General features: G+C 37.3%; 1 protein-coding gene across 2 annotated transcripts; it reads left to right on the top strand.

Annotated features, from left to right (window-relative positions):
* The first annotated feature begins 16,928 nt into the window (after window positions 1-16,928).
* On the top strand, window positions 16,929-65,804 carry Atp6v1c1 (ATPase H+ transporting V1 subunit C1). Of its 2 annotated transcripts, XM_005316281.4 has the most exons (13): window positions 16,930-17,105; window positions 36,395-36,565; window positions 37,940-38,007; window positions 46,655-46,740; window positions 48,487-48,581; window positions 50,359-50,450; window positions 51,462-51,560; window positions 53,348-53,416; window positions 60,171-60,263; window positions 60,344-60,437; window positions 62,192-62,289; window positions 64,030-64,156; window positions 65,097-65,804. In XM_005316281.4, exons 2-13 carry the CDS (start codon window positions 36,434-36,436, stop codon window positions 65,190-65,192), a joined length of 1,149 nt encoding a protein of 382 aa, XP_005316338.1. In that variant the 5' UTR covers window positions 16,930-17,105; window positions 36,395-36,433; the 3' UTR covers window positions 65,193-65,804. The 2 variants fall into 2 exon arrangements, with proteins under 2 accessions (XP_077872962.1, XP_005316338.1); XM_078016836.1 differs by lacking the exon at window positions 53,348-53,416 and having other exon boundaries at window positions 16,929-17,105.
* Window positions 65,805-72,089: the final 6,285 nt, after the last annotated feature.

The raw sequence follows: 72,089 nt of genomic DNA, 5'->3' as shown, positions 1-72,089 counted from the left end.
ACGTAAGAGACACACATGATGGAAATGTAAGGAACAAGCCTGTCACCAGACAATAGATGTCATTTGGAACAAGGACATTTTTATTTGCCTAAGGCTCAGAAAGTCACGCCAAAGGATGCTGGGAAGAACTGGTTAGGTCTCTCCTTTTCCAAACTACTTCTTTGCCTCTTTGTTTTCAGATGACCAAGACAGGTATTTTTGACTGCTAGCAGAATGTCATTGTGACGTCTCAATGACATAGTTAGTGATAATTCAATCAGTTTTTATTGGGTGTCTACCACATACCTCAGGGACTGGGCTCAGCCCTTTTTGTACACAGGCTTACGGACACCTCACTGTAATCCCATTAGGTAGAGGGATTTTCCAGTGGCTGGCCTAGAGACAGCGCCTAAGGAATGGTGGCTACCATCTTAACTCACCATTACTTTCAAGAATAACTTCTATATGAGACAATAAGAAAATTTTTAAAGTTCAATATGAGCCTCAGAATACAGATTCAGTTTTAGTACCTGGAGAAAGATGGGAAGGAGGCAGAGAGCCAGCTAAAATACACGCAAGGCTGCAAGAAGGAAAGTGGAGAAGGAAAGTCGAAGGACTGTGAGGGTGATTAGGAGAAAACTGGTTTGTTTAAATTGAAGAGTTTGTTCCCAGGCTTATCTGGAGTCCTACCATCCTAGGTGATGACCTAATTACCTCTGAAAAGTTCCACCTCTCAACAATGTCCCCATGGCAACTAAATTACAAAAGGAGTTTTGGAGGAAGCATTCAAACCACAGCAGTAGGAGTAGACCCCCACTCCTGAAATCACTTAATGAATCATCAAATTAAAGAACTAGTAGTTTATCCTCTGATACTTATAAAGAGATTGCTCAGATCAGCAAAATAATGTTTATTGTTCTTAACCACATGTACAAAGAGTTGTGCAACTTTTCCTTGCTGGACCTAAAGTAATTACCTAATGAGGAAAAGGTGCATTGTATCTTAACAGTTAAATAATGTTTCCAAGTTTGAAAGTATTTGTTTTATTTTAGAATATAATCACATAAAATTATCAGGTTCCTTTTTTTTTTTTTTTTTTTTTTTTTTTTTTTTTTTTTTTTTTTTTTTTTTATATTTATTTTCTTTTTAGTTCTCGGTGGACACAACATCTTTGTTTGTATGTGGTGCTGGGGATCGAACCCGGGCCGCACGCATGCCAGGCGAGCGCGCTACCGCTTGAGCCACACCCCAGCCCATATCAGGTTCCTTTTTGATAATGAATGCTAAACATTTGCTCATGTTTTTTCATCCGCAACACCAAGTTATTCCATTGAATTTCTTTATAATTGATTGTACCCAGCAAACTGACAGGTATACAGGGAGACTATTTCCTCCTTGATTACAAGATGTACATTTATTGAAAGAAAACTTTTGGCAACTCGGGAGGCTGAGGCAGGAGGATTGCAAGTTCGAGGTCAGCCTCAGCAACTCTGTGAGACCCGTCTGAAAACAAACAAAAAACAAAATGTACTGCACTGAGGAAGTAGCTTAGTGGTAAAGCAACCATGAGTTCAATCCCCAGTACCAAAAAAAGAAAAGGGGGATAAAAAAGGGAAAGAAAGAAAGAAAGGAAGGAAGGAAGGAAGGAAGGAAGGAAGGAAGGAAGGAAGGAAGGAAGGAAGGAAGGAAGGAAAGAAAAGAAAGTAAGTTTACCATACCACTTATTTAGCTGTTCAAAATAAATAGGTCTAAATGCCAGCTATCAGATTTATGCATGCTTGCTTTCATATTACCAATTTTATTTTCTTTTATGTCCCATTACTACTTCTCTCTAATTCATTCTTTTCATTCTAGGTGGTAGTCACTCACTTTGCTTTGGGAATGTACATGTATTTTCTCAATGAACCCACCAGTATTACTACACCATTTAGGATTGGGTATGGTAAAGTTTAATTGGGAAATGTTTCTTATGATCATTATCATAAATAAAACTATGTAGTAAATATGATTTCAAAACACTCTCCCCTCATTATCTCTAACCTTAAAACTTGTGAGGTGCTAACATTAATTCCATTTAACAGGCTAGTACTTGATATTTTCTCAGGCTCATATGACTAGTAAATAATGGAGCCATGGAATTTATTTATTTATGTATTTATTTATACAATTGTGGATTTGGTAGTGCTATATAAATAATTTAATGTCATGGGATTTAAAAAATTATCAGTTATCTCATATTTTTTATAAGTATGGACTGTATCTAGGTATGCTGAGTTGATAACTTTAGGGTACTATTAATGTCAGGGATTGTTTTAGTGTGATCTAGTGTTTAGCTTCGGTATCAGCTTTTAAAAACAAAAGTTAAATAAAAAGGTTTTTCAAGTGTGTGTGTGTATTTAATTTTCCCAACATTTTTTATTGGTGCACTACAGTTGTACACACTTGAAAAGTTTTAAAAGTGTGTGTGTGTGTGTGTGTGTGTGTGTGTGTGTTAACAGAAAACAGGTTCTGATTGTTCTTTATACGCTACTTGTGTACAGTATCTTTGGCAATTTTTTTCCAGAGGCTCAGGGTTTGCTTCCATCTCTGAGGCTTACCCTGCTGAAGCAGAGAAGTGAGGCCCTCTAGCTCACCAAGCTGAGATTCATGATCATCACTCTTGGACCTGACTAGGGGCCTCTGTGCAGATAACTTGGCTACTATCTTTTTGAGACTTAATTCCCTTTCTTGTATTCCAATTCTATTCATAACAATGATAATGTGCTGGGCTGGGTGGGGCACACCTGTAATCCCAGCAGCTTGAGAGGCTGAGGCAAGAGGGTCATCAGTTCAAAGCCAGCCTCAGCAACTTAGCAAGGCCCTAAACAACTTAGAGAGACCCTGTCTCTAAGTAAAAAATAAAAAGGGCTGGGGATGTGTGTGGCTCAGGGGTTAAGCACCCCTGACTTCTATCTCCTCGCCTCCAGTGATAATGATCACTAAAACTAGCATTTTATGGGAAGTCATTTTATGCCAGGTACTTGCTTAAATGCATTGTATGTATTATCTTACTTAATCCTCTTGATAAGCCCACTGAGGGGTTCACAGGTGGGAAAATTGAGCTCATACACATTGTACCTAGCCTGACTGAGGCAATTGGTGGCCCATGCGGGGGGACGCCTGAAGCTTGGAGGTGAGTAAAATTGCTCGCCCCTGAGGGAAGGCGACAGAATGGGTGACCATTTCAAAAAACAATGTGTTCTTGTTTTGATTTATTTTGTTTTTGTTTCAAGCTGCCTATCCCTAGAATTTTCTCAGGCAAACTCAGAAAAATGGTTGGCTCAAGGTTTGAAGTTGTTCAGCCCTGAGAAAGAGAAAATTGATACAACTATTTTTTGTTCCATTTTTGTTTCATTCTGTTTTGGTTTTGTTTTATGCTATCTTATTGAGTTGCATTACCTTTATAGTAGATTAGAAACTAGTAAAAAACAAACCGAAAGACTGTTAAGTAAATTGTTAGAGGTCCAGACTATAGTAGAAAACATATTAGGTCAAGCAAAAGAGAAGGTCTCTCGAGCTAGTCAGACAGAGGAAAATTTGAAGAAAGAAAGCTTAGAGGAAAAACAACCATCAGGCGGGGAATTACAACAGGAGGCTGCTACTAACTCCGTTCTATCACCAGAGGGCGTAATTCAACCAACAGCTCCATCTACAGCTGAGTGGCCCTCAACTCCCGTAGTTGATGGACAGAATCCTGAGGCAGGACCCCAAAGATTAGCATGCCCTGTACTTGAGCAGGCAGGAAGGCAACGAATTCACCGTGCTTTAGATTTCAAAACAGTGAAGCAATTAAAGGAGGCTGTAACAACCTATGGGCCTCAAGCACCCTTCACTGTGAGCATGGTCGAATCCATTACCAACTTAGACATGACGCCAGCAGATTGGGCTAACATGTGTCGATCTGTGCTAAATGGAGGACAATATTTGTTATGGAAGGTTGCCAATGAGGAATTTTGCATGGAGACAGCTAGGCGAAATGCAGCAGCCGGTTACCCTCAAAGAAATCTAGATATGTTATTAGGAAAAGGACCTTATGAGGGTCAACGGCAACAAATTGAATATGATCCTGGCATATACGCACAAATTGCTGTAGATGCGGTTAGGACATGGAAAACTTTACAGGGGCATGGAGATTTACAAGGACAATTATCTAAGGTAATACAAGGAACTAATGAACCTTTCGCTGAATTTGTAGATAGGCTTATTCAAACAGCTTCTAGAATATTTGGAGATACAGAACAGGCAATGCCATTTATAAAACAACTGGCTTATGACCAAGCAAATCGTTGCTGCAGAGAGGTCATTAGACCATGGAGACATGAAGATTTAAACACATATATTAAATTATGTAGAGACATTAATGAACAAGGGCAAGTCTTAGCAGCAGTACAACAGGCTTTAGATGCCAGGCCAAAAACATGCTATAATTGTGATCAAACAGGACATTTTAAAAGGAGTTGCCGCATAGGAGGAGGGTTTAACAAAGCTAGGTATCAAAGGAATAGAATACTGGGTATTTGCCCATGATGCCATAGAGGGAGACATTGGGCTAATGAATGCCGTTCTCAAACCACCATAGAGGGTATTCTGTTATCAAAAAATGGACAAGAACCAAGTGTTTACCCACGATATCATGGAGAAAGGCATCAGGTTCCATTGCCAAAAAACGGACTGGAGGGCCCAATGCTCTGGGGCCCAAAACCACAAATATACAGGGCAATAGAGAAACCCAGCAGCACCATCAAGGTAGTGCCCAGGACGCATTATCCATTAAATCCCTCATCAGACAAACTAGAGGGAGCGCAGGGCTTGACATCTGCGCCTCTGCCAGAGCAGTACTAACTCCAGAGATGGGAGTTCAAATCATTCCCACAGGAGTAAAAGGACCTCTTCCCCAAGGAACAGTAGGCTTATTATTGGGACGCAGTTCTTCTACACTAAAAGGACTTATCATGATAAGTCCTGGGGTAATTGATCCCAATTATGAGGGCGAAATAAAAATTATATCTAGTTCTCCAAGAGGTATATCAGTAATTTCACCAGGAGATAGAAAAGCACAGTTATTAATAATACCCAGCCTCCATGATAAATTTTCTAGTCGTACTGTAGAAAGAGGTTCCAGGGGATTAGGCTCCACAGGTATAGATTGGGCTATGCTGTCTTTAAATTTAGATTCTCACCCCATGCTAAAACTAAATATTCAAGGACATGACTTTAATGGGCTACTGGACACAGGTGCTGACCTTAGCATCATATCTATGATAACTGGCCAAAACTGCCAGTTATCATAGGCTGTTTTAAGTTAGAAAACTGAATAGCAACACTGAATACTGTAGAAATGCACTTTGCTCAGTAATACTTGAGTTGTTGCAATATTTGATTATCCATTTGGTTGTTACAGAAAAATTCTTAACTGTAATTGATGGTTGTTGCCGTAATAGTATATTGCCTGTATTTCTACCTCTAGTAATGGGCTTTATGTGCTAGATTTTAATATCCTTGAGCCTGGGCAAGTGCACAAGTCTTTTTATTTTTATTTTTTTAAATTTTTATTTATTCATTTATTTATTTATTTTAAAGAGAGAGGAGAGAGAGAGAGAGAGAGAGAGAGAGAGAGAGAGAGAGAATTTTTAATATTTATTTTTTAGTTCTCGGCGGCGGACACAACATCTTTGTTGGTATGTGGTGCTGAGGATCGAACCCGGGCCGCACGCATGCCAGGCGAGCGCGCTACCACTTGAGCCACATCCCCAGCCCCTGCACAAGTCTTTTTAAAAGAAACATGGTTTACATGCACAAACTGATCAGTTTTGAGAGATCGTTAATGCCCTTGAAGTGGTTTTTGTGGGTGTGAAACAAATGGTGAGAATTTGAATTGGTCCCTCTTATTATAGTATTGAAATTAAGTCTACTTAATTTATCAAGTCATGTTCATGCCCTGATTTTATATACTTGTATCTATCAATAAACATTGTGATACTTGGAAAAAAAAAAAAAAAAGAATGGCCAAAACATTGGACATTACAACAAGCCACTCAAACGCTTCGAGGCCTAGGAGTGGCAACTAATCCCCATAGAAGTGCAATGGTATTAGATTGGAATGATCCTGAAGGATGTGAAGGATCTATACAGCCATATGTATTGGATCATCTTCCCATAAATTTATGGGGATGAGATGTCCTAGATCAATTAGGTTTGACATTAACAAATAACATCAATCCTAATGCGCCCACTACTAGGGCTAGACAAGGCTTTAGGAAAGAAAAAAGATTAAGAGAACAAGAACAAGGTATGACAGCACCAATTCAAATAGATCAAGAAATAAATAGACATGGATTGGGTTTACAGAAAGGGCCAATGAGACAATCAAAATTACTTGGAAATCAGAAAGACCAGTGTGGGTTCCTCAGTGGCCCCTGACTAAAGAAAAGATACAAGTAGCCCATGACCTGGTCAAACAACAATTAGCAGAGGGACATATACAACCTTCCGTATCTCCCCATAATACTCCCATTTTTGTCATTAAAAAGAAATCTGGTAAATGGAGATTATTGCAAGATTTAAGAGCCATTAATAATGAGATGGTTATTATGGGACCTGCTCAATCAGGGATTCCTCAATTGTCTGCTTTACCAAAAACCTGGTATGTTTTAGCTATAGATATTAAAGATTTTTTTTTTCAATTCCAATTCATCCCGAGGATAGTCCACATTTTGCATTTACTATCCCTGCACTAAATCATGAAGGTCCTGATCAGAGATATGAATGGAAAGTACTCCCTCAAGGGATGGCTAACAGCCCAACTATCTGTCAAATTTATATTAACAAAGTAATCCAGCCACTTAGAAATCAAAATCCTGAACTACAAATATTTCACTATATGGATGATGTGTTATTGGCACATAAAGATAAAAACACATTGCTAGGATGTTATGCCACACTTAGAAATTTATTAAAAAATTATAATCTAGAGATAGCAATAGATAAAGTACAATTAAATCTTCCAATTAATTATTTAGGAGTTCTATTATCCTCAACCATGGTCCGTCCACCAAAAATTCAAATACGAGTAAATCAACTCAAATCACTTAACGACTTTCAAAAGTTATTGGGAGACATAAATTGGATAAGGCCTTATCTAGGCATACCTACAGGAGAATTGGGACCTTTATTTGATATTCTAAAAGGTCCATCAGATCCAAATTCACCCCGCATGTTAACGCCTGAAGCAAGAAAGGCATTAAAAATCATTGAAACATATATGGAAAATATGCATTTGGATAGAATTGATATAAGTTTGCCTTTATTATTTATTGTACTACCAACAAAAAATATTCCTACAGGAGTATTTTGGCAAGAAGGTCCATTATTGTGGATACATTTATCTTATTCTCCTAACACTATTCTTACTAGATATCCTGAGGCTGTAGGACAATTAATACTCAAAGGAATAAAAGCAGCAAAGGGAGTGTTTGGGATTTCTCCCAATAAAATTATTACTCCATATACTATGGATCAAATTGATGAGTTAGCTAATGATTTAAATACTTGGGCAATAATCATGTGTAAATCTAATGTTTCATTTGATAATCACTTACCATCTAATCCTTTGTTGTCTTTTTGGTCTAAGCATCCTGTAATTTTTTCCAAAAATGACAAGAAAAACCCCTATCATGAATGCTTCAAATATATTCATTGATGGATCAAATAATGGTACAGCAGCAGTAGTTACCCCTGATCAAACTTTTACATTTTTAGAACCCAAACAATCAGCTCAAAAGGTAGAGCTTAATGCAGTATTACAAGCTTTTATGATGTTTAAAGATTCTGTATTTAATTTATTTTCTGATAGTATGTAGTTAATGCTATAGTATCCCTTGAAGATGCTGGTAGGATTTCCCCTTCTTCTACTGTTTTCTCTTTGTTTTCCACTATACAAAGTCTAGTCTGGGGCAGAAAAGATCCATTCTTTATAGGACATATCAGGGCACATACAGTATTGTCTGGAGCCCTTAGTTTGGGCAATGAATTAGCAGATAAATCTACACATGACATACATATTTTCTCCACAATAGAAGAAGCTATAAATTTTCATAGAAGGTTCCATGTCAATGCTAATACTTTACAAAAGCGTTTTAAAGTAACTAAAGAACAAGCCAGACATATGATAAAGCAATGTCAAAATTGTGTGACATTTTTACCACAAGTTAATCTTGGAGTCAATCCTAGAGGACTGATACCTAACCATATTTGGCAGATGGACGTCACACACTTGCCAGAATTTGGAAAATTAAAATATTTGCATGTTACAGTTGATTCTTCTTCCAATCGATAAACAAAGACTGTTTGATATGGCCAAGTTCTATGCAGAACTCTAGCCTTGATTTCATCCTACACAATTATTAGCCTGTTTAGTTCAGTTCAATAAGTATTTATCAAACAGGAATGTGTTCATGTCTTCAAGGAGCATGTAGTCATTTGGGGAATGATTGTTGTTGTTGTTGTTGGTACAGTGATTGTCAAAAATGTGAAGGGTTTTGGATTTTTACCCTACTTGTAAGCTAGCAAGTTAATTTGTCATATTTTAAAGGATACTGGTTTAAGACACAAATCTGTCAGAGAAAAGGACCTTATTACTTATGGCAGGGAATTCAGCATGAACATCAGCATTTTTATGTTAGTTGTCCTTGCCTTCTTGTCCCTTAGCTATGGTGTAGACAGATTTGGGCAGAAGCCTGCACACAGTGGGTTGTGTTACAGGATAGAAACTCTGAGCTCAGGGAACTTGAATTTTACCTACACAGATATACCACACTAACATAAGATGATAAAATACTGCAAACTGAACATGGGATATATGAGAACGCTCTGCTTCCTTAGTAACTTTTCTATACATCTAAAGCTATTCTAAAATAAATATTTGTTAAGTTTTTAGAAAGCTTATCTCCTCTTTGTTCTGAAGGGGGTTTCTATTTCTATCTTCTAACACTGTTTGTTATACAAACACTTGTGAAAAGAGTTCCCAGAACAAAAGCAGAAATGCAAGCAATTCATGGAGTACCTGTCACCCAATAATATCTACTTTTCTGTCTACATTGTCTTCCCACTCTGCTGGCCTTGATTTTGACCTGATTGGTAGTAAGCTTTCTGCCACTCTAACAAATACCTGAGAAACATCAAATTATGACAAGGAAAGGGTTGTTTTGGTTCACAGGCTTGGAGATCAGTTGGTCCCAAAGCTTTGGGGCTAGTAGCCAGGCAGACATCATGACAGGGAACATGGGAGTATAGAGTGGAACCATCTGCTCCTCATGGTGGGTGGGAAGGAGAGAGAGGGAGAAGGCAAGAGACTGGAGTCCCAAAGTGCTCCTCCCCCTTTGTTTTGTTTTTGTACCTGGGATTGAATCTTGGGGCACTTAACATCCCCAGCCCTTTTTGTATTTTTTAAAATTTTGAGACAGGGTCTCACCAAGTTGGTTAGGCCCTTGTTAAATTGCTGAGGCTGGTTTTGAACTCACAATCCTCCTGCCTCAGCCTCCTGAGCTTCTAGGATTAAGGGCATGAGCCATCCTACCTGGCCACAATCCCCTTTGAGGGAATGCCCCTAGTGAACAAAAAACTTTACATTACGCCCGTCTCTTAAAAATTTCTGCCTTCTTGCCATGTGATCAATATTCTGGGTCAAATCCCCACTATCCACCCAATAATAATAATAATAATAATTGTTATTATTATTCCACTACCTTCCAAAAGTGCCACGTTGGGGATCAAGACTTTTTTTTTTTTGCACTGGAGTTTGAACTCAGGGCCTTGCACATGCTGGGCAAGTGTTCTACCATTGAGCTGCATTCCCAAGCCCTTTTGGATTTTTTAAAAATTTTTAGACAGGTGTTGTTAAATTTCCCAGGATGGCCTCAAATTTGTGATCCTCCTGGCCCAGCCTCCTAAGTAGCTGGTGTGAGCCAACACACCCAATTGGGAATAAGTCTTTAATACATGGACCTTTGGAAGACATTCCAGATCCAAACTACAGCAGCACTTAAAATGAGTGGCCATGGTTTCAATTGATAATTTTTGTATTATTAACTATTATGTATTAATAACTGTCTTGGAAGATAAATACATTAAATGCATCACTATAAGCATAGTTGTTGGGCTGGGAATATAGCTCAGTTGGTAGAGTACTTGCCTTGGAATGCACAAGGCCCTGGGTTCAATCTCCATTATATCTTCCTTTATAATGTAAACATATAGGGGCTGGGGATGTGGCTCAAGTGGTAGCGCGCTTGCCTAGCATGCGTGCCGCAGTGGGTTCGATCCTCAGCACCACATACGAATAAAGATGTGTCCTCCGAAAACTAAAAAATAAATATTAAAAAATTCTTTAAAAAAATAATGTAAACATATATCATGGAAGATATATGTTTGTACCAGGTGTGGTGGTGCATGTTTATAATCCCAGCTACTGTGGAGGCTGGAGCAGGAGGATTGCAAGTTCCAGGCTGGCCTAGGCAATTTACCAAGACCATTTCTCAAAATAAAAAATAAAAAGGGCTGGGGATGTAGCTCAGTAGCTCAGTGACAAAGCACCCCTGGGTTCGATTCCTTGTACCAAAAAAATAAAAATAAAAATAAAAAATAATACAAGTGAAATTAGCAAGCAGAGGTTTTACACTGCAGAGGACTTGGGTCTATGTGAAGAGCATGGAACTCAGAGTCCACATCTGGGGCTCAGGTATAGCTCAGTGGTAGAGCACTTGTCTAGCATGAGTGAGGCCTTGTGTTTGATTGTTAGCAATGGGAAAAAAAAATCACATCTGCAGCTTGCTAACTTCTTGGGACTGTGGCACAGGTCACATATGCACAACCACATGAATAGGCATATTCTCGAAAAGTGTCCTTAAATGATTTTAAGGCCAGGCCCAGGGGGGCCTCAGATATGCTTTTGGCAATGGGTAGCTTTCATGAAGGAGTCATGGTGAGCTGCGGCTAAGAAATTCTTGGAAATCTAGTTGTCCATCACTGTTGAAGTCCAGCTTCTTCATCATGTAGTTAAGGACACCAGGATCCTTCTGTTTCTTTGTGAAGGCAGCCAGTTCTGTACTCATGAAGTTTAGGAATCGCATCTTGGAGACAGTGCAGCTGCTCCCATTCTTTCCAGCATACTTCCACAAAACAGCAATCAGGGACTCCATGAACGACTCAATCTCTGTAGGGTGGGACATTTTTGCTGAGTTGGAGTGGAGCCAGGAACAGGCCATTGCAGCTGGGAGTAGTGCCTGACTGATGTTGGATCAGGTAATTCTCTTTTGAGGCTGTTCTGTGTGTTGGCTTCCACCTAGCAGATAATGATTGTATCCCTCCCTCCAGGGTGTGCTAACCAAATGTCTTCAGATATTGCCAAATGATCTCTGGTTAAGAACCACTGGTCTAGTATATTCTATTCATTAATCCTGTGCATTATACTCTAAAATTTCAAGATAGAAACCTCATACCATTTTCAATACTTAACCTTCAGAGGGGCTTAGTTTTCCAACTAATCTTTAACAAATGATAATAAAACAACTATGTTTATTTGTGGTGCTGGAGATTGAATCCAGGGCCTTGTACATTGCAAGGCAAGCACTCTACCAACTGAGCTATATCCCCAGCCCAACAACTATGTTTATAGTGATGCATTTAATATATTTTGTGTAAGATTTCCCCCTATCTTTTGTATTATTTCCAATCTCACGCTATCAAATGGAATCAGCATTTTTCAGGCTTCTTGTCCATACTGTCAAATTGATGATGACAACAAAAGTTGTATCAATTTACATTTCCATTGGCAACTGTTTCCTTATTGTGATTGAGAACCCTGGGCTTTGCTCAGCATGTGCTCTACCACTGACTTGCCCTGGGAGTCTAGCTTAGCACATCCTCACCAAAAATATATGTGTATATTTGTATCTTTGCTAATATAAGTTCTTAATTTATATATAAACATATTGTTCATATGTGTGTGTGTGTGTGTGTGTGTGTGTGTGTGTGTGTGTGTTACTAGGGATTTTGGGTACTAGGGATTGAACCCAGGGGCACTTAACCACTGAGCCACATCCCCAGCCCTTTTAAATATTTTATTTAGAGACAGGGTCTCACTAAGTTGCTTAGGGCCTTGCTAAATTGCTGAGGCCGGTTTTGAACTCAAGATCCTCCTGCCTAGGCTCCTGAGCTGCTGGGATTACAGGTGTGTGCCACCACACCTGGCTCTTATTTATATTTGAGCACTAGTAAGTATGAACATTTCCTCACATATTTTGGCTAGTGGTATATCTTCTTTCCTCAGTTATTCAGGCTTACTGCTCCTTTGTAGGTTTTTTTTTTTTATAATTCTCATCAATTTTTCAGAAGTCTTTATGTAATTTAACTTGGATGTCATAAGATTATTCAAAAAATAGCTCACATAAAGCATTTGAGCTTAGGCTTGGTTAAAGGTTGGGCAGATGGCAAAGGATTTATAGCACTGAAAAAGAACCAATCTCAAATGAAGTTCTCATTTTTTTTTTTTTTTACAAGTCCTTGGTTATCTTGTTTTTTTTTTTTGTTTGTTTTGTTTTTTTTTGTCTTTCTCCTTTCTCTTCCCTATGCCTTCTTCCCACCTCTCCACTCCCAGCCCTTGATTCCTGTTCCTCTCCATTGGAAACTCATTTAGATATCTTTTTGATTTCTTCATGTTTACCTAAGTACTTTGTCTTCTGCCCTAGTAGTTTATCAAGGTACTTTCCTAAACAAGGACACTTCCTTTCCTAAGGTGGAATACCAGTACCAAATTTTAAGATATCTTTAACATTGTAAGACAGTTAAAAAAAAAAAAGTTATGAATTCAATTGTTCTATTTGCTTCAAGTGTTTTTCCAACTTCAGTATAAAAATTTTATTGTGGCTGTCATTCCATTCTGCAGGGCTATTTTCTGGAACATGGTTGTTTATCTCTATCCTCCTTCTGACTCATCTAAGTGCATGCCATCACTCCAAGGAAGAGTCAAGAAACATGAACATGAGCTTTCAGAGACACCAAAACTATTTTTTCCATTGTGAACTAAAGGCTGACAAAGATTATCACTTTATAGTGGATAATGATGAAAATGAGCACTAGTTATCTCTAAGAATAATCAATTTAGGAGTTGGTGCAAAGGACAAATTGCACATTATTGAAGCAGAGACAATGAGTTATGGAGGCAGTCTGATTAAAATCATGCTGGCAACTTTGAAGTAGTCTGTACAGCCAAGGGTTTCCCTTGGGGGCTTTAATTTAATACTGCCTGTGGCCTTATAGTTGAAGCGTGGTTCAGGGCCCAGGCCCATTAGTGGACAGGACTGGACAGCTGTGGAGAAAGATGCAGAGTCAGAAGATGAAGAGGAGAAGGATGTAAAACTCTTATTTATCTGGAAATTGACCTGCCACTGGAAATGGTAACATTTTCAAGTAAGAAAAGTAAATTTGCTGCTGATAAAGATGAAGAATATGATGATTTTGTTGAGTATGAAACTGAAGAAAAAAACTCCACTGAACAAATCTATATGAGATATCAGGTACTCTAGTCAAAAATGCATAAAACTCAAGTCAGGATAGGAAAGACTCAAAATCAGCAACAACAAGATCAAAAAATTAAGAACCTCCCTCCCCCCCCCCAAAAAAAAAACAGTAAAAGAATAATTAAAACACCAAAAAGACATAATTCTGAAGAAAAAAATGCAAATATGCAAGTGAATATAGAAAAAGCTAGTTCTTTTCACAAATTGGAAGCCAGGTAAATTGTTTCTGTATGACTAATCAAGAGACTTCTCAAAGTCTCTGTGGCTGGTTTTGAACAATTATAAGTCTCTTTAATAAAATAGTTTAAACAAGTTGTTAAAATTTCCTGTCTTACCTGGTATGGTGGTGCACAACTATAATCTCAGCTATTTAGGAGGCTGAGGCAGGAGGATGGCAAATTCAAGGCGACCCTTGGCAATATAGAGAGACCCCATCTCAAAATAAAAAATAAAAAAGGGGGCTGGGGTTGTAGCTCAGTGGTAAAGCAGGACTCCAATCCCTAGTACTGAAGTGGAGGAAATTTTCTGTCTTGTTTCATTTCCATAACAGTTGATATCTGGCTGTCCTTTTTAGAATGCAGAGAGAACTTTCTTTACCATGTTCGATAAATGTTGCCCAGGTTCCATTGCCAAGAAAGTGTCATCTAAAAATGCCAGTTTAGGTTTTAAAGATGGAGCTCCTCTCTTTGCTTAGTTTTAATGTATGGACTGTTATTATAGGACATAATAGCAGCCATGGTCAGACATGGAAATGGTGGGGAGACAGAAAATATACAAGTGAAGTATTTTAACAAAATGAAAATAAATAAACTTGTATTTTTTCCTTTAAAAATGTTAGGGGGCTGGGGTTGTGGCTCAGTGGTAGAGCCCTTGGCTAGCACATGTAAGGTTCTGGGTTCAATCCCCAGCAATCATATATAAGATAAATAAATAAATAAAGCCATTGTGTCCATCCACAACTTACACACACACACACACACACACACACACACACAAAGGTTGTCAGGAAAAAATAAATCTTTAGATGTCTTTTATGACTTTTTTTTTTTTTTTTTTTTTTTAAGACAGGCTCTTGCTAAATTGTTCAGGTTGGCCTCAAACTTGTAGTCCCATTGCCTCAGCCTCTAGAGTAGCTGGGGTTACATGGATGTGCCACTCACTTAGTTCTATGCACCTTATGCTTTAAGTTTAGAAGGCACTTCTAGATTGGTAGTATTTAGAGTTGGAAGAGAAGAAAATGTGTGGCATACTTGTTACATTCTTAGATAACTATGTATGCTTCTACTAAGGGCAGAGAGAAATGAGCCTCCCTTATCTTTGTAAAAACACATTCTTTACTATTATAAACCAATGAAAAGCAAATATGTCCAGGTTTTGTTAAACACATTTGCTAGATTTTTAAGTGAGATATGCTAGGCCAGTAATGATTAAGGCTAACATTTATTGAGCATTATTCTGCCTACCAACTATTACATGGAGGTTGGAAAATGGAGCAAGGTCAGAAGTAGATGCATTTGACTTAAAACTCACGAATTCAAGATGAGAAGTCTACTCAGGATGACATATAACAAGAAGAAACCAAGAAGTTTCAAATGCAGGCCCTAAAATTTCACTGCCTAAAGCTCATTTGGCCATTTAAATTTTAACTAACCTGGGGCTGGGGTTGTGGCTCAGTAGTAGAGCGCTCACCTAGCAAGTGCAAGGCCCTGGGTTTGATCCTCAGCACCACATAAAAAAATAAGTAAAGGTATTGTGTCCCTCTGTAACTAAAAAATAAATATTAAAAAAATTTTAACAAACATGAAATAACTTTTAATTTAAAAGTCAATTCCTAAGTCACATTAGTCACATTTAAGTACTCAATAGCCCATGGGACTAGTGGGTACCAGATGGATAGCAAGCACAGAATAAAGTTTCCATCATTACAGGACATTTTGACATGGAACTAATGAAAAATTGTCTTTATGTTCACATTGTGATGCCAGATAAAGTCTATGGAATTTCTGACAAGTTTCCAAAGCTGTGAAACGAACTGAAAGTCATCCAAAATTGTGCAGTTTAGTTGTTTTTTTTACTTTCTGTTCAACCTACTTCTGTAACTCTAAGAAATTTTGTGGTGAATTTCTGCAGGGACACATAACAGAAAATGTTTAAGATAGATCAGAAAACCTATGCCACTGGCATTTCCTATGTGCCAAGCACCATGCTATTGCAACTACATCTAACCTGCAGGATAGTTCTATCTGTATTTATTTTTGTACTGGGAATGAACCCAGGGGTGCTTAACCACTGAGCCACATTCTCAGTCCGTTTAAATACTTTATTAAGAGATGGGGTCTCTAAATAAAGTATTTAGAGTTGCTTAGGGCTTCGCTAAATTGCTGAGGTTGGTTTTGAACAAGTGATCCTCCTGCCTTAGTCTCCCAAACGGCTGGGATTACAAGAGTGCACCACAGTGCCTGGCTATCTGGTTTATTGTTAATCACCATTTTGCAGATGAAGAAGCTGAAATTTAAAGGTAGAAGGTCACAAGCTAGCAAGGAGGAAGGCCAGGATTTAACACCAGGAGTGTTTATGGTGCTATTTGGCTCTGTGCCTTCTAGTTCTTCTCTTTCCTTAACTATAAATCTAAAAGGATCAACTTAGTGAAAACCTCAAAATCCTCTACTGTTTCTAAAACTCAATGTTCTAAATTAGAAATAATACCACCTATCTACCCAAGCTAATGAACTATGCATGAGTAGGAAGGGCAGTTTGCTATCTATTTTTTCCCCAAAGAATAATGCTTCCCTCTGTCGTGCCTCTGTCCTGAAGCTTTGCTTGGTTTCTCTTTATCTAATGTGGTTTGGATCATTTATAATCACCACACACCACAGACCCTCCCCCTGCCTAACTTGATAAGAAGCTCAAGGTAAGGGGCCATTCGCTCCAGGAATCCTAAAAACAACCAACCAGCTGCGGGTATATAGCGGGTGCCCAGTCCATGGACGTTTATGGAACTAAGTGGAACCGGACTGCAAGGAAACTGTGAATCAGCCGAAGAGCACGATTGAGGATATTACTCAGAAAACTGGCCTGGCCAAGAAGAAACCTGTGCAGGGGGTTGGAGATAAATTCTAACCAGCAGAAATCTCAAGCGGGAAAACTTTAGGGATAGAGTCCATGACGCTCGCAGGTGGCTAGCCCGCGGCCACCCGCAACACCCGCAGCCGCAGCCAACCCCACCCACAACGAGCGGCCGCCGCGGCCCCAGCTCCCGGCTCCCAGGCTCCCTGGAGCGTCCCGGGCCCGCCCTCTCCGGCGGCCGCGGCTGCGCAGTGGCGCGCGCCGCGGTCAGCTGACTGCTCCGGCCGGCACGTGACTTGTTCTGTGGGCTCTGGGGTCGAGGAAGCTGTGAGGCCGGAGCTTAGGTCCAGGAGGGATGGAGCGCTGAGCCGTTAACGTCTGCCAGGCCGCCCGCCTCCTCACCTGTTTCCGCCGCCGCCGCCGCTTCCTCGTTTGACACCTTCCCGGGTCAGTGAGCGATTGGCTATCCCTGAGGGGGACCCCTGGCCAGGCCCAGGCTTGCGCTGCTGTTGCCGCTGGGGAGGGATGGGGGCGGGGGCGGGCCCGAGACCATAGCGTTGGCGTTGGAGCTGGAGCCGGCAGGCCTGGTGCCTGTGTCTGCTGGTCACTGCTTTGGGCCTAGGTTCAGTCTCTAAGGAAGAGGAAGGAGGGAAAAGAGAAACAGCCTCAGGGGGTACTCAGTAGCAGAGGCCGAAAGGAGAGACAGAGCGGACTTGGGACCTTGCTTAGGCAAGGGTTACTGAGAATCCACGCGGTCTGATGGAGGGGATGGAAGGTGACAGAGTGGTTCAGGTGAGGATCTGGGGTGGTGTGAGTGAGGTCACAGGCAGCTCTAGAGACCAGGACTGGGTGTATGGACTTGTGTATGAGTAGGGGGTTGGCAGTTTAAAGGGCCTAACAGCTCCTCTGCACGCAGGGATTGTCACAGGGAAAAACAGGATCGGTCTAGGTAGGAGAAAGCACAAGAAAACAGGGAACTCAAAACCTTTTTTTGCTGTTTGTTGGTAGAATGGGGGAAGGGTAGGCAGAAATCTCCGAAAGGGAACTTGTGCAGAGAGTCTGTTAAGGCATATTGAATCACCTGCGAAACAGGAGTAAGAGGAAAGCTGATATTATTTTCAGAGGAAAAAAATCTGAGCGTTCTATCCTGAGGGTGCAGCAAGTTTAAACTAACCAACCTTAGGAGTTCCACCTAATGATATTGGGAAGGAAAGTCACATATGCGACACATTAAAGTACTCTGAGGATATATATAATTGTCAAAAAGAATGCAAAGTGTTTTGAAAGCGTGAAGCAGGAGCTATGGGAAATGGAGCTATGGGAAAATACCCTGGAGGCAAGAAAAATTGAATTGGGTCTTGTCAATCCAGTGGGATTTGAACTGGTTGAGGAAAATGGGGACACCTTTCTAGGCATGGAAAAGCAACAGGATTTGAGAGCCTGAAGATGAGGGGAAAAGTTTTGGAGAGTGGGGGACAAAGGCCAGGTTTGTGGTGGGTTGTGTAGTGGAACAGTGGGAAATAAAGTTGGGCTCAAATAATGAGAACTTTGAATGACTTTTATTTACTTACTCAACTAATGTATTGAGTACATGCTATATGCTGGTATTGTGGTGATGCAAAGATTCAGAAAATAAAAGATTTCTATCCACACAGAACTTTTAATAGTCAAATTGGAGGTGATAGAGTTTAGTAATGATCATGCAAGTGTGAAATGTGCTTTGAAGGAATATCAGTGGTGTGAAAGAGTTTACCAGGAATAAATTCTTTATGGAAGAATGTTCAAAGAAGGTTTTTTGAGCCTATGACTTGACCTGAGGTCTGCAAAGAGGCTGAAAAGGGGATGTGATGGTACCAGTGGAAAGAACCTTAACTGAGGAACAGTGTGTATGAGGAGGAATAAAGTGTTTGAGAAGTTGTTGGAGGGCTAGGGTGGCTGAAAAGTGGGTAGGGGTTATGAGAGCTAGGGTCAGGCCCAGTAGGGCTTTTACCCTGAAAGCAAAGAAACCAGTAATGATACAAGCAGTGGAATGAGTCAGACTGTGGTTTTTGAAGAGATAATTTTGTGAAGAATGTGGAGGGTGGCAAAAATGAATGAGAAAGCCAGCTGAGGAAAACATTGTTGTAGTCCATTGAAGGATTTGAAGGCATTTTTCTCTCTTTACTGGGGATTTAAGGAGAACTTTTAACTTTACTCACCTTGAGAAGATTAAGGAGTTGGGAAAGAGGAAGAATGATAGTTCTGTTTGTCCCTTTCCCTGAAGGTAGTTATAACTACCTCCTAAGCAGTCCTGAAATACACAGGGAGGCCTGGATTGTTTTGAAGTTCATGGGAGACTTTGTAAAAATTTATTTTGACCTTTCAAATGTGTTCCTTAGTAATGTCATCTGTTTCAGAATAGCTTTTGTTGGAATATAGTCACAGGAAGGAATCAGTTATCTTTCATGTTTTTTTTTTTTTTTTTGTTCTTACAGGTCTTTGAGGGATGGTAGTTGAAAATGCTCTCATTGAATAGATAGGGACCTATCTCGATCTTTGGAACTAGAAACAGAAGTAAAGTGATTTTGCTAAACTTGGCCTGACTTCCACAGTCTTCTGACTGCTCATAGATTATTCCTGCTGATTACCTACCCAGTACTTACTACTATTCAACATGTAGAGAGCAGGGTGAGTTTTTCAAAGTACCTTGTAATCTTTGATTTAGCATTTTGGGTGAAATTTCTCTAGGATAGCTTCAAGGGATTTGGGAGTCTGTACTTTAGAAACTGCTTCTCTGGGAGTTTGGGGAAAGCACTTCCATTTACAATCCAGTTGGGGGAGATAATAAGCAGCAAGGTGAGCTGAAAGTACTCAGTTTGCCATTCTCAGTTCTTTGGCAACAAGGGAATTTCAAATTTTTCTGAAGATGGAGCCTCAGGGTTGTGTCTCAGAACTCTGGAATCTCTTTCTCCTTTTGTTATTCTTTGCAGAGACTATATAAAATTTTAAGAAACAGTACTCAGGATACTAACTAAATGCTGAGAGCTATGTGACTAGAATAATTTTACTTTTAAAACTGGATAGGAAATACTCATTTTTATTTTTTTATGTATAAGTCTTAGGTGCCTCATTTATTTAGCTTTTGCAACCCAGAAAGAAGCTTCTGGGCTTCACAAATTTGATTCTGTGATTATTTTCACAACCTGTGAAATAATTTTATTGGCCAAAGAGCAAAACTGGCCCCAAAACAAAACTTCTGCAAAGGTAAACCTTTGCAAAAGGGTCTTTTTGCAGCTTACCTGTCCTTAGCTGTAAGTCTTGATTTTGCTTAGGAATAACAATTTTGATTGACAACAGTTTTGACTCAATAGTTTTGACTGAGCACATCCTAGTTTAATTTTGTTCTTGAACATATTTTGATCTATCTGCAGAATACATCTTTTCTACCTTTTGGATGTAGACTTACATACCATTTTAGTTATAAATCAATTCATGTTCAATTTTCTTTCTCTTTTTTTTTTTTTTTTAGTATTGGGGGTTAATCCCAGAGCTTCATGCATGTTAGGCAAGTGCTTTACCACTGAGATACATCCCTAGCTCTAGATTTTCATGTTATCAATGTTTTGTTTTGTTGTTTTTTTAAAAATATTTATCTATTTTTTAGTTGTGGTTGCACACGATACCTTTATTTATATGTGGTGCTGAGGATCGAGCCCAGGGCCCTCGCACCTGCTAGGTGAGCACTCTACCACTAAGCCACAACCCCAGGCCTGACATCAGTGTTTTTAAGAGAGTGAAAACGGGGACTGCAGTTGTAGCTCAATGGTAAAGTGCTTGCCTAGAATGTGTGAGGCACTGGGTTTGATCCTCAGCAGCACATAAAAATAAATAGATAAAATAAAGGTATTGTGTTCATCTACAAATAATTAAAAAAAAAAGACAGTGAAAACATTAGCATGATGCTTTTGGAAAGAGTTCAGGAAATGTAAAAATTTCCTATTGACATGAGTCTTAGAATTAGAAATTTCATTTTATTTTTTTGATAATGAAACAAAATTATTTTCCAAAGGGAGAAGAAACTACTTCTAACATTATGTGAATATGCACATGTGCTATAAACTTATTGAGTTTAAAAATGATCCAAGTAGGGGCTGGGGATGTGGCTCAATTGGTAGCGCGCTTGCCTGGCATGCGTGCGGCCCGGGTTCGATCCTCAGCACCACATACAAGCAAAGATGTTGTATCCGCCAATAACTAAAAATAAATAAATAAATATTTAAAAAAAAAAAAGATCCAAGTAGGCAGGAGGTTAGGTGCTTTGGTTATATCATGAGATGAAAGGCAGAATATTAGCTAGGTATCTAAAAAGTGATTGGTATCTGTGTGTATTTTAAAATAGAGAGTGTTGTGTCTTCTGAGGTATATTAAGTAAATTTATCAATGAACAGTGAAGTTATTTGTATATTAAGCTAACTAGCGGTTGAATTAACCTTACCATGAAAGGTTATCTTCTTGACCCAGCCTATAGGTCATTGTTTTTGCATGGGTGCTGTTGGTATTTTGGACAGTACTATCTCATGTTTAGCTTTCATCCATCAAATGCTAATTAATGATCCTCACATTGGGACAACCCCAAATGCTTCCATTTACTTCCAGACTTCTAGAGGAGAGGGATACCATTTGTTGCAAAACATGCATGTGGTGCCATCATTTATATGTTAAACAAATATTGAATATTGAAAATACAGAAGCTAAGAGAAAGGTCTTTTTTTTTTTTTTTTTTTTTTTTTTTGCAACAGGGGTTGAACTCAGGGCATCCAACCACTGAGCCACATCACCAGACCTATTTTGTATTTTATTTAGAGATAGGGTCTCACTGAGTTGCTTAGTGCCTCACTTTGCTAAGGCTGGCTTTGAACTCATGATCCTCCTGCCTCAGCCTCTGGAGCTGCTGGGATTACAGGCATGTGCCACTCTACCCAGCTAGAGTAATATTTTAATAGATTCAGTTCTTAATGTTTTAATGTAACTCCTTTAGTATGAACATACAGAAACTAGTCTGATATTTCTTTGAGGAACTTATCTGTTCAAAAGCTGCTTGAATAACTCAAATAGGTTTCCTGTACCAATACACTTGTTCAAGGTCACACTAGCTGTGTGACCTTGAACAAGCGGTGTCATTAACTCTTTCCTCTTCTGCAATAGGAGAGCAGTGATGATGTCTACTTTGAAGGAATTAAGTACAAAATTGCCTAACATATTGAATGAAATGCTTGTCACTGGGCACTGCACATAGTATATATTCAATAAGTGGTTGTCCTTACCATTTAACATAATCTCAAGCTTACTGGAGTTAAAAATAGGGAAAATTTATTTTGACTCTTTAACTTGATAAATTTCAGGCCAGAATACATTGCAACAGAGACATCAGCACCTTCTAGCAGAGTGTGGTACGGTGGTTCAGTGGAGATAAGTGATCAACCCAAAAGAAAGGGAAGTAACATTTGGGGAGCCATGAATGTAGATTCAGGGAATCCCCTGGCATGGAAGGAATTGTCTGCTCCCTTTGTCATTACTGAGTTGAGTTGCCTGTACAGAGAGGAGTCTCTGGGAGCCTAGAAGATTTTGATGACGACTTTCAGTAGTAGCCATTCAACTGTTCCCTATTGGCTATATCTGCTGTTTCAACCAGCTTTACTAGAAATTACTAGAAACTTTCCAACATTGTATTTTGTGTAACTACTTCCTACAACATATTTCAAGTCTTTTTTCCCCTGTATTTGGGTGGAGCCCAGGGCCTCATGTATGCTAGGCAGGTGCTCTACCCCTGAGCTACATCCCCAGCTCTTGTTTCCAGTTTTTATGACATCTTGTGTGAAAGGAAGGCTTTCCTTTTACACATTTATTTCTTGTCAACTGTGGCATGAAAAGAGTGTAGTGGTGTATAAAATGTATCTATTAAAGATTAAATTTTCTTTTATATTTAAGTATATTTATCCACTGAACTTGAGGTAGTCTTTAATGGGAGATAGAGTATTTATAAATATTGTTGAAAACAAAATATATAAGAGTTAAAATTTGTTTAATGAAGGTGTAAGTTGTGACAGTTTTTAAATCTCATTCCATATGAATCATGGAAATATTCCCTGAAAAGTAAAATTCCCCTTTTAGTTATTGGAAACATTTAAGCAAGTTACAATAGAGGTAAGGCTCTCCCACCATCCCATTTAAGATGCTTATGTTTTGAAGGATGAAATCTTTACATTCAAAGAGGAAATGGTCATTCTTTCTTTCATTTTATGCAGTGTAAATGATTTCTAGGCAATATGGCAACTAAATTTTAAAATGAATGGCTTAGCTGGGCATGGTGGCTTTAATCTATAATCCCAATGACCTGGGAAACTGAGGAAGGACAATTTTAAGTTTGGTCAGCATGGACAATTTAGCCAGATTCTGTGTCAAAATAAAAAATAAAAAGGGCTAAGTATGATGGTGGATGCTTATAGTCCTAGAGACTTGGGAGGCTGAGAGGCAGGAGGATCACAAGTTTGAGATTAGTTTCATAAACTGAGTGAGACCCTGTCTCAAAAAAAAAAAAGGGGGGGGTCTGGGGATATAGCTCAGTGATAAAGCACCCCTGAGTTAATCTCCAGTACTCAAATACATACATAAATAAATAAATAGGGATGGAGATATAGCTCTGTGGTAGAGTGTCCTTGGGATAATTCCTCAGTACCCAAATAAATATTTTGTGTTAAATGTTTCATACTGGTCAGTTTCACTAAAAGTTGAAGTGCATATTTGGAAGGCCATGTGATATTTCACTGATATCTGAGGCATCCATTTTCCTTGTGCTTGTTGAAATAAACTGCTTTAGTAAACTTGGTACAGTTGCCCTTTGGTGTCTGAGAGGACTTGGTTCCAGGACTTCTCACCGACTCCCTGGTGGATACCAAAATACAAGGATGCTCAAGTCTTTGTATAAAATGGCATAGTATCTACATACATTACACACGCTTTCCTATATACTTTAAATTATTTCTAGATTAATTGTACTGGGTAATATAATGATAAGGGTAAGAGTCTGCATATTCAGCACAGATGGGATTTTTTTCCTTGAATATTTTCATTCCATGGTTGGTTGATGCCTGAGATGAGGAATCTGTGGATATGGAGGCCTAACTAATTATAAGAACTGAAAAGAAAGTTGTTTGCATATTGGCCAGTTTCTAGGCTTAATATATTGTGAAAGATTACTGCATTTCAGAGACTGCAGTATTCTTGAAAGCATTAAAATCAGTTAAGGGTTGGAGCACTTTTTGGGGTGCTGCTGTTTTCTGCAGCCCTGTCATGGGTCAGGCTCGTACCTTCCATTCACAGAGGCAATGCACAGCAGATCTCCTGTTCAGGCTGAGCACCCCCACTTTTTGTGTTGTTGAATAAATTACTACATTATTGTTTTAATTTTACATTTTAATTAGTTGTGGTAGGAAAATAATTCATTGTTTTCAAACTCCTAGAACTGAGAGATACAGTATATAAAAAGTTCCTGAAGGGCTGGGGATGTGGCTCAAGTGGTAGTGCGCTTGCCTGGTATGCGCCGGGTGCGGGTTAGATCCTCAGCACCACATAAAAATAAAATAAAGATGTTGTGTCTACTGAAAACTAAAAATAAATATTAAAAAACTCTCTCTTAAAAAAAAAAAAAGTCCCTGAGGTTTGGACCCAGGTTTATCTTTCATTTCTCCTTCCTACTTGGCCTGAGGTCAAAATGGATGAAGAGTCCAGGAAGATTGTGAGGATAAAACATGAAAACTCAGACAAGGACTAGTGCTTGATGACAGTGAAGACTTGCAGATTTGAGTTGCATTTCTAAGAAGCAGGGTTAGGTGCATATGTTTTGTGTTATTCAGTCTTCTGTCCCTTAGAGAAGGAACACTGGTCACAAACCTATCTGATATTGTATGTAAGGTTGTACTCTGTTCTTTAATAAATTCTATATACTTTTAGGAAACTATATATTTTTAAATTTTGAGATGTCTCATTAAATAACCCAGGTTGGCTTTGAACTTGTGATCCTCTTGCCTCAACCTCCCAAGTAGCAAGGATTATAGGCTTTGTGCCACTACACTTAACTGATTTATACATTCTTCCTTTTCTGGTATTGGGGATTAAACTTGAATTTAATGGTGTTGTACCACTAAGTAACATACCCATTCTTTTTTTTTTTTTTTTTTTTTAATTTGAGATCAGGTCTCTAAGGTTTTAAGGGTCTTACTAAACAGAAGAGCCTGGCTTCAAACTTGTGATCCTTCTGCCTTAGTCTTCCAAGTTGGTATGGGTGTGTTTAGCCTGTGGCTAGCATAAAAGAAGGTTCAGCTAAGTGAGAAATCCGAAGGGAGTTTTGAATTAAAGAGACAGGCTCTAATTACCTTTAAACCAGCTTGAGCCTCCAGCCACCTATTATGGTAGCAGGTAGCAAGGTCTACTGAAGGGGGGGGAGGGGGAGGGAAGGGGGGGAGGGGGAGGGAAGGGGGGAGGGGGAGGGAAGGGGGGGAAGGGAGGGAGAGGGGGAGGAAAGGGGGGAGGGAGGGAGGGAGAGGGGGAGGGAGGGAGGGAAGAGAGAGAGAGAACATGCCAGGGAGTGGACTTTTATTGGGGAACAAAAAATTCTGTTCCATCCAATGAAGATTAAGGAGGGGCAGTGTCCCAAGGTCAGGTGTGATAATTGGGTCTTCGGGGTAGTGGCCAGACACGCTTCCACACGGACAAACCCTCCGACCTGAGAAGAGTAGGGAAAACTCTAGACACAAGGATGTGTCTAAGCGCCTCTCGCCCAGCCAGGGAGGTAACTCAAATCACGTGCAAGGATGGCCTTCCACAGGTGTGCACTACTGTACTTGGTTGAGTTATGCATTCTTTTTTTTTTTTTTGAATTTTTTAAAAATATTATTTTTAGTTTTCGGTGGACACAACATCTTTGTTTGTTTGTGGTGCTGAGAATCGAACCCAGCCGCACGCATGCCAGGCAAGTGCGCTACCGCTTGAGCCACATCCCCAGCCCTGAATTATGCATTCTTGAGCAAAGCAAGAGTTTACTCAGATTTCATTTTGTTCTATACTTGATTTCATATGTTGTTGTTGACTTTATTTTTTCAGCTTGTTAGTTGCATTCAAAAACGTATACAAAGTAGTTTGATATATGTGTCAGTATATGTGTGTATATATATATGGTTTCTAAATTTCCTAGAACAAAAAAGCATTTATGTGTTATAGAACTAAATATGCTATGTGGTTCTTGATGATATGACATTTAGCTATCTTTTAATAAGCATATTGCCATTTCTTGTCACATTGAACTCACTATATAATTATGAAAATGCCTGTTTTGGAATAGTGGCTCAGAAATCTGGCTGATCACCTGATTTACCTGAAGGACTTAATAAGAAAAAAGATAGTCCTGGGCCTCATCCAGTGTAGATTCAGGAAATGAGTAAAGGAGCAGAATAGGTTTTTGGATAACAAAATCTAATCCTCTCATTTTACGAATGAGGAAATTTTTACAGACAATAATATTCAGAACTGGGGATAGATCCCAAGGCTTCAGTTTCTCAGTGCAGTGCTCTGTCGGTTACACTGTGCTTTCTGAGGTTAGCATTTGGATTTTCTTTGGCTATGATTCCTAGTGAGATAAAAACTTTTTTTCTTTTTCTTTTTTTAAGAGAGTGAGAGAGGAGAGAGAGAGAGAGAGAGAATTTTTTAATATTTATTTTTTAGTTCTCGGCGGACACAACATCTTTGTTGGTATGTGGTGTTGAGGATCGAACCCGGGCCGCACGCATGCCAGGCGAGCGCTACGGCTTGAGCCACATCCCCAGCCCCACTTTTTTTTTTTTTAAAGAGAGAGAGAGAGAGAAAATTTTTAATATTTATATTTTAGTTCTCTGTGAACACAACATCTTTGTTGGTATGTGGTCCTGAGGATCGAACCCGGGCCGCACGCATGCCAGGCGAGCGCGCTACCACTTGAGCCACATCCCCAGCCCGAGATAAAAACTTTGTTGACCAACCTTGATCCCATGTTTGAGATGTAGCTGCTGTTAATCAGCTTTACTCTTCTGCTTTGTATCATCATCAGGTTTCTTTGTTATAATACCATGTTAATAGCTTTTAAACTTTTCACTGTTTTCAAGTATGAGAGTAATGTGCTAATAAGGGTTTTTTTCTTTGCTGTTGTTTTTGGAATGCATGCTTACATATAGAATTCATTATTTAAAAATTGAGAAACAGGAATCTGTACAAAAAATGAAAATAAAAACATTCATGAGCCACTCCCAAGAGGTAATCATGAACGGCTTTTAAAAAAAAACATAAATTAATGTTTTATGCTTATCTCTATCCTTATTTCCTTTATTAAAGTTGATATAGCTGGGTCAAAGGATATGCACATTTTTAGATAGTGATGATATAGTATATTCTAAAACATTTTAGATCTTTTATTAATGATGTCAAATTATTATAGCTTCAACAGTGCTTTTATTTATATAGGTACTGGGGATTGAACCCAGGGGTACTTTACTACTGAGCTATATCCCTAGTACTTTTAAAAAGTTTTTATTTTGAGACAGGGTCTTGGTAAGTTGTTTAGGGCTTGCTAAGTTGCTGAGGCTGTCCTTGAACTTGTAATCCTCTTGCTTTAGCCTCCTGAGTTCATGGGATCACAGGCATATGTCAATGCTCCTTGCTTTATCAATGTTTTTAAATGACTTTATAATTTACCAATCAAAATATCTTGCCATATGTTTGCAAATTAATGGCACATACATGAATGTAAGTGACATCTATTCAGGCTGCATCTGTTGTTGTTTTTCAAATAAAAGTGAGTATTTCTCCCTTTGTTACCAAACATGTTCATTGTTTTGTTCCATTCTTCATACACAGTATTCAGTCTTTCAGCCTAGATTTGTTAAATTTTTGGTGTTCATTGTTATTAATTCTGTTTTCTGTTAAATGTAAAACATAGGACTGAAAGAGGCTGGGAGGTTGTGGCTAAATTCCCACACAGAAATAAATAGTAATTAGTAAAACCAAAAACTCATGAATAATATGTATAACACAACTGGCTGAGACTTTAGTTTCTGACTGCAGTGAAGTAACTGGTACTAGATGTGCTTTCCCACCATAAACAACTACAAATGTGGACAAGACATAGGAAGAAACTGCTTCTAAGTAGTGGATAGCGAGCAGTACAAGAACTGAGAGAAAGGAAACAAGTGATGTGAGCTCTGTAATCTCTCCAGCTTTCTTCCTGTACATACATACTCTGCTCCATAGTTAGCAAGGGTAAAACCCAAGAAGAGCATATTGATCTTACTGATTTAAGGAGATTAGGTTTGGGGAAGGTTTATCTGGCTAGAATTTGCAAGTCTGATTGTCAGAGACATAAAACCCCAGAAAGTGACATAGGTCTCTCTCTAGGAGGATCAACAGGGTTTTAAACTGAACAATTGCTGGAGCTCACAGGATTGGGACATTCAATAAAATCCCCAGTGGTCAGTAACAAAACTAAATTAGTAAAGCTGAGGGCTCATTTTAATAAAGTTTAAGAACGAGGTTTGAGTAGATCAAGCTGATCCTCATGTCACTTACCTGCCTATCAGAACAAAGTACAACACTCTTAAAAGGAAGACAGCAAAACCCAGTGATCAACAATGTAACATTGTGAATTATAGTAGGCTCAATGACTTAACAGAAAACATGAACCTAATGAAGAAAGAAATGGAGAACGTTAAAAATGGAACTTATAATGTAGAAAAAGGTACCTGAAGTGAGATACTCACTGGATGAAATGAATGATAGATTAGAGATTATAAAGAAAGGTCAGCAAAATAAAATGTAGAGCAAGAGACTATCCAAACTTAATGCAGAGAGAAACAACTGGAGGAAAACAAACAAGCAAACAAAAAATGAAGCTCAGAGACCTGTAGAATAATATCAAGTGGTTTAAAATGTGATTTTATCTCAAGAGAAGGGAGCATAAAAAATTTTTGGAGAAAATAATGGCTGAAAAAAATTAAAGATTTGATGAAACCTATAAATACAGATCCAAGACACTCAGCAAATTTCAAGCAGGACAAATAATTATTACCTTGGGGTAGGCAAATTTTCCATCTACCACAGAAAGCATCTATTATTTTAAAAAATATACATTGGACGCTGGCAGAATTGAAAATTTCTATTCAGAAGCACCATTAAGAAAAGGTAAGCCACAAATTGAGAGAAAATATGTAAATATCTATGTAGTTTGGATATGGAGTGTCCCACAAAATTCCATGTGGACAGGCTTGGTCCCAGCGTGGCACTGTTGGGAGGTGGTAGGAAATTTAAGAGGTTGCCAGGGGTACACACCTGTAATCCCAATGGCTTGGGAGGCTGAGGTTCAGAGTCTCAGCAAACTCAGACCCTGTCTCTAGATAAAATACAAAATAGGGCTGGGGATGTGGCTCAGTGGTCAAGTGCCCTGACTTCAATCCCCAGTAACCCTTGCTGCCCACCCCCCACCCCCTCCCAAAAAAAGAAAGAAAATTTAAGAGATGATGCCTTGTTGGGAGGCTTTTAGCTCGTGGGGTATCTGTGAAAAATTATGCCCCTTTCATACCTTTTCTTTCTTTTTCTATGCGGCCACAGGTGAGTGCTTTTGCTCTACCACATGCTTCCGCCATGATTCACTGCATCACTGTAGCCCTGAAAGTAACTTGGCCAACCAGTGATCAGAGACTGGCACCTCCAAAACTGAGCCAAAATAAACCTTTTGTTTTTCTAAGTTGATTATCTCAGGTGTTTGTTTGTTTGTTTTATAGTACTGGGGATTGAAACCCAGAGCCTTGTGCCTGTTAGGCAAGTGCTCTACAACTGAGTTGTAATCCCAACCCACAGGTATTTGTTGTAATGGCATAAAGCCTACTAATACCATGTATGTATATCACAAAGAAATTATCAGTATACAATTTCTACAACTCAGTATTAAGTCATCTTATTATTATTATTTTTTTTAAATTGGGCAAAAGACTTGAAAAGAGACTTCTCAAATGAAGATCCACAAATGGCTAATATCATGGAAAGGTGCTGAACTTCATTATTATGAAAATGCAGGGTGTCCCTGCAGCCCTGGAATGGCTAAAAATGAGAAGACTGAGAACCCTAAGTACGAGTGAGCATGTGGAACAACTAGAGCTTGCATACCTTGCTAATAGGAATATAAAATGTTAGAATTTCTACTTAGAAATTCTATTCCTAGAATTTTACCCAGGAGAAATGGAAACACATCTTTACAAAAAAAACTTTGTAGAGGAATGTTCATAGTGCCTTTGTTCCTTTTTTTTTTTAAATATCTTTATTTTGCATTTATGTGGTGCTAAGGATCAAACTCAATGCCTCATGCATGATAGGCGAGTGCTGTACCACTGAGCCACAACCCCAGCCAAGCAGTTATCATTTGAATACCTACTTACAGATGAAGAAACAGACATAGAAATGTGAAGTAATATACTTTTATTTTTGAGAGAGAGAGAGAGAATTTTAATATTTATTTTTTAGCGGACACAACATCTTTGTTTGTATGTGGTGCTGAGGATCGAACCCGGGCCGCACGAATGCCAGGCAAGTGCGCTACCGCTTGAGCCACATTCCCAGCCCTGTTTTTTTTTTTTGGCACTGAGGATTAAACTCAGGGGCACTCAACCACTGAGCCACACACCCCAGCCCTTTTTTTATATTTTATTTAGAGACAGAGTCTTGCTAAGTTTTTAGGGTCTTGCTAAATTGCTGAGACTGGCTTTGAATTTGGTGATCCTCCTGCCTCAGTTTCCCAAGCCACTGGGATTACAGGTGTGTGCCACCATGACTGGCAGTGCCTTTGTTCAAATTAGTAACAATTCAGATGTCCATTAGTAGCTGAACAGATAAATTGTAGTATATTCATGCAGTGCTGTTCTAAGCAATAAAACTTAATTAAGTACTGATATACACAACATGGACAAATATCAAGGACATGCTCAGCAGAAGCAGCTAGATAGAAAAAAATACATGATGTATGCTTCCATTAACAATGAAATTTTAGATCATATAAAACTAATCTGTGGTGACATAAAGCAGATCAGCATTTGTCCAGAGCTGGCAATTGCGCAGGGATTGATGGGACTAGATGTGAGGGAAGGTTCTGAGATGATAGAAATGATAGACTTTTTTTTTTCTTCAATACTGGGGATTGAACCCAGGGTCTCAGTTTAGCAGTGGTTACACAGATCTATATGTATGCCAAAAACTAATTGAACTCTTGGATATATGATTATATATAGATTATATTTAAATAAAGTCGATTTAAGAAATAAATTGGGAAGTGAAAGGAGCCCACCAATTATGAGTTAGGTAATTTATGTTATTTAAGTCTCACATTATTTGTTTATCCAAGAATATTCAACAAAGACATTTTGAGACTCTATCATGCCAGCTTCTGTGCCATATATTGAGAGAATACCATGGTGAGCAAAAACTACCATGATTTCTACTTTATTTAGAAGGCAGATATTAGTAAAAAGTGTTCTATAGAGAATGTGCTATAAGAATATGTAATATTGTAATATCACCCTTAGCATATAATATATAGTCTCATCTAGTATATAACATGCTACATAATATATATCATCTGAGGTATTTTCTGTGCCTTGGTTTCTTTGTAATTACTATCCCTCTCATGGGGTTGTTTTTTTTTTTTTTTTTTTTTTTAAAGAGAGAGAGAGGAGAGAGAGGAAGAGAGAGAGAGAGAATTTTTAATATTTATTTTTTAGTTCTCGGCGGACACAACATCTTTGTTGGTATGTGGTGCTGAGAGGATCGAACCCGGGCCGCACGCATGCCAGGCGAGCGCGCTACAGCTTGAGCCACATCCCCAGCCCTCATGGGGTTGTTTTAATAAGTTAATGAATTAATATATGGGAAGTACTTTGGTGAAGTAGATAGGAAGCATCTGATCAGTATTGGTTGCTGCCTTTAGAATATTTGACGATCTTAATTGTCTGGTGTTGCAGAGGTACACCTAGGCTAGCTCAGGGAACACTGAATTAGGACCAAGGTTGGGATGATGAGCTAGCTAGAAGTGTTAGGTGCTTTTGAGATATCAGAGTGGAAAGGTAGTCAGTGGCTGATATTGTTGGGGTACAGTTATTTTTGTTGGAGGAGAGCCCAGGCTGACAATATAGTTTGGGAGTGTCCAGCATTTTACCTGGAATTGCCTAAGATGTAGAGAAAACCAACAGGAGAGAAACACATTTACACATTTGCACAAGGGAGGAATGTAGACTTGAGTCTGAGTCTTAAGAACCCCAACCTTTAGTCAGTGTGCCTATTTGATAATTTTTTCTTCTGTTTAGCATATGATGTATCTGCATTTATGTTTGATTTCAAAAATACAAGATGAAGCAAAAGGAAATAGTTAGCAATAAAAACAAGTAATTTGGCTGGGCATGGTGGTGTGTGCCTGTAATCACAGTGGCTCAGGAGGATTGTGAGTTCAAAGCCAGCCTCAGCAAAAGTGAGGCGCCAAACTTGCTATCTCTAAATAAAATATAAAAAAAGGGCTGGGGATGTGGCTCAGTGGTTGAGTGCCTCTGAGTTCAATCCCTGGTACCAAAACAAAATCAAACAAACAAACTCCCCTGCAAAACCAAGTCATTTGAAGCAGTGGAGGTGTTCAGGTTCTTGTTGAGTTCCTAACCATTGGCCACTTATTTTAACTCTTTCCTCGCATCTGAGAGAAAAAGGGAAATGTGTTTAGCAACATGGATTTTATTTTCTCAGCCTCCCCACTCCCCAAATAGTACAGTGTATTCTCAAATAGTAAAATGTATCCCCAAATAGTAAATTATGTCTACATTTTATTTTCAACTAAGTTAAATTATTCTTAAATTTCAAGAATTTTTAAAAAAATGTGACTCATATAAGTTTAACTGTGGACATTGTGTGAGGCTCTGGGTTCTATCCTCAGCACCAAAAAAAAAAAAAAAAAAAAAAAAGCTTCGGGGGATAATGTGATAAGTGCATGATAGTGGCATTCATAACGTATAAGTAAACAGGATATTTCCCTCCTGGACACTGGGGAGAGCCTGAGAACGAGAATGTGTTAGGGACATAGTTAATATAGTTACCTCCAAAAAGATCTAGGTCATCATTTTATTCATTCCTTCCAACAGTTGTGTAAAGAGGTTTGTGGAATTTCCATTTTGCACATGAGAGGACTTACAAGGGGTTAGAGTAAGGGTTTTAATTCTTGTGAGACTCCAAGTTTTTGTGTTCTTCTATGATCTGACAGGTTAGGTCCCTTGAATCTCTAAATTTTTTTTTTTTAATCTTTTTGTGTGGGGTAACCATTGTTCCTTTTAGGAGGTAGGATAGTTTTGGATACCAGGTTCTGTACTATTTTAGAAATTTAGAAATTGTGGGTGAAAATAGAAGAGTCAAGACACTTTTATGTAGCAGAATCCATTAGACTTCCAGGGTACTCTGAACTTGGAACTGAACAGGGTGAAGGGGTTCTGGGTTGCTTGTGGATCTCTTCAAATGGAAGATCTCAGGCATATGTGACTGCAGAGCATTCTTCTTTCCTAACCTGACACAGTAAAGAGAACATGGCCTTTATAGTCAAACACAACTTGGATTTGAATCTCATCTGCCAGTTGTGTGGCCTTAGATAAATTACTAATCTCTGAGTGTCTCATAGGGTGATTGTAGGAATTAACTAAAGTAATGCATGAGAAATGTGTAACACAGTACCAAACATAAAGGGCATATTTATTTATTTATTTATTTATTTATTTGTAGTATGGTGGTACTCAGAATTGAACCCATGTGTGAACTACCATTGATCTACATCCCCAGCTCTCTTTTTACTTTTTATTTTGAGACAGGGTTTCACTAGGTTGCTGAGGTTGACCTTGAAATTTGCCATCTTCCTGCTTCAGCCTCCCAAGTTCTTGGGGCTATAGGATTCACCACTGCATCCATCTTATTACAGTCTTTGAAACAGGTGCAGTTTAAATAATAAAACACTGCTGTCAGGGAGAATTGCAACACGTGACTTCATTACCTGTCATTTATTGGGGAGGTATAAAAATGTATTTCAACAGAGCTAGTTGTATAAAGTAAATACAGTAAAAGCTCAGTTTTCCAAAAACCATAGTCACTTTGAAGATCTGGATTACTAACAGAAATTTAAAGATGCCATTGGATTTTCTTAATAAACTGAGGAATTTAAAATACTGTGATTGGTATTGAGCTAAATAGCTAGATTTGGTTAAATGCAAGAGTATTAGATAAAGGAAACCAGAGATAGGGAAATAGCTAAGGCCAAAGTAGTCAAAGGAAAGTGAAAAGGGTACCAGTAGTTGGAGCAGTTTTAGTGAGGTGACCTAAATGTGGTGGAGCACAGAAACCAGATGACAGGAAGGCAGCAGATAGGTCCACAGCATTTCATCAGAAATTAATTATAAAAGGCAACTTCCTGCATAGGTTTTGGAGTTAGTATAGGTATAGTCTAAGCTCCTATCCTCTAACATTGTTAAATATATGCAACATTATTAAATATATGGACCCTAAAGGAGGATTAACTTGATTGATTATTCTGTTCTCTGAATATGCCACCTGATAGTTCACTAACATTTTATAGTTTATAAATTTTACTAAGCAGTGTTATATTTTAACTCATAAATTAATTACATTCTTATAACAGTTTGAGATTTTAAAAAAATATTTCATATACAGAAAAATTCAAATATTGCAAATTAGCAGACATCCACACATCTACTACTTAGATTTAATAGCTATTAACATTTTGCCATGTTTGCCCCAGATTGATTGATCATCCATTCATCCAGGAGGAGGTAGGGATGGATCCTTCCTTCCCTCCCTGAACTCAGGCTCTTGGGCATGTTAGGCAAATGTTCTACCACTGAGCTACATCCACAATCAAATCTTTTTCTTAAATAAAATCCTGAATTCCTGAAATTACAGGTGAGTGTCACTGCACGTGGCTTAAGTTTACTTTAATGATACCATACATAATGAGTAGACAGATTTACTTTCATTAAAGTGGGCTACTGAGATTATAAAAGTTCATTACGATTAACTATATTTTGAAGAAAATTTATAAAGTCCTTTCCCATTCATTATCTGATTTTGTTCTTAGGACAGCTATATATTCAATTTACAGACATGGAGACCAGTTTCAGAAGAGGTTAAATGAGCAGTAGTGGTAGAGAGCTTATGATGGTTTTCCTGAAGGCAATTAGATTGGAAAATGATACTGTAATGTTACAGTTTTATGAGTTATTTTATGTTGTATTTTTTATCTACTTAGATTCTGAGTAGATTTATATTTTACCCACTCCTTCCTGTGTGTATTTGGGGAGGGGAGGAAGAGGAAGGAAAAAAGATTGTAGAAGAGGGTTGGATGTATTTTAATGGGAGTCTTTGGGAAGAAGGATCCACAGCTGCTTCTGTAACTCAGCTTCAGTAGTATTTTTACTCCTTCCCACAACCCTGTACTTGAACAAAACCAGGTAGGTTAGCAAGACACTTTTTTTTTCTTCATATGTTTGATGGTAACTAAGAATATATTGGAGATTTGAGGAGATTCCTCTAGGTTGAGTATGGATAATCATCAATTTGACTACTTTGTAGGATTTTCTAAATTAGTGTGGCAAATTTATTTGGTCACTACTATTCAAGTACACTGATTCAATTAAGTCTTTCTTGGGTTGATTATGCATAGTTTTAATTTTTTTTCATTTTGTTTATTTGTGTTAAATTTAAGGGAAATAAATAAATTTGTGACCCTTGGATTTGGTTGAATGAAAACTTCTGATTGGTATTTTGGGTAGTCTCACTTCTTGAATAATTTCTATTTAGGATGTTATATAATGTTGAAAACATTAAGTAATTCATATATTAGGTCTTTTTGCCCTTTGGTTCTGGAGATTGAACCTAGGTCCTCATACATGCTAGGTAAGCACTCTGTTATTGAGTCATATCCCCAGCCCCTATATTAGATCTTTATCATCTTTTTTTTTAGTGTCACAAATAGATCACAGATATATTTACTTCCAGATAAGTAAATATGCTTGATGCTTGATATCATATGCCAGTGTTAGATTACTTTTGAAACAGGTTTGTGCTAGCTTTTTGTCACTGTGACAAAATATTTGGAAGAATCAATTTAAAGAGAAGAAAGGTTTATTTTGGCTCATTGTTTCAAAAGTTCCAGTCTGTGTACACATGGCCCCATTGCTTTGGACTGCAGTGGCGCAATACATCATGGAAGGAACACATGGCAAAGTAGGACTGATTAGCTCATAGCCGAGGGAAGCAAAAAGGGAGAAGCTAGGCATAGTGGCGCATGCCTATAGTCCCATCTACTTGGGAGACTGAGGTGAGAGAATTGCTTGAATCCTGGAGTTTGAGGCTAGCCTGGGCAACATAATAAGACACCAGTTTAAAGAGTGAGGGAGGGAGGGAATGGCCAGAGTTCTATGTCTACCAGTGACATAACTTTCTCCATTTAGGCCCAGTAGCACCATGGGCTGTGGACCATGGGTTTATGGAGTACATTTTAGATATAACTTTATCATTTATCCTGTGACTGAAACATTTTAGAAATGAATGATATTAAATATACTTTTGTGTGTTTGCTTTGTTTTACATTATAGCTTCTTTATTGATTTCCAAAGAAGTTCCTGGTAATAAACATGACTGAATTCTGGCTTATATCTGCTCCTGGGGAGAAAACCTGTCAGCAAACATGGGAGAAACTGCATGCAGCGACCTCGAAGAACAATAACCTTGCTATTTCTTCCAAGTTCAACATTCCTGACTTAAAGGTAAAGCTGCACTGTGTAAGAGTATAATCAGGAGTGTAATCAAAGTGTTTGGAAACAGGAGGGGCCAATTCTTTCTTTTGGTAGAAATGAGATACCCAGTTCCTTTAGTAGAAAACCCTCTTATCTCTAGTTAAATCTAGTTTCGTTTCTTTGAGATGTTGTAACTACCCAAACTAAATAACATTTTTTTTCTTCCTAGATTTTTTTTGTGCTTTTTGAAATATGATTTTCAGAGTTGAAAATCTTAGTAATGTATATGTATATATGTATATACATACATATATATATATATATAATTTTTTAAATAGTTGTAGATGGACAGAATGCCTTTATTTTGTTTGTTTATTTATATGTGTGTGAAGGATTGAACCCACTGCCTCACACTTGTTAGGCAAGAGCTCTGCCATTGAGCTATAGCCCAAGCCCAGAATTAATTTTTCTGTTAATTGATACTCTGCTAACACAGTAAATGTCTTACTATAGCACCTACTTAATCATATTTGCCAAATCTAACCTCATTACTTAATCCATTTAATCTATTTACAATTCTATTCTGATCTGATCTACTGATGCTAGAGCAGTAATCTAGCAGCTTCCGTGTGAAACAGGCTGCCAGTAATCAGTTGATGAAGCTGCTAGTAATTGGTTTAATGAACTTTTGTTAAGAATGGTGATATTTACATTTTGCTAGTTAACTAAGTAAGGTGGTTATATACAATATTCATTTAAGACTTACTGAGGGCTGGGGATGTGGCTCAAGCCGTAGCGCGCTCGCCTGGCATGCGTGCGGCCCAGGTTCGATCCTCAGTACCACATACAAACAAAGATGTTGTGTCCACTGAAAAGTAAAAAATAAATATTAAAAATTCTTTCTCTCCTCTCTCTCTCTCTCTCTTAAAAATGTTAAAAAAAAAAAGACTTACTGAACATATTCAGTGTTTGATATTATTTTTGGAGTTTGGACTCCATTTGGACAGGATGTTTCTTCCAAAATAGGATCTTTTGCATGCAATTTTGCATAGAGATTCAATTATACATCCTCAGATGCACATCCATGGACCTCCTGCTAAGGATCCTTGTTGTAGAGCAGGACTTCAAATGACCAACTGTCACTAGACAGTACAAATATAGGCATACCTTGAAAAGTCTTCATATCCTAAATGGTGCTTGTACCCATGTATCAGAGGATTCGTTGTATGTATAAATAGATTTGAAATGTCTGACAAATATCTTTTTGGTACACTTGCATGTTATAAAATAAAACATGAAGAATTTAAGATTTGTGGGCCCTTTAAATCAAGATATTGTATAATCTTGTAAAAAGGGTGGGTAGGGATGAAAGCTAAATAATAAAATGCCATCTTTCCCTTCCAGGTTGGCACACTGGATGTCTTGGTTGGCTTGTCAGATGAACTGGCTAAACTGGATGCATTTGTAGAAGGGTAATGTACATATATGCACGGGGTAGTGCAAAATGAGAGACATTATTATCATGCTACCTGGACATTGGATTTGTTATCACATATATACTCTGTTTATAGGAATAGTTTTAGAAAATAATGACTTTTTTTCTTTATAAAGCAATTTTGTGAAGGTACAGTTTATGTTCAAGAAAATATACCGGTTTGAAGTATGAAAATAATATTCTTTTTAATATCTTTATTGAGATAATTTACATGTCAGATAGTTTACCTATTTAAAGTGTATACTTCAGTTATGTTAAATACAGAGATGTGTTACCATTATCACAATCAGTTTTAAAACATTTTTATCGCTCTCGCTCCTTCAATAAAACATCCTGTTCCCATCAGTAGTCACTCTCTGTGCCCCACTACCCACTGCTCTACTGTCTGATATTATAGATTTGCCTATTCTGGACATTTCATAAAAATGGAATTTAATATATGGTCTGTTGTGATTGGTGGGTTTTTTTTGGTGGGGGGAGTGCTAGGGGTTGAACCTGGGGGTACTCTACCATTGAGTTATATCCCCATGGTGCTACTCCCCACCCACTCCTGCTTTTATTTTTTTGTGTGCTGAGGATTGAATCCAGGACATGCTAGGCAAGCACTCTACCATTGAGCTACATCCCCAGTACTCCTGGTCTGTTTTAAAAGTTTTTTATTTTGAGATAGGATCTTGTTAAAAGTTGTCCAGGTTGGCCTTGAACCTGTTACCTTCCTGCCACAGCCTCCTCAGTTTGGGATTACATTATGAACCACTGCTCCTGGCTAAGACTGGCTTTTTTGTTTAGCATAATGTTTTGAAATTTTAGCTATGTTATAGCAAATATCAGGATCTCATTTCTTTTTACTATCAATTCTATTATCATCAAATAATATTATCAAATAATTGATTTGATATTAATCCACTCATCAGTTAATTGGACATTTAGTTTGTTTCTTTTTGGTTTACATGAACAATATTGCTATGAACACTTGCATGCAAAGTTTTTTGTGTTCAGTGTTTTTTTTTTTTTTTTTGAGAGAGAGAGAGAGAGAGAGAGAATTTTTAATATTTATTTTTTAGTTTTCGGCGGACACAACATCTTTGTATGTGGTGCTGAGTATCAAACGCATGCCAGGCGAGCGCGCCTCCGCTTGAGCCACACCCCCAGCCCTCAGTGTTTTCATTTGTCTTAGATATGTACCTAAAAGTGGAATTTCTGGGTCACTTAGTTCTTTTTTTTATAATATTTTTTAGTTACAGATGGACACAATATCTTTATTTTGTTTATTTTATTTATTTTTTTAAATGTGGTGTTGAGGATCAAACCTATGCCTCACATATACGAGGCAAACTGTCTGCCACTAAGCCACAACCTGAACCCTACTTGGTTCCTTTTTGAAGAACTGCCATATTGTTTTCCAAAAATTGTATTTTCAACATTAGTGTTTAAAGGTTGTAATTTCTCCATGTTGCTACTATCAGTCTTGATTATATCCATCCTAGTGGGTATGAAGTAGTGTCTCATTGTATTTTTGATTTGCACTTCCCTGATGACTGATGATAAATGTTGAGTTTCTTTTCATGTGTTTATTGGCCATTTATTTTTCTTCTTTGGAAATGTCTATTTGGATCCTTTGCCCATATTTAATTGGCTTATTCTTCTTTTTATTATTGAGTTGTAAGTGTTCTTTACATATTCTAAATACAAGTCCTTTGTGAGATATGACTTGCTAATAATTTCTCCCAATCTGTGTGTTGTCTTCATTCTCTTTTTCTTTCTTTTCTCCTCCTCCGCCTTCCCCTCGTCTTCCTGCTTCTTCCTCTTCTTCCCCTTCTCCCCCTCTCCCTCCCCTTGTTCCCCTCTATGGAGATTGAACACAGTGATGCTCTACCACTGAGCCACATCCCTAGTCCTTTCTGTTTTTTATTTTGAGACAGGGTCTCAATAAGTTGCTTAGGGCCTTATTAAGTTGATGAGGCTTGTCTGGAACTTGTCATCTTCCTAACTCAGTCTCCTGAGTCTCTGATATTACAAGTGTGAACCAGCCCCTTTTTATTTTTTATTTAAAGACAGGGTCTTGCTAAGTTGCCCAGGTTGACCTCAAACTTTTGACCCTCCTGCCTTAGCTTCCTGAGTGGCTGAGATTACAGGTGCACACCACTGCACCTACCTTGTCTTTACTTTGTTGATTTTTGTTCTAGAAAGCACAAGAATTTTTAATTTTGATGAAGTCCAATTTATCTACTTTTGTTACTTGTGTTTTTGGTGTCATATCTAGAAAACAGTCACAGTATACATCTGTGTTTTTTTTCCTAGAGTTTTATAGTTATGGCTTTGATCCATTTTGAGTTCATTTGTATAGATGGCATGAGATAGAGCTATCTCTTCATTCTTGAGTTTGTGGACACCTAGTTGTCCAACAGTGATAGAGTGTTTGCCTAGCATGTCCTGGATTTGATACCCAACAGTGCAAGGAAAAAAAAAATTAGGAACTAGTGCGTATCTCAGTGATAGTTGTCCAGGCACCATGTGAATTATCTTGGCATGTTTCCTGAAAATCAGTTGAACATAATAATGAGGGCTTATTTCTGGACTCTCAGTTCTGTTTTATTGATCTGTTGTTTTTATCCTTTGCTATTACTGCATTATCTTGATTATTGTGGCTTCATAGTAAGTTTTTAAATCAAAGTGTGAGTTTTCTTCTTTTCAAGATTGTTCATTCTTGGTTTCTTGCATTTTCAAATGAATTTTAGGATTGCTACATCAAGTTTCTGTGAGTCATCTGGAATTTTGAAGAGAATTGTGTTTAGTCTGTGATTCAATTTGGGGTATATTGCCATCCTAACAATGTTGTCTTTGATCCATTTTTTTGAAGATGCTGATACTTCTGTTTGCAGAATTTAGTTATAACTATTTAATATAATGCTTATTCCATAAGCCCTATATTCCCTTTACTACTTAATTTCTAGTTTCATATGCTACTTATAATACTTAAAGTGACATTAATGTATACAAATAATATATGATACATGTCAGCTGTACACTTGTCAAATCTGTAAAACAAACATTACATGTTGACTGTTTGAAGAGCTTACAGTTAATTATAACTTCAATTATAATATAGTTTCTAGTCTAACCTTAATTAAAATAACTTTAAAAACTGCAAAATTCCTAAAAATTTTTAGGCTTAGTGAAATAGAACACACCCTCTTTGTGTATTTGTGTGAGAGAATGTGTGTATTTACCACCTATTGCCCCAATGCTTACATAGCACTTGAACCCAAACCCTCTATGGGGGGGAGACTAGTACCCCCTAATTTAAGTATAACTTCAACTATAATGAAGTTTCTAGTGTAATTGTCAAAGCAACTTTACAAACTGCAAAAATTTTGAAGATTTTTAGGTTTAGTGAAGTAGACCATCTCCTTATATATATATTTTCTGTTACCAATTTTTCCCCAATACTTTACATAGCAATCAGAGACAAAATTAATTACAACTTCATGCAACTGTATTTATTCTGATAGTTAATATAGCTAATTCATTAAAGTAAAGCATGAAAACATTTAGATGAGTATTTTAACATAAAATTTTAGTCCCGGCCTTTTAATTAATTTATACTAGAATTATACATGCAGTGTCCTCACCCCAGTGAGAATGCTGTCTATATCAAAAAAAGGAGCAAGTTTCAAGTCAACTATCGTAGTAGCTCATAACACCTTACTGAACCACATCTACATGGGATATAGTATTGATTAAAATTAAGCAATATGGGGCCAGGGTTGTAGCTCAGTAGTGGAGCGCTTGCCTAGCGTGTGTGAGGCACTGAGTTTGATCCCTGGCACCACATAAAAATAAACAAATAAAATAAAGGTACTGTGTTCATCTACAATTTAAAAAAGTATTTTTTAAAAATTAAGCAATATGAACAAAAGTTCAACAGTCATACTATAATAGGGTGATAAATTTTGTGCCAGCTATTGCAATCATACAGTTAACCCAGATTAATACAATTTGGCATAAAATGTGTTTTAAATGTATTACAATAAGGTTAAGTCGTAACTAAGCTATGAAAAACTTTATTTAAAATAAAACTCTGAGTAACCTTAACATACAATAGCTAAGACACAAACTTTATGAGATATGACTTGTAAATAATTTCTCCCAATCTGTGAGTTGTCTTCATTTCTTTTTCTTTCTTTTCTTCTCCTCTTTCTTCCTCCTTCTCCTCTTTCTCTTCCTATTTTTCCCCTTCTCTCCCTCCCCTTCCTCATCTGTACTGCAGATTAAACATAGTGATGCTCCACTACTAAGCCATATCCCTAGCCTTTTTTATTTTTATTTTTTGTGGTGCTGGGATTGAACCCAGGGCCTTGTGCATGCAAGTCAAGCACTCTACCAACTGAGCTATGTCCCCAGCCCCCCTTTTTATTTTTACTCTTTTGTTTTTTGGTAATAAGGATTGAACCCAGGGATGCCTCAGTATGCTTAGCCATAAACATAAGTACTTAAATAGCAAAACTATAGCCTAAAACTCAAAGGACTTTACATATCTCTAGAGGAACCTGTTCTATAACTGATAAACCCAGACTCATCCCAGCACTTTTTGCAGTATTAGCCTATGTACTGCCATCTTCAGTAAACCCTAGTATGGTCTTATTGTAAACACAAATATACATAAAAACATTAAGTCAAGATGTAGATTATAAGGTGGAAAGAAATGGGCTACATTTTCTATTTTAGAACATCTCAAAATAGCTCTTATGAAATTCAAGAATCAAAGGCAGATTTAGTAGTAAGTTAAGAATAGAGAGCCTAACTAAATAGGGATATAAAGCTCATACATACCATCTGTCACCCTCCTGAAATATTATAAACTAAAAAATATAATTTTATTAACACATAAGAAGACATAAGTTGTAACAAGGTAAATGTACTGGAGAATATGTTTGGAATAACCAAAATATAGCTTAATATAAAAGTACCCAGCCTACACCTAAAAGATTTCACATAATTTGAACATTTTGAACTAATCTTAGCTCACCAACCTTACAAACTCCAATATTATTAACAAAACATTTATACCCAATAAAAATTTAGGTGATAGAAATTACTGGAGCTATGGAGACAATACCATAAGGGAAAGATAAAAGATACAAAAGCACAAAATAGCAGAGACTGTTACCTTTTACATAATTACTAACCAGAACTTCACAGAAAGTACTTAAACTAAGAACTCTGAAACCAAATTCATCTATGTAATGAAATTGTGGGTGGCTTATGAGTGGAAGTTTCCTAAACTTAAGTTTTGTCACTTGAAATTCAGTTTCACTGTATTTTAGCTGAAGATGGGCATGGGTATAACTTTCTGCATTTTGATTAATTGGTGGAATCAATCTAAAATTCCTTTGACTCTGGAATGCAGATTGTTTAAATGTATATGGACTTAGTTAAATGCTGTAATTTGTAAAATTCAGAATTTTGGAGAATCATTTGCTTGAATTTTTAAGGGAATAGGCTTGAATAGAAGGAGCATTTCCTTAAACCCTGTGTAGACAGTTTTCTCATTTATGCCTTCAATTTGTTTCTGAATTAATTTGAACCATCCTAAAGCAACTGCTCTGGCCGTAGAGTCTTAACATCAGGGTTGCAGAGAGAATCTTTTTACCTAACCTAAGGAAGTAAACAGACTTCATGTTGAAGATATGGTCCTGAATATTGAAGGCAAGAAAGCCCCGTAGGAGAGAGTTTTATAGTAGGCTAGTCAAGAGATATTAGAAGCCTCAAATGTGGCCAACTATTTGGTTATAAATGGAAAAGAGAAGATAAAAAGTAGTAGATTACATTTAGGATTTTAATTCCATATATCCATACAGAGTAAATAATTATTATGAATTATTTAATAATTAAAATAAGTAAAAATACTTATTGAAGAAATTACTCAGAGGACAAACTGATGGAAAAAATAGTCTCTTGATTTCTGGATTATAGGGGTTTTTTGTTTTTGTTTTATTTGTTTTGTTTTTATGCTGGGAATGGAATCCAGGACCTTGAGCATGCTAAGCACACACTCCACCACTGGCTACACTCCTAGCTCAATTATAGGTATTTAATTAAAAAAGAGCTTAAGGAGACTTATTTTTAGTTGTAATCCCTGAGAGGCTACTGGCTTCCTGAGGTCCCCTCTACCTCATTCATTACAGTTTTAGGTCATGACAACCAGAGAGACCGAGAAACAAAGTTCCTGGGAATACAATTATTAACATTATATATGGAACTTTATTAATCACCTTGATGACTTTTTAAAAAATTGGTTCTGAGGACTGAACCTTGCTCTACACTAAGCTACATTCCCAGCCCTTTTTATTTTGTATTTTGAGGCAAAGTCTCACTAAATTATGGAGGCTGGCCTTGAATTTGAGATACTCCTGTGTCAGCCTCCTGAGTTGCTGAAATTATGGGCATCTGTCATCATACCTGGCTGACCTTGATGGCTTATATAGGTCTTGTCAATGAAATCTGAATACAGTTTAAAGTTTGTCAAGAGCTTTTAGAGAAGGGATCTGAAAAAGTTGATTTGAGGCAAATGTACTAAGCTTGGCCAATAGAATTGAAAGTTACCTACACTGTTTGTCAGCTCTTCTTTTTTGTGCTGCTCTGCAAACACCATCTTTTTTTAGTCTACCTGAAAGATATGAGAAGCATAAAGATCCTATGGTGGTGGTGTTAGTCCTTGGTGGCCAACTGATAGATGGTAGCTCAGTGACCCTAATGATTCAGCTTTTTTAGAGTCAAACATGGTGATATGTTGATATCGTAGTTTATGCTTTCTCAGTAATCTAATCATTAGGTTTTTGTTTTTGTCTTTTTTTTTTTTTTTTAGGTGACTGCATGCATTGGCATAGGTACTCTCGTAAAGATGCATAGGGAGATCATGGAAACAGCCAAGTTCATATACAAACCCCACATTCAGCATATTGAATAGTTAAGGCTTGCTTTATTGTTTCTGAAATTGTTTTACTTTCTTAAGTTTGAAGATCACGTACTATAGGATTGTCATTCAAGTTTAGTCCTTTTGTCATATTTTCCTGGCCTTTCATGTTTATAATGTTTATACCATTACAAATTTTCCAGTTTCCTCTCCCAGCAATTGAGCTACCAGGACTTCAGTGTGTGTCCTAAGACTTTTTTTTTTCTTTTTAAAAATATTATTTTAGTTGTAAGGGACCTTTATTTATTTATTTATGGTCCTAAGAATCAAACCCAGTGTCTCACACATGCTAAGCAAGCGCTCTACTACTGAGCACAACCCCAGCCCCTCCCCTGAAGACCTGTTTTGAGAATGCTGTATCCCTGTCTAGAGTCTGCACTGAGGAGAGCTAGCTGCACTCTTGCCCTCCCACTTCCTAGCACAAGCCCCCTTACTCAGCATGCCGCTTTTGTGAGACTTAGCTTAACCATTCTCTGAATCCCATGCTTTTCACATATTCTTGTCTTGATGCAGATGATACCTAGTGGCAATGATGTAGTTTCTTCCTATGCAGCCATCCATTCAGAATCCTTCCTATCCTCCTTTGCCCATATCCTGAACTGCTGTTTTCTTGATTATAGTAGCTGGAACTGATCTCCCTTTTTTTATGCTTCTCTGTTTGTAATCTCAGCTGGCACTTAACCCAAATTGTTTGTCATTTATATATCTTTATATCTCTCCAGATAGATTTTAAACACTGTTAAAGTAGTGATTTTGTAATTTTCAATTTAGTCAGGACCTAGAAGACCCCTGGGAAAGGAGAAAAGAACCCCAAGAGTCAAGAGACCATCTAGAAACATGGGTCTTGTGACTTTGGATAAGTCACTGATTTTCTTTTTTCTTTTTTTTTTTTAAAAGAGAGAGAGAGAGAGAGAGAGAGAGAGAGAGAGAGTTTTAATATTTATTTTTTAGTTATCGGCGGACATTACATCTTTATTTGTATGTGGTGCTGAGGATCGAACCCAGACCGCACGCATGCCAGGCAAGCACGCTACCGCTTGAGCCACATCCCCAGCCCCTCACTTATTTTCTTTATTCTTGTCTTACTTATAAGAGATTGACAAGATCAAATCTAAGTGCCTTCGTGATGTTGGCAATATGGTTTCTTCTGTTGCATAAACTACTTGCAAATAGTAGTTGCTCCAAATAAATAAATGCAGGACCCCAGCCTTCTTCACAAAGTTGTTTTGTTGACTGTACTAAGTGAAAGTGCAGTGTCTTCGTAGTAGATTGGCGGTATGTACCTTTTTTGTTCTTGGCCCTTGTCCATTGTTAATTTTCTCAGCATATAATATATGGCTATTCACAGACTATTTTTCTCTAGTTTCCCCCTATTTCCTTTCCAGGTTAATAAATACATTGCTTATAGTCTCCTTAAAACCCTACAGCTATTTAATTAATATTTGCACTTAACAAAATCTTGATGTGTTTTATTGTTAAAATGTTACATATAAAATAGAACCATTTCTTCTCTATTATATAGATGTATATAATGGGAAAAAATATATATATGGTTAAATTCATGTATTTTTGTAATATAGTCATTGTATAGCATGGAATATAGGTATTTTTCCTGAAAATGGTGGTGCTGTTTTTTTTTTATTCCCAGGGTGGTTAAGAAAGTGGCTCAGTACATGGCTGACGTATTAGAAGATAGTAAAGATAAAGTTCAGGAGAATCTTTTGGCTAATGGAGGTAAGTTAATGTTTCATGATTCTATAATTATTAACTTATGTAAAATGAATGACTGAGCTAAAAAAAGGATGTAAAAACAATCTATATATGTTAAATACAACAGAAAGCCATTAAATACAGTTGTTACTACTAAATTTGGTGATATTGTCAGTTATATCCTATTCCCTGAACTATAACCTATGATATGAGGTTGAGTTTTCTGCCAAAGCAGTATTACAAAATTGTACCTTAAATGTTCTGGAATTTGTTTGCTAACTTATGTTTATATCTCCACATTACATTTCTCAGCATTGTTCTCTAGCTACCTGCTATCTTTTCTAGCTTTTTATATTTAATAGCGTCTAACTGCTCAAGCCCTAGAATAGAAATTATTAATTTTTAAAATGACTTTTTAAAGGTGGACACAATATCTTTATTTATCTTATTGATTTTTATGTGGTGCTGAGGATCAAACCCAGCACCTCACATGTGGGAGGCAAGCACTCTACCACTGAGCTATAACCCCAGCCCTGAAATTACTAATTTGATTGCAGAGCAATGCCTCTTCCTCTCAAATTTGAGTATGACTTCTTGGTACCCATAAAATAGTCTATGGGCATCTCCATAGCTGCAAGCTAATATTTACAGAGCTTGCTCTGTATAATAATGGTTTTATACAGACAGCTTTGACCTCTTTGTTGATATTTTTACTTGGATTCATTGTTCTTATGAATTATTACTTTAGCATTTCTTTCATTTTAAATTAGGTCTATCTTTAGATGTTATTATAGTAGGAAATAACCCTTTTCATTCTATTCTGTATTGCCCTCAGTGGTTTTTAAATCCAGTGTTCTTGGAGTCTTATTTATTCTTACAAGTAACAGATGCTCAATAAATATTCAATTACAATATAGTAATTTAGTCTTGCTTGTTATAGTAATTATCCTGATCCAATTGCTTGCTATTTCTGTTAACTTTTTAGAACAAAATAGAAGGTATATATGTTGACTTGTGATACCTTCATTGCTCTTCAGTATGTGGCATGGCAGTTGACAATTTGGTTGTCAGCTGCATCTGAGATTGCTTTTTGAAATACCTGCTATTGCCTCCTTGGTATTATGTAAAGAGCAATTGAGGAGAGAGATATTTGATATGAATTATTTTTGGCAGTTAGCTTTGTCATACTTGACATTTGTTTTTCCTAGCCTTGATCCTCTTGGACTTGAGGGGCGAAGTTATTTTGATTACTAATGCAGCAGTTGTTGAATATCTGTTTTTTTCAGTTCTTCATTTGAAAATGAAAGGCTTCATGTTTCAAAGATTGTTGGTATGTAAACTTAGAAACAGTCATCACATGGCTTTAACAGATAAACTTATTTTCAATTTGGGGAAATTATCAAAGAAAGAACCTTTTTGTCAAATCAGATTTATCAAGGACACAATTTGAAGTAGTTTTTTAATCTTTGCCTTTCACCTTCATATGAGGCACATCATGGATATGTACATATTCCACTTACTAAATTGTCAAAATAAGAGCATCTTTATATATGTTGAATTTTTCGTAAGAAGAGTCTAGAAGGTAAATTTTGATTAATTCATGTTGCTTAATCTAATTACATGTTTATTTAATCAGGACTCTTCAGAAATGACATCTTTGCTGATGTTCTCAATGTTGATTTCAGCATTAAAATGTACTGCTGTGTGAAAAATCCGTTAAAAAAAATATTGTTGCTTCTCTTTGGTAATAAATATATTCCCTTATTTCAGTTGATTTGGTTACTTATATAACAAGGTTCCAGTGGGATATGGCCAAATATCCAATCAAGCAATCCCTGAAAAATATTTCTGAAATAATTGCCAAGGTAAGATAAAAATTAGGATAGGTCGTACATACTGATTTATAGTGGCTTTTATAATTTAGTTATGATACGTAGGCTTTTTAGGCTTTTGATATGCAGTTAACTTACAGCTTGTAGTTAAAAATTAAATGATCCCTATTACAGTGTGAGATGTTAAAATATATTAGATTTTTGTGATGCTGAGGATTGAACCCAGGGTCTCACACCAAAAGGCAAGGTATATAAATTTTAAAGATGTTATAAAGTATAATGTCAGTAATGTAAGTATATGGATTATCTAAGTTGGATAGTTTACTTATTTACATAGCTACTTAAATATGGCATCAACAGGGTTTGAATGAGAAACTTTAAAATTCTATAATTATTATTTATACAAGTTTTAAGGATAATTTAGATCATGTAGAATAAGGAATTGGAATCCAGTAAAGATTTATGAGTTATCCAAGTAAATGATAATTGCCACTTAGGTATGTATGTATGCAGTACTTTTTTAAACATTAAACCTTATGGGTTCTCTGACTCCTTCTGACTAATAGTATTGACCCTTTGCTCCAAAGTGCCTATGTTCATGTACCACATGATTTTTTGTACAGTTTTCAGAGAGCACATGGACACTGAAGCCCATCCATTAACTCACCAAGGGCCCCTTTTTATTGAAATGTCCTTCAGCTTGAGAGAATATGTAAAAGTCTTAGTACAGACCTTAATGAAACAAATAGACAAGGACCTGTTAATTTGCTAGCATTCTTAATGACCTGTCTGGAGGGAAAGTATGGTTTAAATTATTGGGCAGACTTCCCTTGGCTCCCAGTGACTTTAATTGTACAGTATGTTCTAGAGTTAAATGAAAATGAATTAACTATCAAAAAATTTTATCAGGCTGAAGTAATCTTTTTTAATGCAGTACTGGGAATTGAACCCAGGACCTTACACATGCTAGCTAGGCAAGTTCTCTGCCACTGAGCTTTTTTTCTGTTTTTGGTAATGTTGAGACAGGGTCTTACTAAATTGCCCAGGCTGGCCTCAAACTTTGTTATGTTCTTGCCTCAATCTCCGAAATAACTACAATTATAGGTGTGCACCACCACACCCTGCTAAAGTCATTGTGTAATTTAAAGAAAGTGATTCTTTTACAGTGACTGAACCTTACTGTCTTTGGATCCTTATCAAGGATTTAATCTGCTTCCCTATACTTTTATAGATATTGTAGAGAGGTGAAGTGTAGTGACTTAACCTAGCGCAACACATGGAACTGATTCAGAACCATTTCTTCAAATATTAACCTACTTTATGTTTTCTCCCTAAGTAGTTAATAGTTTTAATCCTCTTTGGAAAATCAGCTTTTGTAACATTTATAAATTCAATTACATTAATTTTATTGAGGAAACATTTTGTGTAATTATAGTGGAATTTTTGACAACAAATTCTATGCAAAATTCTTTAGCCTTGTGAATTGAAGCCTTAAAATTAATAAACTTCAAATCCAGTGGCCTAGATCCCATATACATGCTATTACAAAGTAATACAGTAATAGGTTGATGTACATGTAGATTAAAACATTAATAAAAAAGGTTCATATGGAAATTATCCTATTAAAAATGAAGTTGGTTAAAAAAAGGGAATTGGTTATTTAAAAAATTACCCTTTAAAGTTGTGCTTTTAAAGTAATAAGATAGTCTTACATCAGAAACTAATGTGTTTTGTGGGAAGTTAAGTTCAGGTACTTTAATTTTATTAGTAGAAGCAGGAAAATTTTGACTCTTTCTTTTCTCTTTTGAAGGGAGTAACTCAGATTGATAATGATCTGAAATCTCGAGCATCTGCATATAATAATCTAAAAGGAAATCTTCAGAATTTGGAGCGAAAGAATGCGTAAGCATAGCAAGTATATGTGACTATTAAGCATAGGGGCAGCATGCTAGCATCATTAATGAGGTGTTGTTGGGAGGTCCAGTGTAAGCTGTTTCTATAATCAAAATGGTGTTTTTTTTTTTTAATATCATGGAGAAAGTTGAATAAGGTTAAATGTGTAGAATTCAGACAAGTTGAAAACAGATGTGAGGCTGATTTATTGTGTTTGCTTCATAAATAGTACTTGTGAATTGGGTTCTGGTTTATTCATTTATCTATTCGCTCTTTCTCAGAAAAATTCTAAAATTAACTTTTAAATTATGTTTATAGTGTCTGCATAGCAATAAACTGCTTAATTCTATAGAAGAATTCATTTATTATGTAATAATTCTTTGACTTATCTGTTTTCTAAGTTTAGATTTTTTTCACACATCAGATTTTCTTAAACTGTTTGGGTTGATCTCCTTGTACTGTAACTAGAACAAGGGTAGTTTTAAGCATATAACTATTCAAGTTGTATGTTCATAAACCATAGGGAAAGTTGATTGGGAGATCATTAGTGATACAAACAGGACAAGACATTTTCGTCATGGCAACATCATTACTAGAATACCAAATGAAGTCTGATTTAAAAGTTGATTATTGGGTTTAGTAACAAAAATTGCCTGGTATCAAATGAAACCTAGAGAGATGGAAGAAAACCAAAGGTCAGCTTAAATGTCATAATTACAATGAAATGACTTATGAATAGCATCTTACCAGTCAAGATGTAATCAAGAGAAAAGCTGAGTTATAATCATTAATCATACAGAAAGGTAGATACTGGAGGCAAATTTTGATAAATGTTGCCATTTCTTTGGTTGTAAGATTGGGATATATTTGGCTAACTGTTGGCTTCTTATAAAGCAAAAGTGCTAAGACTAATTCTTCTTGAGATATGTATGTAGCAAATGTGAATATGATCAGCTTGCTGTTTCTTGAGTTACAGAAGCACATAATTATCCACCTAATGATTTTTTTTTCCCTCTTTAGAGGAAGTTTGCTAACTCGAAGCTTGGCAGAAATTGTGAAAAAGGATGACTTTGTTCTTGATTCAGAATATCTCGTCACATTACTGGTTGTAGTTCCCAAGTATGTTTTTCTATTACAAAGGATTTTACTTGTTAAAATACAAGATTAGTATCTGGTATTGCAATATAAAGTTTTCCTTAAAACCCAAGTATAAAACAAGTATAACCTTGTTATTCATCTGTCAACTAACATTTTCTCATAAAGTCAAATTTGGTGTATAACATGGTTATAGAGATACCAGTTATAAATTGAGATTGGTATAGTTGGATCATCAAAAAATGAAGTAATGCCCAATTATTGGATTTTTAAGAATTCAGATTTTATATTTTTTTCAAAATAAATCTTTGGGTTTGTTTTCCTGAAAAATCTTTATGACTAGTTAGGATAAGTTTAAACACTATAGGAAGCAAAGAATGAATTAGATTGTGATGAGCAGGTTTTTTTGTTTTTTTTTAAATCTTTAAAGTTTTTGCAAAGGTAAAATATCAAACTTAAAATAGTTCTTAGTACATGAACATATTAAATTCTCTAATTGTATTTTAAGATAGTCTTTAAAACTTAATATCCATATACCATAGAAGAGTATTCTTGATCTGCAGTTATACAGAATGAATTTTACAAATACAATAAATATATTTGTATCCTTACTTGACACATAACAGTATAGCAGTTGACAATAGTAGCTCACAAAAGCAAAAAGATTAGCTCTGCAAATTTTTTTCTGTAAAGGGCCAGATAGTAGGTGTTTTGGGCTTTGCCAACTGTCTGATCTCTGTCACAACCACTTAGCTTTACTATGTCAGCTTTGTGGTTATAGCTGAAGCAGCCACAGACAACATAATAGGTCCTAGAACAGACAGACAAAGCATCTCCATGGAATTCATAGTGGCTACGACATTAGCCTGGCTTGTATACTTTTTCCCTTTTACTGCAGTATCCAGACTTTTGGATTTTTGCACATGGAGAAGAGCTTAAAACTAAGGGTTTGGGTTCAAACCCTTAATTTTGTGTTTTGGTTATATAACTCCCCTGCTATATTGGAACACTGGTTATTTGTAGTAAATACTGTGTTTTTGCACCAATAGGAAAATTACACTATGTAAGAAAATAACCTTTGCCATATAGCAAAGGTTATTTTCTTACATATATTCTTACATATTATTTTCTTCAGCCTTTATTAAAAATTTATGTTTAAAACCAGAATTTTTTAGTTTTCTGTACCTTGTAGTTGAAAACACTAAACCTACATAGTGCACCTTACATAATGAATTATTCTCTATCCTGACCTACAAACACTATAATTATTTTAAATCTCAAACATAGTTGTCTCTTTACACACTTCCAGAAGCCACTGGCCTCTAGAGAAGGTGGTTGCACAATGTTCTGTGGTGACATAATTTACTGTCACTTGATTTACTTGCTACTTCCTGGTACTCTTTTGCTTTTTGTACTTTTATTCAGTCCTGCTAATGGCCACTAAATAGAAATGATAGTGATTTCAGTATGACCTTTTTCTTGTTTTTTAAATGAGGCATAATACTTACCAATCATATAGTTTGAAAATAATATAGAATGTATATGGTGCTCTGCTTCCTTTCCATACTAAGTTCTAGCATATGCTGCTTTTGCATTAGTTACTGGGTATAAGAGGGTGGTGATCTGTACTTCCTGCATCACTCAGTGAATCTGAAATTCATTTTCAGTAGAAAACTTGAAATTGTTACGTTTATTTGACGTATTTCCCTGAAACCATATATCCTATCTGTCCTGTAATTTTTTTCTTCCTGGATATGGCAGGAAGTAGGACTTGTTTTTCTTTTCCAGTGCTTATTGTATCTTTTCTGCAGGTTAAACCACAATGACTGGATTAAGCAGTATGAAACACTAGCTGAAATGGTAGTTCCGAGGTCTAGCAAGTAAGTAGCAGTCTTTATAAGACTGTTTATTTCCTAGAATTCTTCTTAGAGTTTGGTTGTTGGATTAGAAAATATCTTTGCATCTTTCCTTTGTGGTAGATTTATAATTTTAGAACGATCATTTTTAGCTTATAAGTGAAATATATTAACATTAGCTATCATAATGTTAGACTTGGAAGGGACTTGGCACAGTCTTTTTCACCCATTCATGTTTATAGACATAGAAATTTGAGGCCAGCGAGGTGAAGTAGTTTGCCCAGAGTCACACATATCATTAGTGGCAGGGCTAGAACTGGAACCAGGTCTCTGGTGTGGTGCTTTTTCTGCTCACTGTGCTGTCTTTAGAACAGTCCTCATTCTCTGTGTGACTGTAATTTTTAATTTTACCTTGCAAAGAAAGCCTTCCAGGTGGCTCTTAGAGTATTGATCTCCAAACATTCACTGTCACTTGAGCATAGATTTTGCCAAATCTGTACACTCCTGAAAAACCAAAAAACTAACAAAAAACTCAAACCAGGTGTAATGATGCATACCTGTAATCCCAGCCACTCAGGAGGTTGAGGTGAGAGCATCACAAGTTCAAGATCAGCCTAAGCATATTGGTGGGACCCTGTTGCAAAATAAAGAGGAAGGGCTGGGGATGTGGCTTAGTAGTAGAGCACCTGTCTAGCATGTAGCCCTGGGTTCAATCCCCAGTACTGGGGGAAAAAAAATCCTTTTAAATTTAATATACATTGTCTAATTTGATGTTTACACCCGTTCTGTGAAGTAGTTTGGGCAGTCATCCTTTTTTTTTCCAGAGATGAGGAAGACAAATGGTTGCCCAGAGCATATGGTTATGTAAGTGTGCAGTGGCAGAGTTAGGACTAGAACTCAGATCTTTGAACTCTAGGTCCCATAAATATTCTCTTACATCATTCCTTGTCATGTTCCCTACATTCCCTATTTCCCTTGTGTGATAATATTCTGCCGTTATCACATACGACCTTCTTTGAGAAAATACTAAATACAGTGTATGTGCTCCCAAAGAATTCCTTTGTACATAAATGCCTGAAGAAGAGACGACCTTATGAAAGAAAGGTGTAGGAGATAGTGAAGAATTGGAATTAGTAAGGTCAGGCCCATGAAATATTTTCTTTTCCAGTTTCATTGTGTCATATGGGAGGTAGCTTAGTATTTTGGAAAGAGTCCTGGACCCAGGGATCTGAGTTCTATTGCTGGTTCTGCTACCAACTTGCTGTGTGACCTGGGGTAAGTCTTTTAACTTCTCTGGGCCTCATTTTCTTTGTCTGTAAAATGAGCATAGCATCTTTCTTGTATATGTTATGAAGTAAGTTAGTTTAAAGCTTGATAGGATATATCAGATAGTACTATTGTCATTTCACAAATATTGATCTTTTGAGAATTAAACCACAAACCTGTGCCCATCATGAGTCTATTTCCCACTGGAGGGAATACCTTCTATGCAAACCAACCCTTCACATGCTAACTAGAGACTACAGTTGTGTCTTGGTATTGGATTCTATTTGGGCCGTTTATCCTGATAGATAACACCTACTTACCTATGGAGGATTCATACTGCAGGGGTTGACTATGCCCAGGTGGCAGTGGAGGAGGAGGATAAGAACTCAGTGCACAGAGTGGACACACACCAGCCAGATGTCCAGGGGTTGGTGTGTAGGCTAATTAAGTAGCCCCAAATTTACTCTGAAAAGGGGGACTTTAGACATATGATTTCAGAAATTTACCTCTTGCAAATCATTCTAGTAGTCTAAAGGAAAAAATTCCAGGCAAGAATAGTTTAAAACAGGCCTCTGAATGACCTGTAAATGCACACTGATAGCCTGAGTCTCCAGCCCTTTCTCGCTTGGTGCAAACATCTGTTCTACCTATTTCTCAGTCCAAAGTACATTTGGTTCATTGACTCAAAAACATAGCTGTTTAAATGTCATTATAGAGCACGTGGCGCTAGCTCAGGTTCAGGTCATCAGAAGAGCTGTAGCTTAGGTAGAGCACATAGGCTTCAGAGTCAGTCTGACATTTCCCCCACTGTTTAGGAACAACCTTAGGATTGATGCTGGTTTTTAAACTAACATTTTTGAGTAATTACTATGTGCTAGTCATTGTTCTAAGTGCTTTATACAAATAAAGTAAAAAAAATTAAAGTATCACTTTCATTTGATACTTTTTAGCATGGTACCTGAATGATGATGAGTCTTGGAAGCAGTGAAGATGAAAGTGGAATTTTGAGGTAGAAGAATAGATTGAAAAATGTAATCATTTCTTGAGGGTTAAGGATGACATTTTTAAAGTGCACAAAATCTAGCCATCCTACTGAGTTGGGAGGCTGAGGCAGGAAGGTAGCAAATTTGAGGGCAGCCTGGGCAACTTAGCAAAACCCTGTCTCAAAATAGAAGTTCTGGGGATGTAGCTCAATGGTAAATAGTCCTGGGTTCAATCCCCAGTACCAGAAAGGGGGAGAGAAATCTAGGTATTTACAAGATGTTTTACATAAATCTTAAAAGATTGGCCAATTTGAAATATTGCTATTTTGAAAAACAGGGATGTGTAGGAATGCTTGTCAAGGCTATGGCCAAGAAAGTAGAGGCCAGTCTGCTGTTCTGCTTTTTGTTGGAATACTTCAGAGAAGGGTTCTTTTTACTTCTACTTTCAGAATTATCACTTTCCTTATTTTCTGTCTACTTTTGCTTATTACAAAAATAACAAATTGAAGGCTGGGAGTCAAGTTTAGTGGTGGAGCACTGGCCTAGTGTGCACAAAGCTGTGGGTATGACCCCAGCACTGGGGATGGGGGTCTGATTGGCATAGATCAGGGGTTAATTTTTGCCCTTCCTCTGTCCTTGGAAACTACCACAAAGTCAGTGGAGCTTCTTAGAGGATTTGTTCAGTGAGTTAGAGTTTCTGAAGAACCTTGCTAGGAAGTGAAGAAAGGATTACACCAGCCATTATGTAGAGAAGTTTCTCTTTTTGGAGGTTTGCAAAGGTAACTTGCAAAGGTATGAAAGCACGGGCAGGCAGAAGTAGTGGATTAACTGGTTAGGGAGAAGCAAGCCTTAGGAGGGACGCAAGGTGAAGCAGTAAGAAGAGCTCCTGAATTCCAGAAGAAACTGCCCCTCATAGAAGTCACTGAAAAAGCCATGAGATGGCTTAAAAACAAACTGGCAACAGACTTTATTTCCTCTGGGCCCAGTGATACCTACAAGATGTAACAGGAGAACTAAATGAGTAGAGTGAGTTTGGCTTTTATTTGAATCTGGTAGGACCTTTGCAAGTTGTGTTAGACTAAGCTTCCTGCTGGGTACAATTCCTGGCCAACATTGTATCTGAGAATAGTTCAGGTTCATGTTTACTCATGAAGAAGTGTGATTTTCCTATCTCTTTTCTCTCCTTGTGGCTTTCATTTTGTTGCTTTACTTTGGTTTCACATATCATTTAAAACTTTTATGGGATTTGCCTTGGTTGGAAATCCATCTGTCATCTGCCAACTCTCCTCTTTGATGCTCTCATCATTTCCACTTGGTTTCTCTTACCTCACCCTTGACATCTAGAAAGGTTTACCTCTGGAGTCAAATCTTTAATCCAGCTCTTTACCAGATCTTCTCTGAAGGACATTGCTTTTATACTTTGTTCACCTCCTCAGATCCCTAACCCTGTGTTTGCATTGACTTTGATTTCCTCTGATCAGGCTTTGTTTCCTGTTTAGCCTGGACTCTGCTGATCACTTTATCCATTCATCTTCAGAGCCGTCATATCTGCAAACTCACACCTCAAATTAATCTTTAATGCAGTCCGATAGCTTCAGTACCCGAGTTGAGTGAGCTGAAGAGACGCTGTAAATCCATATTCAAGTTGTTCTGTCTCAGGGATACTCTGCTCTTTCATAACTCTTACCTTCACTGTAATTTAAGAATTTTTAAAGCCCCACCTGTATTCTGCATGAACCTGTAGCTTCAGACTCACATATGGGGTTCCCATTGGGTACTCCATGCGATGATCTCTAGGAAAACATCATGATCTCCTCCATTTTGGACTCAAACTGTCTTATAAAGCAGCCTCAGAGGCTGCCACTTTCTATGGTAGTTGGTTGAACTATATGAAATTGGTTCAAAATGGCCAAACATCCCTAATTTCATATGGTTTATTCTATTTTAACCCCTCCCTCTACTGCTGCTTCAGTTTAGACTCCTCTCATCTCTGGCCTGGACACTCTAATGCCATCAGCTGGTCTCCTTTTTTCCTCTCACACAACTGATACATAAATCTGTTACTGCTGTGTTTATTTAACTTAGATTTTTGCAGTGCTGGGGTTTGAACCAAGGGCCTCCCACATACTAGGCAAATGCTCCATCACTGAACTACACTCCCACTCCCTGCTGCCCTTTCAAAACTCTGCTTCTTCCTCCCTACTTTACTGCCTCTACTCAGCACACCCCTGCCTCCACCTCGCCAATACTGTGTTTCAGCTGTGCTTATTTCAGGCAGTTCCCCAAATGCACCATGCTGTGTTCATTTGCCTGGAATATTCTCCTGCCTGTCCTCCAGTTTTCTAATTGGCGTCACTACTATGAAACTCTTGAATCCATCCAAGTAAAAGTACTATCTCCCCAGTCTCATGTTCATTCTCTAATATAGCATTTACAGCCATGTTGTACTGACCTCTTTACATCTGTTTCCTTCATTGGACCCATCCCTTGAGTCAGGGGATGGGGTCTTAATTGGTTTTACTCCTAGTAGTTAATAAGAGCTTGGCACAGGGTAGTACTCCAGTACATGGTAAACAACTAAAAAGTCCCTTATATTAAGGACTCATTGTTTATTTTTTATAAGGCTTTAAGAAATACCCTTCCTGGAGAGGAGAAGTAAAAACCAAGTGGCTTTTATTTTTTTCTTGATAAGGTGATACAGTAGGATCTCGTCATAAAACAAGATTGGGTTTTTATCTTGGTTTTTCTGTCAGGATTTTGAATAAACAGTACAACTTTGCTGGTTGTCAAGCATCAGATATTTTAGAAAGGGCCTTCAAATAGCGAAGTATTACATAAGATTGATATGTTAATGGTGGAATATTGTTTATGGTTCTGAAATAACCTGTCAAGTTAGATTTGGGTTTGTTTTAACCTCAGCCAATTTGCACATCACCAAGTCAATCTTGGCAAACTAAAAGCTTTTTTTTTTTTTTTTTTTTTTTTAAAATCTAGTTCTGTCCATTTAGTAGCTGCCCTGCTTTGGGTTTGAAAGGCACTCAGGAGCAAGAACTAAAGATAACAGTTTTATAATTATAGTTTAAAATATTTAAAGGTTCTAATCCAGTGTAATTGAGTTCCTCAGCACATCAGTGATCGTGGTGATGGGTACTTCCTGGTGTCTGTTGGTCTTACACTTGGGAGGTGGCCCCTGCTGACTGGCCCACCCAGAGCCAGGGTGGATGTGAGTCTTAAAGCCATTCTTTGGTTAAGCACTGTAGTTACCACCTTAATTTACTCAGCTAACCAGGCAATTCTTACACATCTGGAAAAAATGAAACTTGTTTTTTTAAAAAATAAAATTTAATAAGTTATCTTTAAATTCTATAAGCACTCCCTCATTTTGTGAAACTTTTTTTTTCTAAATTTCTAAAGTATAACTTTGTAAATAAAAACTAAAAATAACAAAAGATACAGGAAATATTTGGAAGTAATGATGTGCTTATTACCTTAACTGTGGTATTGATTTCATGGGCATGAATATGTCCAAATCTTCAGATGATGTACACTAAATATGTACAGTTATCTTATTTCAATTATACCTCAGTAAAGCTGTATTTAAAAAAAAAAAAAAGACATGAACATTAGAAAACCTGCAATACAGGAAAGAAAGATCGCCTTGCCCTTTGTAACATTCCTGTGCCCCAGGTCATCACTGTTGAACAGTTGAGCATACCATTTCATAGGCCTTACATGTGGGGCTCTATACTAAGGAGCTATCAGCAGTAAACTTTTATTTATTTATTTATTTATTTTTGCTACTGGTAGTTTTTGAAAGCCAGATTACATGTAGTATTATCATGCAGTTGCCCTTCCAAGTAGTGGGCTTTTCCCCACAGCATTACAAATTTATATGACAGTTAAAATTTTCTGACACTTAAGTTGAAAAGGTCTTCCCAGTGATGTCCACAGAGCTGTGAGTGAATAGAGGCTCTGCCTTAGGGGCACCTTTAAAGCCTGAAGTGGAGTCTGAGATGCATACAGATGCATTTATTCAGAGGTTATTTAGGCAGTTGTATTTGTGATTTTTGATTTGGGGTATGATGGAAGAAAAGGTATGAGGTAGTGGTCATACAGGGGGACTGGGCCAGGCCTCCATGGGGCTGGCTGGGTTGTGCTGGAGAGAGGAGAGAATTAGGCTTCCAGAAGCTAAGAGTGTGCTTAGCAAGGAGATACCATAACCAGTTCTCCTGGTACTGACAGAATGTAGATTGTGCTTCTTAGAGTTTGATGCTTTACTTGAGTTAATGTTTAATTCTGTTGGTTAATAGGAAGTAAATGTAATACAGGATGTGAAGGCATCATAACCATAAAACAGACAGTGTCTTCAATGTTTGAGGTTACAGATAAGAGCATCCAGGTGGTTTCGGAAGGGCCATTATCCCCTAGTGCTGCTGCTCTTCCTCTTGTTTCTGAATTCTGCCCTTAATATGAAAGAGAAAAGAATGTATAAAACTTCAAATGACCTACAAACTTCTTTTTTTCCTTAGTGTTCTCTCAGAGGACCAAGACAGTTACCTTTGTAATGTCACCCTGTTTAGGAAGGCAGTTGATGACTTCAGACATAAAGCCAGGGAAAACAAGTAAGATTATTGTTTGTTTTCTTTAATTTGTTAAATTATCCATATATTATATGAACAAGTTTTCCCTCCCACAAATTTAGATTCATCGTTCGTGACTTCCAGTATAATGAAGAGGAGATGAAAGCAGATAAAGAAGAAATGAACAGGCTTTCTACTGACAAGAAAAAGCAATTTGTACGTGTTCTATTTTTCTTTGTCTTAAAATAAAAAAGCAAATTTCTCTGATTTTGTTTTAAAGACATTTCATTTTAGTTTTCTATTGAATCATCAGAATGAATTTCCTCTAAACAGGCTAAGAGCTCTAGTAATCTTAAAATACATACCAAAAAATTATGTACTCCAACTAAATTCATGTCAGAAACAAATTTTAAATGTAAATGTTTTGGTTACTATATTTGTAGAGAAGGACGATTTTTAAGTAAATAATGAAGTTCTCTCTTCAGGAAGAATATTCATTTTCTTAAGAGAAACCTTTCTGTCTTTTAATGAAGCAATTTATACTTAAACTATTGAAGAGCTGTATGTTGTGGTCATAACAGAATAGGGACAAATGGATTTGGAAAATCAAGATGGCACCAACTTACTTGCCATCTTCAAGTGCAAAATTATTGTAAAGACTAAAAACTTATATGAAGAGGGAACTGTGATGAGTTAAAAAGTGTGTCACTCTGGTAAAGTGAGGGGAAATAAAGGCAGATTTCATTGGAAATTATTTCCAAGTGCTTCATAAACCATTCCTTCCCAAATGGGAGAAAACCATCTTTGACCAGTCAGTATCCAGCATAACCAACTTATTAGGGAAGATCCTAAACCTTCTTAAAGAATAGCTATTTTGACCAAAGATCTCATTTTTTCTTGTCCTCATTGCTTAAATTAGTTGATTGATACATCCCAATGAGCTTCTTAATGTTATGCAAGTGTTTGTTAGAATGGTTGATGATGTATGTCTTTGCAGTGTGGAGAGGAAGTTTTTTATTTGAATTATTTTTTCTTTAAAGAGGCATTTAATCATAACATATTTTAAGTTCAAAAAGAATTTATGCTACATAATAGAATCACTGAAAATTTAGAGCATGAAGAGGTTTTAGAGACCTAATAAGAGCTCAGGAGCTCAGGATAGTGAATGACTTGCCTACATAGCTGTTTATCTTTATTCCTAAATTCTTTGTAAGTTAAATTCTATATAAATGTATTAAATGTTTTAGAGTATTGAATAGTAAATTCATATTTTTATGTTTTGTTTTACATATTCAGAGTACCATTTATTTTGTACCAGTTTAGACTCCAAAATAAAGGAGTACTCACTGTATTAGTGAGTTGTTTCAGTTCATTTTAGTGTCTGTTGAGATTACTGAGTATTGGCTAACCTTTTAGTCTAATTTAACCTTTTGGTGTAACAGTGACATAAGATAATTTGGTATCTAATATAATTAGAATAATTCTTAAAACTTGAAAAAAAATTTTGTAGTTACGTATGAAGAGAATGCCTTTCTTTATTTTTATGTGATGCTGAGGATCAAACCCAGTGCCTCATACATGCTAGGCAAGCGCTCTGCCACTGAGCTACAGCCCCAGCCCATAATACTTAAACTTTTAAAAGGTGAATTACATGACTTAATTTTCCTATAGATTCCCAGTAGCTAGTTACTCTAAAAATATTTGTTCTAAATGGGTGGCACACACCTGTAATCCCAGTGACAGGGGAGACTAAGGCAAGAGAATCACAAGCTTGAGGACATCCTCAGCAATTTAGGGAGGCCCTAAGCAACTTAGTGAGACCCTGCCTCAAAATAAAAAGGGCTGGGGATATGGTTCAGTGGTAAAGCACCCCTGGGTTCAATCCCCACACTCCACCAAAATATTATTTTTTAATTTATCTATCTAATTGTAAGACCAAACTTGTGTTTTTTTTTTTTTTCTTTTTAAAGGGACCACTTGTGCGATGGCTGAAAGTGAATTTCAGTGAGGCATTTATTGCATGGATTCATGTGAAAGCATTAAGGGTTTTTGTTGAGTCTGTTTTAAGGTAAAGAAAATTGGGAAACTTGGAGCTGAAGAGTTTATAGATGCTGAAGCATACTTGAAACTTCTGTTATAATACAGGAGCACTATGAAATTGATTTGGAGAAACCAAAAAGCCAGTCTTGAGGGAATACTGTCATTTTCACACAGTTTTAAGTATGCATTTGTTTTGTCCTTTAATTCCAACTTTAGAAGAAAGATGCATACTGCTATACTCTCTGGTTCTGTTCTTAGGTGTATCATACATTGCTTAATTATAAGCTTGATGCTGAAAAATTCTCGATTTTGTTGTTGTCCAAACACCACACAGAGCACTTACACAGACCTAGGTGGTATGGGTCAATCACTTGACATGGCACCTGGATGCAGGCAAGAGATGCAGTAAGGAGATGTGTGAGGCTGTTGCTTGTACAGGGCATACTGCTGTATAGTAAGCTTCTTTTAAACTTCTGACGAGGATATTCCCTAAAATAATAAGTATAATAAATACTAAACCAGTAATATTCATTTATTTATCAAGTAATACATGCTTATATGTTCTGAACTTTTATATGACTGACAGCACAGGTTTGTTTGCACCACAGCACCACAAACATGAGTCATGCATTACAGTGACTAGGTGATGGGAATTTTTCAGCTCCATTGTGATCTTATGGGAACAAAGTATATGTGATCTGTCACTGATCAGAAGCATCAGTCTGCAGTGCGTGACTTGTAGATTATAAAAATTAGCCAATGTTTATTTAAAAAGAAGATATTTCAGTTATTTTACATTTAGTTTGGTATACAGTATATTGATGATTTGTTGAAATAGTTTTATATTGACCTAAAATGCTTTATTATTTTGAGATACTTAAATTCAGTTATCTGTGAGCCTCTGTACATGTTGCTCAGATTAGAAATAATTCTTTTTTAGCCAGGCGTGGTGGTGTATGCCTGTAATCCCAGCAGCTCGGGAGGCTGAGGCAGGAGGATTGAAAGTTCAAAGCCAGCCTCAGCAATTTAGTGAGGCCCTGAACAACTCAGTGCGACCCTGTCTCTAAATATAAAAAAGGCTAGGGATGTAGCTTAGTGGTTAAACGCCCCTGGGTTCAAAGAAATAATTTTTTTTTAAAAAACAACTTCTCTGTAGCTGTACTATTTTTAAGTTTCTTAACCCACATATACTTTAAAATAAATAATGAGATAAAAATTTCAAAGTAATCTGGTAGCCTTACATGTTATCTTTACTTCCTGAGAGTGTGCATAGATTACCTTAAAAATGGAACTGTATTGAAGTAGTTCCTAGTAACTAACTTATTTTTTAAAATAGATGTTTCTAGTGGGCATTGAGGACCAGAGAAGGTTTGCACTTCTATGTAAAAATTTCTATGGCTGCTGTGTGCACAGTCCTGGAATTCCAGAGACTCAGAAGTCTGAGGCAGGAGGATCATAAGTTTGAGACTAGCCTCAGCAACTTAGTGAAGCCTTAAGCAATTTAGCAAGACTTTGTCTCAAAAAAATAAATAAATAAAAAGGGTTGGGGAATGTGGTCAGTGATAGAGCACCTCTGGGTTCAATTCCTGGTAACCCAAAATAAAAAAAATAATAAAAATTTCTGTAAATACTTGTCACACTTGTGAAGGAAGTCCTTAAAATGAGATAGCCTCTACCCATAAATGATGATTATAGTAGGAAAATATTTGTTCTAAAAAGGAAATCTTTTTATAAGCCTGTGTTGCACTTTGTATTTCTTCTTTACAAGGTATGGCTTGCCAGTGAACTTCCAAGCAATGCTACTTCAGCCTAATAAGAAGATGATGAAGAAACTGAGAGAAGTATTGTATGAATTGTATAAACATCTAGACAGCAGTGCAGCAGCTATTATTGATGTAAGTACTTACTAGATGGCTTGGCAGAATGGGAATTGGAAAGACAGAAAAAATTATTACAAGATAGGAAAGGGGAGGTAAATATGTATCATGGTAATCATTTTTTATTACTTCGAAATTCTCAGTTTTTTAGACAAAGCAAGCAAAATTCAGGTGTTTATCCTATTACATGTTAATTAGAGCTATGCTTTCCTTGATATTTCTAAAAGCCAGTCATCATCTGGCTGAATATCAGATGTTTATAGCTTCAGAAATACAGAAACAACCATGCAAGTTGTTGTTTCAGGAATTATAAATTGAAGAGAGGAAGAAAATAAGTAGTTATTTTATTTGGTAAAAAGAAGAAACAGAGTCAATAGGTAAGCATTTTAAAGAGAACTATCAGTTTTCTAAAATGGTTCTTTTATTAAACAAAAGATATAAATAGTATAAGTGTTTTGTGTTATTGTTTAATCTTTCAGTGGGCTTTTATTTTAGATATTTGATTTCACATATCTTGCTGTTTTTTTTCTCTCTTTCGGATGGTAGTATACTATATGTGCACTAGTTAAAACTATGAAAAATCAATTTTTTCTTGATACATGGGAAATGACTTGCTACATTTTCATGGAATAGTGAATAAAATGAGGTCTATCTCTTTCATACATAATTTTCTAACAGTAAAAAAAAATGTGATACCTTTAAAGACATACTTTGTTTATTTTTTTACAACATTTTATAAGTCTTGTATCTCATAAGCCCTTATCCTAAGCCAGAGATATAGAAAGTAACTTTTGCAGCATCCAGAAGGGTTGTGAGCTGATAGACACACAGGCTCTGGAGGCAGCACTTGAACCTGGCTTTACTACTGTGCACTGTGCCTCTTAGCCTTTTAGAGACTACTTCCTCATTTGCAAATGGAGTTCTATAAGTAAACACCTGGTTTTGTGTTTTTCCATAGGCTCCCATGGATATTCCTGGCTTAAACCTGAGCCAACAGGAATACTACCCCTATGTGTACTACAAGATTGATTGCAACTTGCTGGAATTCAAGTAAAACTGAAGCCCTCTCCGACGCTCTGTGCTTGTGTTGCTGTGTGTTAGCAGAACTAGGCTGCAGTATCATAATACTTTTAACTCTGTCCTTTGCTTGCTCCCACCCCTTTCCCTGGTGAGTTCTCCCTAGTGGTCCTATCTCACTCAGTGTTTTCTTTTTAAAGGAAAATATATATATATTGCTTCTTTTTATTGGATCAGGTCTGTAAATGTGTACTAAAAAAATCAGAGTTTATTTATAAACAGAATAGTTTATTTAAAGAGAAGTTCCTCATTGATATTGTGATATGCATTAATTCCATTTGTTACCATTGTGCACAAAAACCTTGTTTACAAGGGAATGGTGTAAGCATTTATACCATTTTGTTCACTGTGCGTAGTAGACATAACTGTTTAATAGTTATTGAATCGTGATGTAAAGAAATGTGACAATATTCAGGTATGTGCTTTCTGAATGTTTCTGATTACAATCTATGAGCACTGTTGACACCCACAGGAGAGAATAAAATTACCTGTGCAAAGGTGTATTGTGGTGTGTGTAACTTCAGATTACAATTCAGTGTGAGAGTTTAATAAATTATGTCATAGCTAACTTGCTATGCTACTTTCAGGATTTTGTCATATGCTGAGGTGTGACTATTTGTGTCTGGCCTGTGTATGATTTAATTGTGCCAAATTTGGGTCAGAGCACAGATTTGAAGATTATTCTTCAACATATGAGTACTTACATTTGGATACTAGACTTTTAGTTCTTGCAAATAAGTGGGACCAATTTTGAATAAAGCCTAGCAAAAACTATGCAGTTTTAGTAATTTGTCTAAGTCTTCATTTTGCTTATTTTTTAAACTTTTTTTTTTGTACTGGGCATTAAACCCTGGGGCACTCTACCACTGAGCTACATCTCCAGCCCTTTTTAATTTTTGAGACAGGATCTTACTAAGTTGCCCAGAATGTCTTCAAACTTGCCATTCTCCTGCCTCAGTCTTTGGAGTTGCTGGGATTACAGGTGTACACTCTTGTGCCTGGCATATTTCTTTTTTAAAGTCTATAATTATAAAAAATTTCATTTTGACAGTTATGTAATTTATGACAGCCTCTGAAAATAGAGATATTGCTGTTTTTAAAGCAGGGTTCTGTGGTAATGCTGCCCTTCCTGTGGACTCTCAGCCTTGCAAATGGGAGGAAGAAGTTTGTATCATAAGGGCGTCTCTAAACAGTCCATTCCCTTTAGGAAATTAGTCTCCAGATTCCTTTTTATTATGGAATTTTATATTATCTTGTTTGCTTGAAGTTAATATTTAATGATGTCTATGAAGAACACAGGAAATGCCCTGTACTCCCTAACTTCTAACTCTCAAGGGAAGCTTTTTATTCTTTGTGCCCTCCTCTATCTATAACATACAGAGCTTTCGTCTTATAAAACTAGGATCATACTATATTCTGTCACTTGCTTTTTTGCTTAAAACTGTATCCCAAATACCCTCCCATGTCAGCATAGCTGGAGCAACCTCATTCTTTTTTTGGAACCAGGGATTGAACTCAGGGGCGGTTGTCCACTGAGCCACTTCCCCAGCCCTATTTTGTATTTTACTTAGAGACAGGGTCTCATTGAGTTGCTTAGCGCCTCAGTGTTGTGGAGGTTGGCATTTGACTTGCGATCCTCCTGCCTCAGCCTCCCAAGCTGCTGGGATTACAGGTGTGTGCGCCCCAGCTAGAGCCACCTCATTCTTTAGACCAAAATCACATGTCTTTGCCATAATGTATTTAGCCAATGTCAGATATTCAGGTTGGTGAGTTTTGTTCCTCACAGACACCACTGCAGTAAGCAAGCATCCTCATACAGATCGATATATACTTGTATTAATCTCTCTGGAAGGAAAGACCCTAAAGTGGAACCTGCAGCATCATTGAATATTGTATAGTTGAAATTTTGACATACTGCCAAATTACCATTCAGAATTCTAAATTCCAGATGTATTTGGAATGCAGATTTATTTTCAATTTTCCTTTGAATAAGAGGAAAATTTGGGGTTCTGATGTCAAAAAACTCTTCTGGTTGCAAGTGCTGAGTAAGACAGGGATATCATGGGAGAGTGTGTTTTGACAATTGACGACTGCCAGGTCCACACTATGCCTTAAGTTTGTATTTCGACTGTGATATTATTCTGATGGGAGGGGTAGGGGTTGTGTCAGGTTTAGACTTCACTGTAGCCTCTGTCAGGGATGAAGTATAGCAGCGGGACCAGGTGGCTCTGGAACCAGACTGTAGCTCTGCTGCTGCTTAACTCTGCAGTTCTGGGCACACCATCCAAGTCCTTCTCTTTGCACAGTGGGGCTGAGGAGAGTGCCCAGCAGAGTGCTGTTGTGGTGAGTAAAGGAGACAGACCCCTTGCCCCCAGAAGAGTGTCGGGTGAAAGCTTGACCCCTGTACTGAGGGTCCTTGAGCGTGTGCAGCTCTTCTTCACTGATTTGGGAATTTTAAGCATCACAATTATTGTAGAGCCTGAAGGTTAGATGTAATTGTGTGTAGAGGAGGAATGGTGGCATTTGTGTCTGAAGCATAACTCTAAGACAGTTTGAATGTCACAGAGCCTCAGTCCGTGTTGGAGAATTTCTGTTGTTCATAGAGGCCACCTTTCTTGGGAAAGGACTCCCTTGCCTTCCTGAGGAATCTCTTGTTCCCTGAGGATGGAACTCAGCTAACTTTGAGATTCATTAAACATGTAGAGACCATTCTTGTCTGTTCCCTCAGCCCTTCACTGTACTGTTTGGGAAGGGAGGACTGGTTGTCCCATTTTATATATGGAGAGACTCAGGGCAAAGAAGTTAGGTGATTTCTGTGCTAGAAGTCACAAATTTCGAGTCTGAGTCAGAACAGAATCTGAACCTATGATTTCTGACTGCTGGGTTCTTGTCATGCCACTTGCCCTCCCCAGGTAGTGTAAAGGGAGCCAAACCCACCTATCCCTCAACCCTCGTCCAAGACAGTGATACAGGAGAGGTTTCAGGGATGGATTTAGGTTTTAGGGTGTTAAATTATGCTGTCATTTGGCAGGAGCCAGAACATCCCCAGTGATGGGTGATGGTGTGTTCTCCTGTTGCATGCTAATTTAGTAGTCTACAGCCTTCAGCAAAGGAAGATACGTCCCTGCTAAAGTTGCTATTGAGCAGAACTTCGTGGAACATATTCCATGTGGATTTTTGAATGAGCTTATATCAAGTAGCAGTAATACTTTGTATATATATACTCAGCAATGTGAACTTTACTTGCTCTCAGTTCAAAATTCTGGTTCCAGATGTTGGAAATAAAGTATAAGAAATTGATCTAGATATGAAGGTTTTCTTCTTTTTTCTTGGCTGCCCTTTCTTTCATCTTAAGAAATCAAAGAACATGTGCACAAGGTTAAAAACCACATATGCAAATATAAAAACCTTGCCTGCTTTGGAATCAGTGTGGTGATCCTCTTGTTAACATCAATAAAAGATGGTGTGTCAGAGATCTGTAACAGTATTACATTCTAGAGAAAGCTTAGAAAACTTTCCTGATTGATTACTTGTCTCTAAATGGAAGTTTACCCATTTCAATAATGTAAATTTATACATAGTTTTTATTTTCTAGCACAAACAAGCATTAGAACCTTTAGACTAATATCTGAATGTCATTTTTTAAAAGAATATGGTACATTGCAATTCATCAGCAAATTTCATTTATCAGCAGATTTAACTTTAGTCTAATTTTAGATCTGAATGCTATAATATATGAGAGGGAAATGGAACAAGAAATTCATAGAAGGTAAAATGGATGAGAAACAAGACAACCAGGAATAGTTGAAATAACACAAGAGGGGAAAAGCTTTAAAAAGAAGCGGAAGATGGTTAGCAAACAGGAACACTTCCTGGCAGTTGCTCAGTACTGAAACATCATTCACTGTTTCTTGAACACAGTGATTCTTTCTTGGGGAATTTAATAAAATAATAGATTTGTTATTAAACTCTACAGAGATGTGATTTCTAGTTTTGAGGAATACTCTGCATTTTTAACCAGCACCCAGGAGATTCTTTAAAAAATATTCTTCCTCTGAACCCCCAGCTGGTACGTTGTCTTACAGTTTGTGAGCACATCTTGAGGTCTTGTTCAGATAGTGATTCAGTTTCATGACGCCACACTCCATAGGGTCCCATGATTGGCTTTCCCTGCTCTCACCTGAGGAAGCACCCCATCAGGCCCAGTCTGTGAGATGGCTTTACTCATGAGATCGCAGAACATGGAATTAACATTTGCAAAAAAATCCTGTCCACAATGATCAAGGTCAAATTTTTATCTCTTAGTTGGAAACCCATTTGGCATGTTTTCCCACTACTTATAAAGTGTAAAAGAACAACCAAAATAGACTTTGAAAGACTGGTTTGTATGAGGAAATCAAGAAAAGGGTAAAATCAAAGTGGAGACAGTAAAGGTTATTTTGATGTTAGACAAATGAAGGAATACATCTCATGTACAATATTACTTTGAACTTGAAGGTAGTTGTTTAACTAGAGGATGAACAGAAACTATTCAGAATATTAAATCCCAAGAGTAGCTTTTCTGCATTTTACCATTTCCTACCTTGGTGGACGACCTCTTCAATTAAGAATTCTTTGTTATCTTTTTCTAGTCTTGTATAGGTCTGAGGAATAATCTGCATTACAACTTGCTGTATTTTATATATATTTAAGTACGTAGTTTGACTGCCTCTGAGAGCAGATATAAGTCAGTTATAAATTCACTTGCTTTTTTTAAAAAAAATTGTGACTACACAAGTACTATATCTTACCACAAGAGGGCACTCTGGCACCATTGAAAAGTTAGCAAGTAGTTTCTTTCCCCTCTCCCTCTTGTGGTTGGTTCTGAAGTACACCATTTAAAGAACTCCACACACCCAACCAGAAGCATTCTGATTTGGAGTGTTTTATTACACACATTTAATACAAAATTCTCAAAATTTTAGATGACTTGTATTCATTTTGTGACGATACATTGTGTGTGTGTGTGTGTGTAAAATCCAGAATACATTCCAGCATATTTACACTAGCCAGTCACAAAGTTTTCAACAGGTGTGTGCTTACTTAGCAGATTTATTGAGTACATACTATGGACCAGGCAGTATTTTAGGAACTAGGGACAAAGCCGAGCAGCTGGAGAGGCATAAAGCCTATCATCATGGGGCTTTAAGCCTAGCAATCTGGTGGCAGCCCTGCTTGAAAAACTGCTGACTTGTCAGCACCAAATTATGAAAAGGATTTTACTGATTAGTGAAATCCACAATCTAAAAATATACTTAGTTTTGGGTTTCTGTTCAGAAAAGTCAACCTATAGTGTCAGTTCATAATAAAGAATTATATATATATATAAATTTTACTATGACCACATAGGTGTGATTGAACACTGTCCAGAATAATTCATTATGATGAACTTTCTATGCCTGTGCTACAGACTGTGATAGTCCCTGGCAATCACTGGACATGTGGTTAGTGTGACCCCCCCAAACTAGAATTATTAATAAATTTAAATAGCTACACATGGCTGGTGGCTGCTGCATTGAGCAGGTCTAGCTGGTCACCTATAGGTAAGCAGCTCTATTTTAGTCAGCTTTTCACTGCTGCAATTTTAAGATCTGAACAGAACAACTGTAGAGGAGGAAGAGTTTATTTGAGGGCTCACAGTTTCAGACATCTTAATCCCTGGAAGGCTGGCTGCATTCCTCCAGGCTCAAGTGAGGCAGAACATCATGGCAAAGAGTGTGGCAGAGGGAAGTGGCTTCCATGAAGATCAGAAAGCAGAGAGAGAGTCCACTCTCCAGATAGGAATATATACACCAAAGCCACATTCCCACCTGCTCCAGCTACACCCTACCATCTCAGTTACCACTCAGTTATTCCTACCAGGGGATTAATTCACTGATTGGGTTAAGACTCTAAAAACCCAATCATGTCTTCTCTGAACTGTATTGTGTTATCTCACATGTGATCTTTTGGGGGACCCCTCACATCCAAACCATAACAAATATCTATTATCCTTGAGTTTCCAATATACTCTCTTTTGGCCTTTTATTGTCCCTGTAACTGGAAGAACCAGCCCAGCTTCTGTTCACTTTGATTGCCAGGTTTAATTTCCAAACAAGTCTGAGAAATAAGGGAAGACTGCTCTCTGAATCATTGTTGATGTGCCTCAGATTGCTACAGACAGCATTCTCTTTGATCACAAAGACACTTTATGTGCATGAGGATAAACCGGATGCAATATTGAAAGACCAAAAAGCTGTTTGTGATGGGAAATATTGAATCAGCAGAATTGAAAACACAGCTGTGTGGTTCTAATGGGAATATCATTTCCTCTGTCAATCAGTGCTCACTTAGCATCCATTGTGTACACGGCCTTCACCGTGCCAGACTCTGTAAGGAGACGAAGCTCAGCAAAGTTCTTGAATGACATTACTCGTCTCTACTGTCTGAGGAATCTAAGAGGTTCAGAACATGATGAAGCGGTTCAGTTCTCTAAAGAAGTCTGACAAATGATGGGTGCCCTTAGGAAGAGGCAGATTGCATAGCATGGGAAGGGGGTTGTGTTCTAGCACTGGCGTATTGGCATGAATCTTGCCTCCCTCCTGGGTCAATGGTGCCACCCTGAGGACTATGGGTCAGGAGAAGCAGGCACCAGACCCCACACTTCTCGCTGCAGCCCTCCACTCCCCCTCCCCAGCTCATTACCCCATTTTCTTTCTTAGCCTTTGTGTCCAAACAAGTGGCGCATTCTGGAAGCCCCCTCTCCTCCTCCTGACTTTCCAATCTGACAGCTCCCAAATGGGCCATTTTGTCCCTGATCTCTTTTCCCCTTCAGTTCACTCTAGTTCTGCAACCA

Source organism: Ictidomys tridecemlineatus, chromosome 7 (genome assembly GCF_052094955.1).
Source record: "Ictidomys tridecemlineatus isolate mIctTri1 chromosome 7, mIctTri1.hap1, whole genome shotgun sequence".
In the NCBI taxonomy this organism is placed as follows: domain Eukaryota; kingdom Metazoa; phylum Chordata; class Mammalia; order Rodentia; family Sciuridae; genus Ictidomys; species Ictidomys tridecemlineatus.
Note: the sequence above shows the minus strand (reverse complement) of the source record. Positions and strands in the feature narration are given on the sequence as shown.

Coding starts and splice junctions, on each gene's coding strand:
- Atp6v1c1 (XM_005316281.4), top strand. CDS start 36,434: ATGACTGAATTCTGGCTTATATCTGCTCCTGGGGAGAAAACCTGTCAG. Junction 60,264..60,343: donor CATAAAGCCAGGGAAAACAA/GTAAGATTATTG, acceptor CCACAAATTTAG/ATTCATCGTTCGTGACTTCC. Junction 60,438..62,191: donor CTGACAAGAAAAAGCAATTT/GTACGTGTTCTA, acceptor TTCTTTTTAAAG/GGACCACTTGTGCGATGGCT.